Consider the following 60,948-nt stretch of genomic DNA (forward strand, 5'->3'; position numbering starts at 1 on the left):
AAAGGTGCCACCGTGCCTTCTTCGTAATTGCACTTATGTGCTGGTTCCAGGACAGATCCTCTGAAATTATAACACCAAGGAATTTAAGGTTGCTGACCCTTTCCACCTCTGATCCCCTGACGAGGACTGGCTCATGGACCTCTAGTTCCCTGCTGTATCTATGATTCTCTTTAACTTGTTATGTTTTCTATTCCTGCCCCTTCCGATCTGCTTACATCGACTTCATCCAGTGCTTGGGAAGGCGCAGTATTTATAAATGGAGAAACAGGGTTAATGTTTCAGGTTCAAATTATCCCACATAAAACAGCTTTTCTATTCTCATAAACGTTACTTAGAACCACTTTAAAAATTGTCCTGTAATCCCGACATAGCAAGCTTTTATTTGTTCACCAAAGAAATCTCTGAGGTAATTTATTCTCTAGATTGCTTGCTCACTCTTAACCTGTTTCATTTATCTTCCATTTGCCTAAGATACATTAGGTGCACTCTATTGATCTTTTTCTTTCCTTCTGAACATTCTATACCTTCAGATATTAAATTAATTTCCATCCCATGGGTTTAGTCATGTTTTTGTACTCCCGGTCACATTCTCTTTTTACTCCCACAACAGTCTCCTATTTATTTTTAATGCTTATAGGATTTACATGTAAGCAGCCGGATTTAGATTTGCCTCATATCTCTCAGGGGAAAAAAAAACACTGCACCCTTTTCTCTGTAGTTTTCTTTGCAGATTTCTACCTCCTGTTGACTAACTCTTAAACCTATAATCTGTTTCATCTGGATGCACTTATGTCCTTCCCCCACTTTTTTTAGCTTAAATAGTTTTCCTTTGCTACTTCAATGTTGCTCACAATTTTTTTGTTTCTGCAAGACTGAGGTGCAACCAAGAGTTACTTTTATGTATATAATTTTGTGAGGAATCTTGGACTGCGATATGCCATTATTAACATCTAACATTTAAAATGTTGTCTTTAGCTTCCTTCTCAACAGGGCTCAGTCTTACCAGTCTGTTTGCTGTTGCTCTCTACTATTGCCCATTATTTGGAAAGGGGTTGCTGCTTGTGTTGGTCCATTTGAGAACCACTCCTTAACTGTTCCACACCAGTTAATTTATCATGGCTGACATTACTAATTCAGTCTATTTACAGTGAATTGAATTGGGTGCAGTACTGCAGCACTATAAAAATCAGCTGGACAATGTCTTCTTCTGAAGCCAGAGGATGCTTCAAAATTATTTTAATTTTTATAGCTAAATTGGAACATGGAAAATATATACATATCCAATAATCCTTCAGTTTCCATATTTCTATGGCCAAATTGCAAAGGATTTTTATTTATAATAGAATCTAAAGAATATAAAATGTTTTCATATATAGAGGTATTTTGTCATTTAAAAACACATGTTCATGGAAAAAACACACACAAAGTGCTGGAGGAACTCAGCAAGCCAAAATATCTTTGCCATAGATGCTGCCTGGCTTGCTGAATCCCTCCATCATTTTGTGTTTTGCTTGGATTTCCAGCATCTACAGATTCTCTTTTGCTTGTTCATGGAAGAAAAGTATTGAATGAATTTCAATTATTCCACCCTGAGGTGCTAACTTACTTTATAATTTACATCTCAATACTCGTGTAATTTATTTGCTTATAAAAATTCTTAATTTCTAAATATGGGCACATTTTTCAATTATTAGTTTTTTTTTAAAGAAGCAGAAACCATAAAATGTATTTGAACATGTCCAAAAGCTGTGTGCACAATGATCTACAATCACAGGAAAGTGATGTCCTGATGCACAAAAACACAACCTCTTGTGGACATAAGCGGCACAATTCCCAGTCCCTAACAGATACCACACATCACTGCTGGCATCACACAAGAGGCCCTGTTTCACATCAGAATCTCTTAATCTCTATGGGATCTATAAATGCAAGTAAGAGGGCAAATTTAGCTCACTGGATGGAATAGGGATAGGAGCAAACCTGCTTCTCTGACTGGCACTTGCAAGAGAAATTTACATCAGAGAGAAAGATTGGAATAATAGGGACTTGTACAACCCAAAGTAAATTTTAATAACTCACTGCAAAACACTAAGGAATCTAGTCAATCAGAAAAGATTCCATTATCCTGCTCTAATGACAGGCTGGTGATGAAACATATCAGCTCCTGCCTGAGAAGTGACTTGGATTTGCTCCAATTTGCCTACCATCACAACAGGTCCACAGTAGATGCCACTTCATTGGCTCTTCACTCAACCCTGAAAGAAATTGACAATGAAGATGCATACATCAAAACACTCTTCATTGCCTACAGCTTGGCACTCAATATTATCATCCCTCAAAACTAATAAATAACCTTCAAGACCTTGGGCAGAATACCTCCTTGTACAATTCAATCCTCAATTTCCTCACTTGCAGAGCCCAATCAGTTTGACTTGGCAAAAACATCTTCTCCACGATCTCCATTAACACAGGTGCACCACAAGGCTCTACTCACTTTATACTTACGATTTTGATGCTAAGCACAACTCTAGTGTCATACTTAAGCTTGCCACTGTTGGCCAAATCAAAGGTGGTGACAAATCAGCATATAGGAGGAAGATTGAAAATCAGGCTGAGTGGTGGTGCTACAACAACAACCTCTCACTCAATGTCAGCAAGACCAAGGAGCTGATTATTGACTTCAGGCGGAAGAAACTGGAAGTCCATCAACCAGTTCTCATCAGGGAATCAGAGATAGAGAGGGTCAGCAATTTTTAATTCCTCTGTGTTATCATTTCAGTGGATCTGTCCTGGCTCCGGCATGTTTTAAATTGCAAGTTTTATTTGCAATTAGCAACTAGGTTTTTTTTCCATTTCAATCTGATCACATGATCACACTGATGGATGAAATTCAAGGTTAGCATCTGTGAAATCAAGTACAGAAAACTGAAAATGTTAGTAGAGATGAAGTTTTCAGACAGGAATCTTCTGACACCTAGTGGTATTTTAATATAATACCATACAGAAGCTATTTTCCAGGGAATGATTGGTATTGTTTTATAACCAAACTATATCTATTTTATTTATTTGTAGTTTGTAATTCAAAAATACTTTATGCTTTTCTGGAAGTAATTTATTTTGCTAAGTATATCCTGTGACAAAAGGCCAGAATTTGCCATTAATAAAAATCGAAGACAAGTGTGCTTACATTTCTGTATATAAAATTATAAATTTCATGGTAGCTACTCAGAGTCTGCCACCCCTACATTACTGTTATAGAAACATATTTTACTGCCAGCTTCACCATCTGAACACATTGCATGGTAGATGCTATTTACTTCAATGTGATTTTTCCTCTGTGTACTTTAAAGAATGTTAAGTATCTTCTGGAGAAGGTCTATAAAGCAGTTTACAACAACTTAAGATTTCTGCTACATTTTCAACAGTTTCAAAAAGTTTTCAACAGTTTAAGATTCCCGCTGCAAACCAAATTAAAACACCCCAGATAAACATTAAAACGCAAAATATGGATAATCTCCAGTCTTTTGCAAAAATGTAAACCTACAAAATGATGGAAGAGCAAAACTGCAATATTATCCTGCAGCTGCAACTTTTATGATCCAATACCTCTCAGTAAACTAGCCATCCAGTTGAACAATGAGGACATACATCTGGAATCCAGTAGGGTGGCAATAAAGGAAGGCTGGCTGCCTGTATTAGGCTAGCAATATTATTAGTGTGTCTAGAAGCAAGTGCCAGGTTTGTAGGCAGCAATAGCAACCTGCCAGAAGAATGCCATCCTAGACCCACAGTTCCTTTGTGGATGATGAGCAGCCAAGCAAAGTTCACTGTACTGCATCTAGAAGAAACAATAGGTCAAAAGGAAAAATGTGTCATCATTCAAGAGAGAAAATCTAAGAAAAAAATTCAAATTGGAACTTTATAACAGCAAAATAGTTATTTAAGATGTTAATTGTTATGAAATGATTAAAATGGCCACAAAATGCCAGGCAAAGCCCTTCTCTGACAAGAGTCTATCGACATACCTTTAACATTGGACATTTACCAGACATCAGAAATTTAACTGGAGCAACCACAAAATTTCAGTCAGAATCCAAGTATCCTGCATTGAATGGTGTATCTCTTGACACCCTAAAGCTTTCCAACCACTTACACAGCACAGGTTTGCAGTGTAATGGCGTGCCCTCATTTGCTCAGATAACTGCAGCTCCAACAAGTGATCTGTAGATTTCTCTCCAAGAGATGTACTCTCCATTCCTTCATCATCATTGAGACTAGAATCCAGAATCACCTATCCAACAACAATTTAATGGATCTTTAAAACTTCTCAAATGTAATTAGTAAAGAGTAATAAATGCTGCCATCACCAAAAACATTTTTTAAATACAGCCAACACCACCAAAGCAAATTCTTGAATCATATTTGTCTTTAAGATTTTCATTTTGCGTCATTTTATGTTGTGGAACCTGGTTGTTTCATTTACCAAGCTAATTATTTTACAACTTAATTGGCAGTAAAGCACTTTTTGACATCTGGGGTTGTAAATGATGCTATTCAAAAGTAAATTTCTTTGCCCTTTTACTTTATAACCTGTTATTTAAACAGTTAAGCCAATATTTCACTTTGGGTTATTCAAGCCTTCTCGAGGCCTACTATGTGTTACAGCCTTTGCAGTGCTTTTTTTTTACAAAATATATTAAAATCATCTTATTTTTGGTCTTCAGGTATCAGTAACCAGTAGGTAAGAATCCTTACCGTACAACATGATGGTACTGGTACTGAAAACATTGATCTGAAGTAGCTCATGCTAATATCATCTAATGTTATTGAATGAGATTGTAAAAATTAAAAGTCTTTCAAAAATAATAATATGCCAGTCTTAAGAATTGGTTGTTATATAAAAAAAAAACAGATGTAGACCAATGTTAAAAAGAACCCCAAAAGATGAAAGTTTTGAATGGCAACTATTGAGAACTGGTATAAAATTTACAGCAGATACAGACAAACGGCTCAGATAGACATTAGCCATTGCTTATCAAGTAAGCTTTCTTTTAAGCTCCATTATCTCACTGTAATAACATACATGATCAGAACATACAGCACAGTACAGGCCCTTTAGCTCACTTTGTTGTGCTAACCTTTTAATGGACTCCAAGATCAAATAACCCTTCCCTCCCACATAGTCCATTTTTCTTTCATCCATATGGCTATCCAAGAGTCTCTTAAATGTCCCAAATATAGCTGCCTCTACCACCACCCTTGGCAGTATGTTCCAGGCACTTACCACTCTGTGAAAAATACATACCTCTGACATCCCTCAATATTTTCCTCCAATCACCTTAAAATTATGCCCTCTTGTATTAGCCATTGCTGCTCTGGGAAAAAAGGTGCTGGCTGTCCACTCTACCTATGCTCCTTATCGTCTTACACACCTCCATCAAACCACCTCTTATGCTCCTTCACTCCAAAGGATAAAAATCCTAGCACCTCAACCTTTCCTCAAAGGACATGCTGTTTAATCCAGGCAGTTTACTTTTCCCTTTGTGTATTAATCTCAATTTCCACTTAGTGCAAAATTTTGCCTGTTGCCCTACGTGACACTAAGTTCCACATTTTAGCAAGTCTGTGTGCAAAGATTACACACAAATTTTTTATGGAAAAATAACTATCCCCTGCTCTTGCTTTTAGACACTCACAAGAGTAAAAGCACCTCTTTTGTATCTATAAAATCCCTTCATAACTTGATTGAGGATAGGGGGTGGCTCTATACAGTAGGAAGTCGAAACATACTGTGCAAGCATTGCTCATCACTAGTTTCTGAGCATCTATTATCATATTAAAAAGGTGAACCATAATCACTTAGCTTTCCTTTCAAAATAATCTGTGGCATAGGTCTTCCAGCTCTTCAATCAAGTATAAAACATTAACCTTCTTTTAGAATTTCCAACATCAATCTATTGCAATTAATAAAAGGGGTTATTTGAGATTATCATTTGTTTGATAATAATCTTACACATTTATAGAACTAAGCAAACTAGAAATTTGAACCACGGGGCATTAACCTTGAAGTGACCTCTGGTTTTACAGGTACGATATCTTTAATTCAGAAAACTCTGTATTTGCAGCATTATTTCAAAACATAATGAACAATTCAATCTATTTTCCAATATTTTCTTTTATCCTAACCTGAAAAAAGATTGCAGTGTTTGCTTTTACTCTGACAATTTTCAGTGTAAGCTTGAGTTTATTATTAGAATATTTAAGCCACTAAACAAAGCTTACTAGTTTCATATCATGCAATATAAAATAGAGTAAGAACTAAACTCCTAACAAATCCAATTATGGTATTCTATTGTTCAAGGGTGAAAGGTGCAACTAATTGGATTACCTGTTCCATGTCCAGTAATACTTTTAGCAGCCTCAGAAGCCATTTCTACTTGTCAGGATAGACACAACAAGGCACAATTTTATGGTAAAAATTTTATCTCCAATTCAAATTTACACGAATTTAATGTGTTTTTAATGGTTAACATTTGTTTTGTTGTAATATGGTTAAATCTAAGCAGTTTGCCACCAATGCTTTACTTAGAAATTAGAGGGCTGCTGATTTCCTTTGTTTTAATTTAATCAAAATCAAGATCTATTCCACGAGGCCAGGTCAACTAAAGCTTTCAAATCCAACATTGTTGGTTGAAATTATGATACAAATGAGCCATGACATAGATCAATGGCAATGGGTTGAATGTTCTCCAATTCCCATGAATAGAAAAGAACTCACATTAACATTCAGCTTTTCACAACCCGAAGAAATCCCAAAGCACTTCACAATCAATGCAGCGCTTTAAAATTGTACTCATTATTTCAATGTAAGAAATACACTAACAAAATGAAGTATAGCAATCTCACAGACAGCAGGATGACAACCAACATTCAGCCTTCAGGTTGATTTTAGCAGAAGAGAAATATGACAATAACCTTTCCTAAGTCATTTCCTGCAACACAGAAACCTGACGGGCACTTGAATGCTTGTTGCAATTTTCACATCCTAAAAAAAAACTAATTGTCTCCCATTAATTACACCTTGTTTGTATGATGGTCATTTCTCATCAAAGATAAACAGGTATAGTCATGTACCAATTCACATTTGATCAGATATAAATCATGAACATTTTACATATGACAGTATCAGCAACACTTTTCTTAATCTTTCCTTGCAGGTGAGAATTGCTTTTGTTTGCTGTAAAGATGCAAGTCTACAATATCACTATCATTTTTATATACATATTATAAAGATAATATCTGAAACACCTTATACGTCTATAATATCAACTGTCAACTAATTGGATCCAGAGTATCTTATGTGTTCCAGGTAGTTTTTTTTTACATAATTGTACCAATAATCCTTAGGTTCTCATTGCAACATTTTCCTTTGCTGCTTTCCATTGTTTTATGGTGCTGTGCTGTGCTACCCCACCGTTAATTTGCGTTTTTCTGAAGAGAAAATTGCAAATTTTCTTACAGCTTACAAGAGAAATCTCTCATCACTCTAAAAAAGATAATTCAGAAATAAAAAACAAGACCAGATCCACTATATATCAACATCTTCAAATGGCCTTCCTAAACAATTACCTCTGCTTTTTGTGATTCTTATTAGCCACCTGGATGTGGGGGTAGAAGGGTGGGTTGGCAAGTTTGCAGATGACACAAACGTTAGTGGTGGTATGGATAGTGTAGAGGATTGTCAAAGATTGCAGAAAGACATTGATAGGATGCAGAAGTGGGCTGAGAAGTGGCAGGTGGACTTCAATCCGGAGAAGTGTGAGGTGGTGCACTTTGGAAAGACAAACTCCAAGGCAAAGTAAATGGCAGTATATTTGGTAGTGTGGAGGAGAAGAGGGATCTGGGGGCACATGTCCATAGATCCCTGAAAGTTGCCTCACAGGTAGACAGGGTAGTTAAGAAAGCTTATGGGGTGTTAGTTTTCATAAGTCAAGGGGTAGAGGTTAAGAGTCGCGGGGTAATGATGCAGCTCTATAAAACTCTGGTTAAGCCACACTTGGAGTAGTGTGTCCAGTTCTGGTCGCCTCACTATAGGAAGGACGTGGAAGCAATGGAAAGGATACACTAGAGATTTACCAGGATGCTACCTGGTTTAGAGAGTATGCATTATGATCAGAGATTAAGGGAGCTAGGGCTTTACTCTTTGGAGAGAAGGAGGATGAGAGGAGACATAATAGAGGTAAACAAGATATTAAGAGGAATAGATAGAGTGGACCACCAGCACCTCTTCCCCAGGGCACCACTGCTCAGTACAAGAGGACATGGCTTTAAGGTAAGGGGTGGAAAGTTCAAGGGGGATAGCAGAGGAAGGTTTCTTACTCAGAGAGTGGTTGGTGCCTGGAATGCACTGCCTGAGTCAGTGGTGGAGGCAGATACACCTGTGAAGTTTAAGAGATTGTTAGACAGGTAAATTGAGGAATTTAAGGTGGGGGGTTATATGGAAGGTAGGGTTTAAGAGTTAGCACATTGTGGGCCGAAGGGCCTGTACTGTGCTGTACGTGCTATTCTATGTTCTAAATAGTAAAACACTTCCCAGTTTTCTCTATTTCTTCAGGGAGGTACATACGGGGGCATTAAAATAAAGTGCAAGTCCGTGGGCTTGGTTTAGATTGGGAATAGCTATTCTTTACGTTAAAATGCACAAAGTCTTAGTACATTGGGAATTGATAAACATGCAAGCAGCTGGGGGGGGCAGGTGGAGAGCAGACAGCACAGTGAATATTACTCTATATGGCTGTACTTAGTATCACAAATTAGCCTTGTTAAGTTTCAAATTTTATTTTGTTCAGTTCACATTACCAACCTGGTTCTGAGGAGGTAGAAACCAACTATCACAGTGTAACTGTCAGTTTATCAGAAGTGTGTGAACTTCAGTGTTTGAAATTAATTTGTCAAAGCAGAATAGAAACTGCCAACAGAAAATAGACAATAAACTTAATATTAAGATCAGCTAGTATGTGAAGGCGTTTCTTCAGATGAACTTTTAATCAGTATTTCTTAAAGACATATTTAAAAGTAACATATCAACTGATAAAAGAACTGAGGAAATTTCATGAAGTATTTGAGAATGGCATTTCAGTTTATATGTCTACTGGGTTTCAAAAGATTATTTTTCCTGAAACTAAACAATTCATCAGAAATTCTGATTTGGTCTTGGATGGTAGGTAAACAGGCCGCACTTATTTCATTTTTCTTCATTTTGAAGCCGGTTCCCCAAGTCATAGTGGCTATTTGTCCCAATACTAAGAGTCCAGGAGTGAACATCAGCAATAGCCTGTCCTGCTCCAACCATGTAGCTGCCACAGCCATAAAGCTCACCAGCACCTCTACTTCCTCAGGCTTGTCTCTTTTGACCCTCACCACTTTTTATCAATGCAATTAAAAGTATCCTATCCAGATTCATCATGGCTTAGTATGACAACTGCTCTGCCCACGACCGCAAGAAACCACAGAGTTGTGGACACATCATAGAATCCAGCCTCCCCTCCACATACTGTCTACATTTCTCGTCAGTAAGGCAGCCAGCATAATCAAAGACCCCACCCACCCCAGTCATTGTCTTTTCTCTCCCCTCCCGTCAGGCACATACCACAAAGCTCAAGGACAGTTTCTATCCTGCTGGTATAAGACTATTGAATGGTTCTCTAATACAATAAGATGGAATTTTGACCTCAATGTACTTCACGATAACCTTGCACTTGTCTCCCTGCAGTGCACTTTCTCTGTAAGTGTAACACTTTATTCTGCACTCTGTACTTTTTTAACCTTGTACTACCTCAATGAACCATTTATAATGAATTGATATGTGTAAACAGTAAAAACTGTGCACTCTAGTTTTAGACTCCCTGTTCTGAGGGAAAGAAAGATGTATATCCTATATATGCCCTTCATAATTTTATCAACCTCTATGTGGTCATCACTCAGCCTCCTACATCTCATTGAGAATAAACCCAATGTACATAATCCGTCCTATCTAACGCAGCCCTCCCTCCCCATTCCAGACAACATTCTGATATGTCTTCAGCACTCTCTGTATTACTACCACATCCTTCCTGTAGTGCAGTTGCCAGAAATGTATACAATAATCTAAATGCAATCAAAACAATGCTGTGTATCACAACAACATGATATCCAAACTTTTATACTTTTATCTATGAAAGCAAGCATAACAAATGCCCTGTTTTACTACTCTATCCACCTACATATATAGTCACTTTCAGGGAGCTATGAACTCTCTACTAACATAGAACATAGAGTAGAACAGTATAGTACACAAAGGGACACAAACCAAACAGAGAATATTGCTGTTCTGTTCACTTTCATCCTTCTGTAACTGGGATTGCCACTGGCATCCATGATACTTACAACTGCACTGCAGGAATAGTGCACATTAAACCTTAAAAAATGTTGTAAACCATCTAAAATCTAAAGCAATGACACTTAAGATACAACTAAGTCCGAATATCCAATTTAATCAGCTTTCCTTTGTTATATTCATTAAAAAATTTGCTCATTATTACCTAGTTCCAACATGCACAGCACAGCCTGAGTAGAATGATAAGAGGTCAATTGAAAAGCTCACCTTCAAAATATTTAATATTTCCAAATGAAATTCACATGAATGGGGATTTTACAAATTTAATAACCAATGAAACATGCCATTTCCTTAGTTTATTTTAATTAAGGCTGGGGATTCAACTCAAGGACTATTGTTGCTTTATGTGTATACAAATCTTCAATTTACTAACCTTAAAAATACATGACAAAATTAAGAATGTTTCATCTTTGGCAGGAAAACAATTAAACAAATGTTCACAAAGCATATTTTCTTTTAAAAGAAATAACCCCCAAAGCACAAAACAATTTTTCCAATTTTCTGCCATCATTTAAGAATTCAAAGATTCTTAATGTTACTGTACTATCTAGTTATACCTATCACTTACTTTTCATGCAAAGAATATCAAAATAAATAATTACAACACAATATTCAAATAAACTGTAATATTGAAAAATGGTTGCCACTAGCCTGCAGTGCTACAAATCTGAATACACATATAATCTTCAATAAATTAAAAGACCAACACAAATCAGTTTTGTTGAATTCTTTGGCTCATTTGACAAGTTGATTCAGTGTTTCATTAGCATCTAACTAAAATACTTCTTAATAATTCACTCTGATCATGTTTTACCACACTTTATATATATGTACTGAACTAATATAACAAAAATAACTTTGACATTTCCTTTTTTCTGTTTTTTTTTACAAAAAATCTTTATAAATATTTTAAAAATGTGTACAAAGCATTTCTAAGGAGGACCAGAGCTGAACACTACACAAATCAGAGTTTAAATTAAAAGACACTGTACCATTTAGTTCATAAGTGACATTTTTTTCTTGTGATGTCAGTTTGTAAGGCCTAACTGATCTAATGGTGTATTTTGTGCTCTTCACTTATGCAAGGAAGCTTACAGTTGCATGTGCAAGACAAAAACAATAAAAGTCCACAAAATGGGAATGGAATCATTTTTTAGATCTACAGTTTGACAAATCACAGCATGGACACCCACACTGTGCTTTCAGTTTCAGTCTTTAAGACCTAAAGTTGCCTTCCTTATATAATCATAGTGGTATTAAAACGGAAAATCAATAATAAAGTTGACTTTCACCTCGTCTTCAAGAGTTCCAGTTTTAAACTGACTTAAATGGGAATGTTTCTTATTAACTATTCAAAACAACTTATTGGCACTCAATTCTCAAAAAAATCTTACATAATATGAAAGACAAAAGTAACTCATAAACAATACTTTTACATTAAAGTATCAATTTAAAAAACATAAATTTCTACCACAAACTGAAAAGCACTCTCGAAATTGAAGAGTACACTTTACATGAAATTAGTCTTTAAAAAAGCAATTAAATTAAATATCTCTCTTGACGACTTTTAAACAAATGACTTAATGCGCACCTTGTGCCACCATAATTATTTTCAAAGTACAAACTACAATAGACCTTCCTAAGCTCAAACTAACCATACTTTAAAATAAATCTATTTCCTAGTTTCTACTGCATTCATCCTCTTTCCAGAAAAACTAAAAGCTTGTTCTCAGTATTCAGTAATGTGCTACTTTTCCCATCTTCATCCCTCTAAGTTTTGAGTACAACTGACAATCTGTTACTGTATTTCAGTGTCTCCACAGTCACATTATCAGCATTCCAATATGCTATTTACTGCTGCTTCCAAGATGGAGTCAGTTTCTCTAATGCCTTCATTATGATCTGGTATACATTTTTCTACGTAGTTCTCCACGGGAGCTAAGGCTGAAAAATGAGGAGTTTCAGCTTCAGGTGAGCTATTTTTGATGGTTACATTATCAGAAGGTTTCTGAGCTTGCTGTAGATCCAAAATGCTATTGATTGCACTCTCCAAATGTTCATGTAGCGATGTGTCACACTGAGCTTCTTTACCATCTTTAACTTGCACACATGTAAACTCTTGCTGCTTAGAATTTTTAGCACTTTTGTCTTGTGACGGGTCATGCCAAGGCAACTGTGAGTCACCCTCATCATGTTCCAATTTAATGGAATTATTTATTTTATTAATAACAGGGTTCTCGCCTTCCTTCATTAGACTTTCTACAGTGACTTTATCACAAGAATTACTGTGCTTTTTCTCAGTGTTGAACTTATTTTCTTCTCTGTCACAAATCTGGTTAGTTCCAACAACAGGTTCACAAACTTTTGTGCTTTGAACCTCTACAGAATCAGCCGTAGAGCCAGCATTATTTTTACCACCTTCCTTTCCAGTACCAGACCATTTTTGAATTTCTGAAGATTTACTCTGTGTTCCACCTCTGTAAGTTGTCTCTGGTTTGATAGTTAATTTGAGCTCTTTGCTGCTGCTGTAAGATTTAGCGATGCAGAGACTGTCAATGGAAGAGTTTTTGACCCCATCTGCCACAGAGGAAGCTAAATGGACCTGTTTTGAAGGTTCATTTTTTTGGTTGATTGTTGCATTCACTGGTGTAGGCTGCCTACTATGACTGCTTGAAGACTTGTGTGGCATCATATTAGTAGTTAACTGTTGCGTTTCAGCAACAGATTTTACACAAGCAGATGAGGAACAACAAAACTTTGCCAAATAGCCATCTAAATAAAGGAAGGAAAACATGATAAGGATTACTGCAGTATAACATTAAATCAATACAATGATATTCAGCAAAAAAAATAACTTATGTTGTAATAGTAGCATTCAGCTTGTCTAGTAAGAATAAAGAAGTCCCTGACCTAGCAGTTAATCGATGATGAGTAAATAGGAATTGTGCAGCTGGGGACCTCTCAGAATGGCTAAATACACTTATAAAGCACTTTCTAAAATTGTCATTGTCCTATGAAATCTGTAGGGCCTGCAAATATCTCTAATATTTTTGAAAACTTAACACTTATTACTCCTGTAATCCAGGATGGCAAACAGTAGTATTATTAGCATTGCATTGCTAGAGTGCCAATAAAGTGTTCAGAAAATAAGGATTATGCACCTGTTTAGCTTTGTTGAACGGACATATTCTTTGCACTCTTTCACGGTGAGAAATCAGAAGTGTAGAAGGCAGGCACTGTCATACAGAGAAATCTTGGAGTACAAATATATAGTTCCCTGTAAGTGCCAGCACAGGTAAACAGGGTGGTGAGGAAGCATTTGGCATGCTGGCTTTCATCATTCAGGACACTAAGTTTTGTAGGTGGGATGTTATATAGGAGGCTGCACATGGAAGTGTTGTGTATTGTTTAGCATTCTATTAAAACAAAGATGTCATGAAGATTGAAAGAGTGCGAAGAAGATTGACGAGAATGTTACTAGGACCCAAGGGCCTGAGTTACAGGGAGAGGTTGAGCAGGCTATATACTTTATCCCTTAGAATATAGGAGACTGAAGGTTGACCTTATTTATAGAAGTGTATAAAATAATGCCAGTGAGAAAAAAGATGATTGCACATAGCCTTTGAGGAAAGGAAAAAGCAATCAAGAAGTTCAGGATATATGTTAAAGGTGAAAGGGGAAAGATTTAAAGAAGACCTGAAGGGCAACATCTTCTCACTATGTATATGGAATGAGCTTCCAGAGAAAGTGATTGATGCAAATACAAACATTTAGACAGGTGAAAAAATACAAAAGATTTCGAGGAATATGAGCTAAATACTGGTAAATTGATCTAGCTTAGATAGGCATCTTGGTGGGCATGGCGAGTTAGGCTGAAGTTCCAAGTAAATTTATTATCAAAGCACATACATGTCACCATATACAACCCAGAAATTAATTGTCTTGCTGGCATAATCAATAAATCCAATAACTAGAACAGAATCAATTAAAGGCTGTACCAACAGGGCAGGCAACCAGTGTGCAAAAGAAAACAAACTGTGAAAATACAAAAAATGAAAAAAACAATAATAATAAAAATTAAATAAATAATAATAAACAAACAAATAGATGGAGCAAGTAAAATTGAGTGAAGTTATCCCCTCTGGTTCAAAAGCCTGATGATTGGGGGTTAATAACTATTCCTGAACTGGGTGCTGTGAGACCTGAGACTCCCGTACGTTCTTCCTGACAGCAGCAGCAAGAAGAGAGGATGACCTGGGTGGCGGGGGTTCCGATAGTGGATGCTGCTTTCCTGCAACAAAGCTCCGTGTAGATGTGCTCAATGGTGGTGAGGGTTTTACCCATTATAGGTTGGACCCTATCCACTTCTTTTTGCAGGATTTTCCATTCAAGGGCATTGGTGTTTCAATACCAGGCTAAGATGCAGCCAGTCAATATACCCTCCACCACACATCTATATAAGTTTGTCTGAGTTTTAGAGGTCATGCCAAATCTTTGCAAACTTCTACAGAAGTAGGCGCTGCCGTGCTTTCTTCATCATTGCACTTACATGCTGGGCTCAGAACAGGCCCTCTAAAATGATAACACCAAGGAATTTCAAGTTGACCCTCTCCATCTCTGAAGTGGACTGGCTCAAGGACCTCCAGTTTAGACCTGAAGGGGCTATTACCATGTTGTATGAATCTATGACCAATTTCCCATCATTCCACACTGCCTCAGCAACTGGATCTTTTTTATCTCTCCATTAATTGTGCTCCTGAGATGATTTTCAGAAATTAGAAAAACGAGTATAGTTTGTGAAAATTTGACTGTATGCATGGCAGATCATGTTATCTATATCCCCTGTGGTTGATTATCCTGGTCTATCACATACAGAGTAAGTTTCCATGCTCCTCAATTATCTCAGGACCTCACTAGATGTTTATATTTTTCCCACTGTTAGCAAAGATAGGATAATCAACCTCTACCCAGTTACTTTACAAGAAAACAGAATCAGAATCATGTTTAATATCATTGGTATATGCTGGAAACATATGTTGTTATGCAGCAGCAGTACATTGCAATACATAATAATTAAAACTGTAAATTACAGTAAACATATATATAGTGAAATTAAGTAGTGCAAAAAGAGAGAAATAAGTAGTGAGGCAATGTTCATAGGCTCAGTTTCCATTTGGAAATCTGGTGGCAGAGGGAAAGAAGCTATTCTTATTCACTGAGTGTGTGCCTTCAGGCTCCTGTACCTCCTCCCTGATGGTAACAATGAGAAGCCTGCCCTGTGTGGTAGGCAACCTTAATGATGGAACTGCCAGGACAATCCTTGAAGATGTCCTGAATGTGGGAGAGGTTAGTACCCAAAACTGAGTTGACTGAGCTTGCAATTTTCTGTAGCTTATTTCGATCCTGTGCAGTGTCCACCCCCCTACACCATACTATACAGCGATGCAGCCAATTAGAATGTTCTCCATGATACTTCTGTAAAAATTTGCGAATGTCTTTGGTGATGTACCTAATCTCCTCAAACTCCAAATGAAATATAGCCATTGCCGTGCCTTCTTTGTAATGGCATTGATAAGTTGGGTCCAGGATAGCTCCTCAGAGAGGTTGACACCCAAGAACTTGAAATTGCTCACCCTTTCCACTTCTGATCCCTTGATGAGAACTGGCATGTCTTCCCTCTTCTTACCCTTTCTGAAGTCCACAATCAATTCTTTGGTCTTACTGATGTTAAGTGCAAGGTTATTGCTACACCACCACTCAACCAGCTGATTTATAGATGGCATTTGAGCTGTGCCTAGCCTCACAGTCATGAGTGTAGAGAGACTAGAGCAGTAGGCTAGGCACACATCCCTGAGGTGTGCCAGTGTTGATTATCAGTGAGGTGGAGATGTTATTTCCAATCTGCACAGATTGTGATCTTCCAGTGAGGAAGCTGAGGATTCAGTTGCAAAAGAAGGTACACAGGCCTAGGTTTTGGAGCTTTTTGATCAGAACTGTATGAATAATTGTGTTAAATGCCGAACTACAGTCAATAAACAGCAGCCTAACATAATTATTAGTATTAGCATTAGTAATTCCAAGAGCAGAAGGCGGGCAGGTGCTCAGCACCATCTACCTGCGTGTGATCACTCGCTGCTCCTGGAGGAAGGTGCCTATGAACAGTCTCTGTCCCACTCGCTCGATGCTGCCAGAGTCCACGGGTCGTGGGCAAGGTTTAATCTACGTGCTTGTGGACTGAACTCTGTAGTTCACGTTATGATGTGTTTCTGGTTTCTGGACACTCCTTTTCTGTTGCTATTTTGTGTGATTCTGATTGGGGCAGGCTAGCACTGTAGCCTGCAGATAGCGAGAGTCGAGGCGCTGGATTGAACTGAACTGTGCTGAACTGAACATGTCTGGATTCTCCCGACGCCTTTGTGATTTGGGGCTTTCTATTCTGTGTTTTTCAGTCATTTTTTTGCCGTTTGTATGATTTGTTCTTTTTTTGTCTGCGCATTGAGCATTGATGTTTTTCTTTAAACGTGTTCCATTGTTTTCTTTATTTCGTGGCTATCTGTGGGAAGATGAATCTCAGGGTTGTATACAGCATACAAACTTTGATAATAAATGTAATTTGAACTTTGAACTTTAATAAGACTAGTCAAGACTTTGAAAGAAGTTCATAAAGTCAGCACTATTAGAATTGAGCAATATTTTATTAGCATTGAGCAATATTTTTACTTTTCATTGTTAATGGAATTAAATATTTTAAAATACATTTTTAATTTGCATATTTTTACACAAATAACCAGTCGTCAAAAGTGCCACAGCACTTACCAGAATCCTCCAAAGAAAACCGTTTGTCTTGGATAAGGGATATTTTCTCATCTTGATTGAACATTCGTTCAATCATAACCATTTCAGCAGAGGGATTTACACGCTAAAGCCAAGCAAATAAAAAATTAGTATAACTAAGCAAAGTAATATTCAACTTCACTTTCAATTACTTATATAGTGAAATGCTGATAATGCTATTTTAGTTTTCATTTAGTGTATTTTCCCGCAGATCTTTGCAACTAGGGAAATATAGAACCTACACTAAGAGACACATTCTCATTTTAATAGTACTTACCACTGCATCTTCCAACAACAGTTTTCTATACTTGCTCAGCATCATCTGAGTCCGCTTTAGCAATTGCACAGAGACATCTTCAAATTCGTTATCCACTAGATAAAAAAATGAATACAAATAATAATAATTGTCAATTTCAAAGCACAATGAAGGGAATTTTCACTCTTAGTCAATCACACTAAGGGTATTTGAGAGCACTTCCTAGTGGATTTACTCACCCTCTGGCATTCAGTTCCACTGACTTCAAAGAAAAAACTGTACAGCATCAAATTCAAATGTCTGCACACACTCTCATATACCTGGTGTTAAAAAACATTTTTTTTCCTATTCTGTTATATCACTCCAAACAAGCATATTAATTGTTCTCAAAAGTTAAAAGGTTTGCAAGAAGCAACTCCTAAATTCTAGCTCTGTGTATTCAAAAATAAAAGCCAACTGTAGCTGAGCAAAGGAACTGGATATGCTGAGATTGTTTACTTTGGTAAGACAGAGGCTGAGCGCAGAGGAAAGTGTGTATTGAAGAAATCTATTTCCCTTCATGGTGATTGTGATATGCTCTGTGGGGGAAAGACATGATCAAATCAGGCAGCATAGTTTTAAACTAAAAAGATTAGAGGAGAGAGGAGGAAGGAAAAAATATCCTTAGGGTGGTTGACGTCTGGAACTCATTTCCTGAAGAATGGAAAAACTAGAAACTCTAAATGCACTTAAAAAGTACCTGAATGTCTCTCTGGAGCTGTAAATTGCAGGGCCACAGACTTAATGAACACAGGAGATTCTGCAAATGTTGGAAATCTTGAGCAACATACAAAAATGGGAGGAACTCACCAAGTCAGGCTGCATCAGTGAAGGAGGTAGACTTGGGATAAGGCTGGATAGCTCCTCCTCAACCAGTAAGACAAATGGTTGAGTGGCCATTTGTTATAATTCAATGGAAAGTTCATCCGCATACAGGTCATTTAAGAGGTGGGTCATTACTAATCTCCATATCTCTACTATAATTTACTATAATATACGACAGTTTTATTAAGATGGCAGCGCAACGCAGCGCGCAGTGGCCACTCCGGAATGAATATCGGTTATCTGTCAAGTAGGATGCCATGCACAATCCTGATTTGATGGAGACAGATGTGAGAAGCACGGAGGAACATCTGGTGAAACTCCTGAAATGCCTGTTTCGCTGCCGCTGCTACTGTGCGATCCAGAATCTCCGGAGGGGAAGGCCCTGAATCCTCAGCTTTGCCTGTTGCTTGGCGGCCGGGGCCGGGGTGGAAGCGCTCGGTGTCGGAGGGCCGGTCGGAGGCTCAAAGTTTTGGGCTGACTCAGAGTCGGCTGTGGTCGGGTGCTTCCAGGATGCCGCATCGGCAAGTTTGCGGCGCTGGAGGTTCATGGCAGGGAGAGTTTTTCTTCCTTCTACGGTCTACGTGAGATGATGGGGCTATTGGAACTTTGAGACTTTTTTTTTTAACCGTGCCCACGGTCTGTTCTTTATCAAACTACGGTGTTGCTTTGCACTGTTGTAACTATATGTTATAATTAAGTGGTTTTTGTCAGTTTTAGTCTTGGTCTGTCTTGTGTTTCTGTGATATCATACTGGAGGAATATTGTATCATTTCTTAATGCATGCATTACTAAATGACAATAAACGAGGACTGAGTGTGCTCATATTCTAATCTAATCTACAAACATTGTAATAAGGTCTCTGATAATACAATGGGTACATATTTCTTGGTGCACTACAGAATGTATTGAGAAAAATACAGCCTAGACAAAGCCAGATCTGGCGAGAGAACATCAGCAGAAAAGTATTGGAGCAGGATACAAATTGGAGGCAAATGTGTACTATTAGGGGAGGTGGGGAGGAGAGAGTGGTTCCCAAAAATTACAAGATATTAGGAGCTACCTTACCAGAATCCTAGTCCAGTTTAGTGCAATAAGAGCACAGTTGTTCTTAATGTGATCATCAATGCTCTTTCCTCAGAACACAAACTAACCTCTCTAGCAGTGCAAAGGAGGAAATGAAGTCATATGATCATATGATCACATATATGGCATAAAACAACAATGTACACGTGGAGAAATACTGCTGTTCTAAAAATTGACTCAAACAGTTGTGAAGGTGCCAGACCAGGGAGAGCCCATTTTCAATTGTTAGTGCTGGTATGAACATCAGATATCAAGAAGTAGGTCCAAACCCATTAATAAATCACTGTCGTAAAGCCATAACATGATTCTGTAACACTTCAGGAATATTTAAGCGTTGTTCCAAAGAAAGAAATTTAAATATTTTAAAAATTGTTAGGTTCATTTCTTAAAAGAATAGCAAATTCGCATTTTTTTTTTAAAATTACAGATGAATCACATCTCATAAATTGCAACTTTCCTACTAGAAATCTGGATATCCTAGTGAAATGGGGGAGCAGATTATGTTCATTAACTCTATACCATACATAATATACATATCGATGGAAGTAATGAATTTAATTATAATTGTTGTTATGAATCTTCAGCATAGGCAGCTGAGTAATTTTTATTAAGCCATTTCTCTTCATCTGAATTCGACTGCCTTTAGACATGATGTACATGAGCAGCTACTCCAAATTATCTGCTACTCTTACATCCCAGAGCAATGCCATTCTACAAGTAGATGACTTACAGAACTTTATGAATCTACATTCAAAGCATCCACTTTATGAATCTACATTCAGAACTTTATGAATCTACATTCAAAGCATCCTCAGACTGTTTAAGTACTGACTGATACCAATGAACCTTAGATGGACTTTACCTTAAAGTTATTTTTAAAAATGCTAATAATTAAGCAAAACCTGACAAATATACTTGAGAATCAAGGATCCATTGAGAATGAGGAACTAATGAAAATATTAGTAAAGAAAAAGTATTTGGGAATTTGGTGCATTATCTGAAAGCTGACATATCCCAACGTCCTGATAATTAACAGGCAAAACATTAAATTACTACTGAAACATGAAAACTTAAACAGAAACATAAACCTAATGAACATGGGAAGTGCTGAAGCAGAACAAACACTTTAGAGTGCAGTGTTTAAAACAATTGAAGTAGCATCCTAAGAGTGATGAAAAATTTCAATGCACTCCTGGATTTGAACAAGTGAAAAGGCTTTTTTAAAAATTCAAATGAGTAACAAAAATATCAAGACTGAACGATATCAAGACTGAAAAAAATATTAAGACTGAAAGGGCAATGCCGAAAAAGCCATAAAGTCATGCAGCATGGAAACAGGTCCTTCAGGCTGACCAAAGTGCCTTCCTGAACTAATCCCATTTGCTTACATTAGATCAATATCCCTCTAAACCTTTCCTATCCTTGTATCCATCCAAATGCCTTTTAAAAGGTGTAGCTGCATCCATCACCTCTAACAGTTCATTCCTATATCCACCATGTTCTGTGATTGCCCTTCAGTCCTCTTTAAATATTTCCCCTCTCACTTTAAACCTATGCCTTATAATTTTATTCTCCCCTACCCTGGGAAAAAGACTGTGACCACCAATCTTATCCGTGCCTCTCATGATTTATAAGCCTCTCAGGTCAACCCTCAAGCTCCGTCACACCAAGGAAAACAGTTCCAGCCTCTCCAGTCTCTCCTTACAACTCAAGCCCTCCAGTCCAGGTGACATTCCCATGAATCTTTTCTGCACCTTCTCTAACGCAACTACATCTTCCCAATTGTGTGGCCACCAGACGGCACACAATATTCTAGGTGCAGTGCCACCAAAATCTTGTACAGTTGTAACATCTGATGCAGGCAAGCGTGCCATTCTGCACTACCCTATCTGTGTCACCACTTTCAGGAAACTATGCACATGTTCCTCCACAGGGTCCTGTCATTCACAGTATATGTTCTGCCCTGGTTTACTGTACCTTCCCAAAATACAACACTTCACAAAAGTGTGATTGCTTTCTTTTTATATGTATAGAAATCAAACTATAAAACTTTATATTTTAAGAACAAAGATGACCAAAGACCTCCTCATCTAAAAAATACACTCTCAACTATCCACTGATGCCAGTGCACCCAGTATCATATGCAATATGCAGCAATAATAGTTCCTTTATTTGTATTTCATGACTTCTTCATGCCCTGTGTTCAGTTACAGGCAATAATGAAAGGCTGTTGTGCACTTACAGTATAACCTACAGGAGATCCTTGCAGTGCATAACTAATGATGGCACAGAGGATGGTTAGCTGGCTATGGATAAATCAATTCAAAATATTGCTGCCCCCAATACTTCCAGAGATCTACATGTAGCTATATAAAATTAGAAGCTTGGTACATCTGATATAAAGATGAAACTAAAATACTCAGGAAACTGACCTTTCTGAAATTCTTCTTGAGAAGGTAATTTCCCTTGAAACACATGATATGGCAGAAGCCTTTGCATGGCATCCTCTTTTGACCTGAATGGTGTTTTATAGTCAGGTTGTAGAACATTTCTTTGTTCTTCTCGTAATTGCTGAAGAATCCTTATATAAAACAATAAAATAACACTACTTCTCAATCATGATTTTTAAAAACTTGTTTATGGATCTAAAACTCAAAAATATGCTGTGCTGATTTTACAGCAATGGTAACTGTTTAATAACAGAAATAGTAAAAGATATTTTCTGTTTTTATCACATACAACAATAACTAACCAATGAAATGCTTGGGGTTAATATAAAAGGAAACAGCTTAGAGAAAAGTTAAAATAATGGCTGGAGAAACCCCCAACTTATCCCTCTATCTACTGCAATACTTCAGCTTAGAAATGATGGGGAGAAGCTGAATTATACTGTGGGAGTAAATATTGAAGAATACTTCAAAATCTACTGTTTTCTTCATGCAGATGTCAAGTAGCTCATGACATCTACTTGAGGAAAACAGCCCAGCTTAACAAATCAAATCACTACAATAAGCAGACACAGGTAATATACTAGCATTTGGTCTTTAACTTTTCAATCAACATAGCCTGACTGATTGAAGATCTGCTCTTTTTTCAGATGAAAAGTGACAATATCAGTGTAACTTGTTTCCATCACTGCACCCCAAGGCACATAAGTTCAAATTTGAAACACTTCATTCAAGAGTTGATGAAGAAATTTTAACATTACTGTTGTAGAAGTTCTAACATACACGTGGATGCAAGTAATGCATCGTACAGAATACACTAATGCGTAATGTGAATATTGCACTACACAAAATTTTATGAACAGTGTACTGTGATAAAAATTGCAGTGAATAAAGGCAATCAAAGATGCCAAGCCAGGCTGCGTTATTACTGGTGACTTTACTAAATGATGTGGGTTCAAATGGGATGTGGATGGACACTTGGCATGTTAATAATTAATTAGAATACTTAATTTTTAGAAATGATTCATAATTTTGAGATGAAAATGCACTTAAAATGAATGCGTTCTAATTGACCTTATCAGTGTGAAAATGGTCTTGAAATAAAAGAACATGACTTGAAGAATGAAAAAAATTTAAAACTCTGTTAAGAACTGAATCAAAAACTGATAGGTAAAAATGTACGACAGGCACAAAATCAAAGGAGCATGTTGGATTTTGTCAGGGATAAAACTAATGAAAAAATAGCAAAAGTCTGAACAATTTTTTGAGGTCTGAATGATTAGTGAGAAGCTAATTAAATTATAGAAGCTTGAAGTCAGAATGAATGTGAATTTAGTCAAAGAAGATGAGAAGTAATATCATAAATATAATAGATGCTGCAGATGCTGGAATCCAGAGCAATACACACTAAATGCTGGAGGATCTCAGCAGGTCAGGCAGCATCTATGTAGAGGAGTTGATGCTTCAGGCCGAGACCCTTCATCAAGACTCAGAGAGGTAATACTGTTTGAAATGACTAACCAATTCTGGTAATGGATAACTAACCTAATTAGACAGATGCAAACAAACCTCATATTGAGGATATGATAGCAACAACTAAGAGTAGGAAGGACAACAAAGGACATTACTAGCAGAGGCAAGACAGACAAAACGAAAGAAGTGATAACTTAATCTTGCACAAGTTGATAGGCAGATACAGAATATACTGGTAAATTATTAATGACATGCTTTACTTAAAAAAGTCAGTATATATTTTAACAAATGTACATACAAACTTTCTTTAGTAAGCTGCATTGATGCAGGTCTCTTCTGTCCCACAATCTGACCTTCAAACTAGAATGAAATAAACATGGTATATAACTAAATGCCCACATATATACAAAATAAACAGCAGTACTTAGAACAATTTCATCAGTATGTCAATACACATGAAGTTCTATATCTCTTACATTAGAACAAAAGTGGGAGATGCAGCATTGTGAAACAGCCCAAACACATTCATGTTTAAGTATGCCACTCCTGGCAACACCATTTAAAACTGAATAAAAACAAGAGGCCCATAAATTACAGTTAACTAAACAAGCAACTAAAAAAGTATAGATAAACACTTGTACTCCATCAACAACACACACAAAATGCTGGAACTCAGCAGGTCAGGTAGCATCTATGGAAATGAATAAATAGTTGCGTTTCAAGCCGAGACTGTTCTTCAGGAATGGAAAGGAAGGGGGAAGATGAGAGAATAAAAAGATGAGAAGAGGGGAAGAATTCCATTATATCTGAATGAGCAAATATATTTAAGTACTCTACCAAAGGAGGTGTAAGGCACTCCTTCCCTCCCCTGGCTTGCAGGTCACCCTCGGGCAAGGGTTAACTCCCAATGAGGGTCATGTGAAGCTATGGAAGCAGGTGGCAGATGGTCATATGAGCAGCTAGTACATATCACAAGTCCTGGTTATACGATCACTGACCCCAGGCAGACAATCTCTGAAAAGTATTGATAATGGCTAGAGTCACCCCTCTTGCAAAGACACTGCCCAGAAGAAGGCAATGGTAAACCACTTCTGTAGAAAAATTAGCCAAAAACAATCATGGTCATGGAAAGACCATGATGGCCTACATTATACAACATAGCACATAATGATGACAGTGAGTTAAAAATTACCAGTAATACAGTTTCCTAACTAATCATTTAATAGTGTTTCTTCTCAAAAATAGTTCTCATTTCTGACAATACTCTACAGCTTCAAGGAGGTCCATTTGAGTAAAATCATTCTTGAATATTCCTCACTAAAACTATTAAGTGACTCAGAATAACTTTATTTGAACAACTAGCATGAAGAAAATTTTTGCACATTTATTGCACCCAACATTGCAAAACAATGTACATAATACTGTTCTAATTGACTGACATAACAAAAATACAGGATTCCAGTTAATTGAGACATATAGGGACTAGTACTATCACTATCAATAGGACTAGAGTACTATAAAACTATAATTCATATATATATATACTGGCACATTCTTTTAACTAACTGTAAATGAACAAAATCAACGCAGACACCTAGAACAAAAAATGGACTCCCTTTGTACAATGCCTTCATGATTGCGTTCTCCAAATCTTCATTTTTATTGTAACAACCAAGATAATTGTCAATGCCTTCAAATTCTTCATAATTCCTAACCTGTTAAAGTAGTGTCGTCGTTTCATTTTCACTCCCAGCTGTTCCTGGCACCTCTAAACTTGAATGCTTGAAACTGCAGTGAGCAAAACAGCTCTGAATTGCCGTATTGCTTACTTCTCGCCAACTATCAGTGACAAGGATCACTGCTTCTTGAACACAAGCACACCCAACTGACACTATTTAACAACTATTTGCTCTAAGTACAGTGTAGTGTCTAATGGCCACACAAATGCACATGCCTGACGGTGGTTAGAATCTGTTCGGCAAGTCTCTTGTCCCAATTAAGTGGCCAAGTTCCCCAACTAAATAAAGGGAATCCTGGCTATTTTCCTGATTAATTTTTGTTCTTTAAGAATTGGCCCAAATAAGTGACTGCTTCGATTAACTGATTGACTAATTAACTGAAGTCCACTGTATTTATCCTTTAACATAGCAATATTTCTTAAGGTGATTCACAAGAATAAGATCAAAGAACATTTAACAACACCTCGTCTCACAAATACGGCTCACCTAAAATTTGGTCAATGAGCAAAGAATGAAAAAGAGATAAAAAGGCAAAGTGTATTAAGGATAGAATTCCAGAGCTTAGTGCTTTGGCAGTTAAAGGCACATGCATTAATGATGACAGGGTCAAAACTGCATAAATGTACAACTATGGAAAACAATTTAATTCTACTTATTATTTGGGGGTAAAAGTATCAAAGCAGTCTGGAGAAGTATTAGCACCATACTTCAAATTTTAAAAGTGAAGTTTAGATACTTTGAAAATTTTGGTGACAACACTGACCATTTTTTAATTGCATCTTTACTAGAACTTCAAAGATTGGAGCCCAAAATCTATATTCGATATTAAAACAGATAAAATCCAGCAACTTACTTGTGAAATTTTCTGCATCTCTGGCTGCCCTAATATTTTATCTTGTAATGAATGTAGCTGTCCCATGTGCTGTTGTAAAGTACTGGCAGCTTTGTGAAGTTGACCATCACTTATTTGCATGGCTGCAATATATAAATGTAGAAAAAAGAATTTTACAAAGGACATTTAAGGAAGTGAATCATGGAAACCTGAACATGAAATGTGAAAATACAAAGATGGCCAGTTGTTTTATTAAATAACAGATGTATGTACTGAACTAGATTTTAATTGTTTTAATTTCAAATTACTGAATTCTATTAAGCTAAATGATGTAGGGACGCAAAAATATTTTCAAGACAGTTAAGACGTTAAAAGTTTTAAAATATATTTGCATGAAGGATTTTCTTAAGCTGTTTACATTTTTCCGACTATATTGTATGTTAAAATTTAAAAAAATATTTTGTGAACCTACAACTACACTGCTCTCAGTTCAGCTGCAGGTAAGCATAATGGGGAGGAATAGCAGTATCACATAATCTCATCTGTTCCTATTTTACCAATTGTCTGAGAAATGTTAGACATACAGGAGTATGAACACGTGGCTCCTCAAACCCAATCTACCAATCAACAATGTCCTGGCTTATCCACAACACACTTTCCAAAAGGGATACGAAATTCAAAAATATACAAAAATCTCAACAATCTCAAAGGTTTGATTCCTTATCCTGAACTACACTCCACAGTTCTATGCTCTTCCACAACAGGTTTGTCAAATTCTCTTAGATAAACAAGATGCTGGATGAATTCAGAATGTCAGGCAGCGTTTGTTGAAGGAAACGGAAAGTCAATGTTTTGGGTTGAGATCCTTCATCTGGACTGAAAGAAAGGGGAAGATAACCAATATAACAAAGTCATTTAAAGGGAAGGAGTGGAGCAAAAGCTAGCAAGCTCTAGGTGGATCTGGGCAGAAGGGGCATTAGGCCAATGGAGGAGGGAAGAGCGGAAACAGCTACAGAGTCTAGGAAGTGATATGTGGCCACAAAGATTTGCAGATGATGAAAGCATATAGGAAAGGAAGGGGCAGCAGGGATTCAGATAAGGAAAGTGTGGTGGGCAGATGGGAACAGGGAAGGTAGGTGAAGTTGTGGATGGAGCATAGAGGCGATAGAAAGATGGATTGGGGGTTGGAGAGGGAAAAACAAGGTGATAGGAGACTGAGGGTTCATTAGGTATAGAAGTAACTGGGTAGGTTGGGAGATGAGAGATAAAGCTCAGAGCAGTTTACCTTGACATTGAAGAATTCAATGTTCATGCTGTTGGGTTGAAGACTACCCAGGTAAAATATGAGTTGCTTTCCTCTGGTTTGCATTTAGCTTCACCCTAGCAGTGAAAAAAGCCAAGGGCAGACTTGCTGATGTTGAAATGAAGTAGAATTAAAATGGCTAGTAACCAGGAGCTTCAGAAAGTCATATCGAACAGAGCACAGGCACTCAGCAAAATCTGGTCTGTGCTTATTCTCAACAACGTAGAGGAAGCAGTGTCAGGAGCACCAGATGCAATAAATAACGCCAAAGGAGATGCATTAGGATGTCTGCCTCACCTGGAAGGGCCAGGAGAGTGGCAAGGGAGGAGGTGGAAGGACACATATAAGGACATGATTACAGGAGAAAATGTCTGAGGAGAAGGAGGGAAGGGTGGGAAAGATTTCAGAGACCAGGGAGTCACTAATTGAGCTCCGTTTTCCAAAAATTGGAAGTGTATATTAATTACTGATTACAAGTTTGAACTGTGAAGTTTTTAACTTAGGACTTTGATATTTTCTCATACTATTCATGCACAAATTAAATAACTTGTTCTGAAAATATAATCTATTTAAGACTGAAGCTTTAAATCTGCATCTTGATATATACATATAATATACATAGATACTGCATATTTTCAAATTGTTTTCTGTAGATTTTAGCAATTTCATTTACTATTTATCTCTGCTGTTTAAATGTTCTGATTCAACATGACCACACAATGTTCAAGGTGTAAAAAAATTTTTACAAATTACTCTTAACAAAGCAATAATGTAAGAAAGTGGGTCCTGTTGCAATGTCCACATACTGACATTTTCTATACATACCCATACACGTGGTTTTGCCAAGAATCCCCGTACTCGTCAATGAGCTGGATATTTGTGGCTGGCGTAGGACATCGGGAGCATGAGCCTTTTGAGCAGAACTATGCAGAGTCTGACTTCCAAACAGTGACGCTGAAACTTGATTGGAGAGCTGCCCCAAACCAACCAATGACTGGCTAGTGACTGGCTCCTGCTTACTTGCTATCATCTTCTTAGAAGCCTGTAACCATGTTATTGAATAAATAAAATGATAGGCTAATCCATCCAGCATCCCATTTAGCACAATCTAAACAGCTTTTTTTTGGAGGTCAGAACAGTCAATTCATATTTCACATGGTATCTTTTGTAGTAAGATTTAGAAAACAACCACCTTACAACTTGTGGATTTAAGTATATTATAATTTATAAAAGACATAATATACATTAAGTACATTAAGTTCAAATTATCACATAAGTATACAAATTTTGGAAAAGATACCAACTTATAAATTAACTCCAGGTTAATCACAATCATATCATCTTATAATAGAATACCAGCTACTTGAAAATAATTGATATCAGAATATAATAGTCACCTGTTAGACCAGTTTGTTACACTGCATTTCAATAAAATTTAAAATAATAGGCAAAACTCAAGGGAAAAATCTGTTAAAAGGATATCAATAGAAACTTCCATTTAGAAATCAGTAAATAACTGAAATTAACTTTTAGTAAGAAAGTAATGGAAATGACATAGATGAGGAAATAGTCATACATCAGTCACTATTACAATGATGATAGAAAAAAACTCAAAGGGTTGAAGAGCCTATTCATGATCCTAGGTTTCTAAAAAGACTTAATGTAGCATTAGAAGATTATACATTATTGACTAGATTCACAAAATAAGAAAAAAATTAAACTATGATTCAAAAGAAAAAGTATTGCAATTGTGGGAAATCTGAAAAAAAAAACATAAAATGCAGGTTGGGCAGCATCTTTAGAGAGTGAAAAGTGGCATTAATATTCAAAGTTGATGAGATTTATCAGGTTTAAAAAGCTTTTGACTTGAAGTGTTAACTTTAACTTCTCTCTCCAGAGATGCTATCTTACCTGAATTTTGTACATGAAAAATTGAAGTGTTTTGTTTTATATTGCATTACAATGTACATGCAGGACAAAATAGAAAAACCTATTAAGAACAATGTTTACACTAAGTTTATCATATCCATGCAGTTTAATTAAATATTTCATTTCAAAATGTTTCAGCTTACATTCATTTTGAGTTACAAAACTATTTAAAGAAAAACTCAATTTCTCTCTCTTTGCAGTTTTAAGGTTATACAATACATAAGTTTTTCACCAATACAGTACATTATTATTACTATTTTTCAACATTTTGCAAATTAAAATACAATAGGCCATATAATTCAAAATGTTCTTCTCTCTTCTTAAATATTTATCATTGATAAATTTAGTGCATTCATCACCTACTTGTGAACAAAGGAATTGCTGCTGATTGCTGGGTTGTGTGACTGTCATCTCCGCCCGGCTGAATGTGACCTGCCGCGAAGGTTGCATTAAGTTGGCATTTTGGTGATAAGGATTGGTAATCCGGAAAATATGATTCATGCCCATTTGTTGCTGGCACTGCTGAGGCTGCTGTTGTGCAGACTGTACAGTTACAGGCGATTGTTCACCCTGGCAAACCACTACAAGGTTACTACCAGAACTTGCTTGTGTATGGTCATCATTGTTTGCTGATGATACTGTAGGCTGCACTGTAGACACATAGCTGTAGCTCATGGAACTAGGTGCGATTGAAACAGTCAGCTGATTTTGGAATGGCCTGCCTCGAACTGCATTCTGCCCAGATTGCTTAAATATTCCTGTATTAATGCTTGAGCCAACAGTGGGTTGTACACCTTGACAGGTTGGAAGATTAAACATCTGCGAAGCCTGTTGAAGTGGAACCTGACCAGTAACTAGCTGGGATGAGCCATGATTTGATAACAGCTGTCCTGAAGAATTAACTACCTGCTCCATACTGCCCTGACCAGAGGTCAACTGTCCAGCAGAGTTCTGATTTAAGAACTGTCCTGAAAAAGACTGTGTAGCCAACATTGTACCTGAAGAATTGCGATTAGTTATAACACATTCTGATGCTACTTGACTGGAGACCAACTGTGTGGGTACTGTTTGATTTTGAATAATCTGTCCGTTTGCAGTCTGAAGGTGCTGAACAGTTGAATTCATATTCAATGCTAGACTGGTAGGAATGAAAAACTGGCTCTGCGATGCCAGGGGATCATGTTGCCCAAGAGGGGGTCGAATTATGATACTGCTTCCAGTTTGATTTAAAACTTGTGGTCTACCCGATTTTCTAGGTACTTGTTGTTTTGCAACATTAACACCCATTGGTGAGCCTATTACTGCATTTTGAGATGAGTTCGTAGAACTAAAAGGGAGGTTATGTTGCATTTGCTGCTGCTGTAACGATACTTCATTTTGGATTTTGAATGCCGTCTGCAATTCCAAATTGTTTATATTGTAAACAGTCTGTTGCTGATTGATCTGAGCAGGTTTCGGTTGAATACTGAGTGAAATTTTAGGCTGGTTTGGTACAGGACTTCTTTGAAGAATAATATTATGCAAAGGCAGTGCTGTTGGAATATTAGTACCACTAAAATGAACAGACATAGGTTGTGGGACCTGGCCAATATTAGAGGCCCCATAATAAGTGTTTCCATTAAGTGCCGTTACTCGCCTCTGCAGCAACAATCCACTGGTTTCATTTAAACCGGATGGGTTCAAAGACATGGGTTGATGGTTGGGAAGGGAGGGCATATTGTAATTGCCTACAGTCACTGAGTTTAGAGCAGGTAGCTGTCCATTGTCCTTTGAAATAAACTGAGACCCTTCAAGCTGATTGAAAGTCATTACAGGTTGCTGAGTATCTAATGAACCAATCAGCTGGACTGGTCCAATTCCACCACCTGGGTTGTTACTGGGTACATGTTGAATGGCAACACTGTTGATGCCCATTTGTTGAAAAAAGCCAGGCTGTACATTAGTTTCATTATTTACAAAAGGAGTTCGCAAAACTTGCTGCAAAATGGGTGACGGTGTTACATTCATCTGCTGTTGTGTCAAGCCCCTTACAGATGATATGCCAGAAGACAGTTGAGAAACCTGAGAAAAAGATGTAGGATGAATCTGAGGTTGTGGAAACTCCTGTGTAGAAGTAATACCAGCTGCCAGATCTGCTTCCTCCTGTAAGGTTTGTTGAGTAATATTGGCCTCCTGAAGAGACTTCTGCAGAATATCAAAAGGCTGGTCCCCATTTAGATTTGAAAGAGGAGAAGAGGTATCCAGCTCTTCCAAAACATTAAGACTACTTGCTAACTGTAGTCTTGAGTTGGATTCTTCATCAATATGGTTGTGTGTATCTTTCGTAGAAGAGGTAGGATCAGCATCCTGAAAAATACAAATTAGAACATCATGCAATCATGCAGGTGAAATTTGGGTTGAAATAAATATTTGGGTTATTCTTAATTTTGGTAATTGAATTTTGTACTGAATTAAAAGCAGTTAAAAATAATTGTCAGTAGTAAGAGCTGCTATTCTAGAGACTTTACGCAACAAAATCAGATTCTCAGCTACTTGTGGCCAGAAGCAAGTATCTGCCAGTATCTGTCCCAGACAGAAGGGATGGTATAACTACATAATACTGGGGGGGGGTAGATGATTCCAATAAAATACCTTAGTAATATCTATTTGCAACCAAAACAGTGGAGGGAGAATATATGAGGAAACTGTGTATGTTTATTAGTTAGGGATCTATCCAAGCAGGTTCCCAAGGTCAGACTCCACAACTTGGAACCTAATCAATGTAAGAATGAAGCAGGCTACAGAAGTGCTGTGATGTTCTTGCCATCAATAGAGCACAAGCATATTGATGAAAAGCCATGGCACAATGAAAAGCTAGATCCCACTGTGCAAATGCTGGCTTATCCATATGTCAATATGTTAGATGCAGAGAAGACCGAGAAAGAAAATTAAAGACCAGAAATTTCAATGATTCAAGAATCTACTTTCAAATTTTTTTCAGTATTATGTCACATATATAACTTAAATTCCTGGGCCATGTCATCAGAAAGGGAGAAATAGAATGCCTTACATTACAAGGCCGTATGCCTGGGAAACGCCAAAGAAGAAAATATATGGACACTGTGAAAGAACTAACAGGTCTAAGTGTGCGAGATATCATTGACGCTGTATGGGATCGTTCAATGTGGAAAGCCATAATCGCCCAAGCGTGTAACGCGCAAGGCACGAATTACAAATAAAAGTGCAACTGCACAATCTAATTTTGACACAATGACTAACCCTGCCATCAGAAAGTACAACTGTCTTTACCACTGCAATGAATTCTAAAGCCAAAGGTGCAATCAGGGTAGGTTGTTTCAGTATGTGAGAAGAAAATATAACATTTCAAATCAATCAATTTCTTTTGAGCAGTTATGGATTTATTAAGTTCTCAAAGGAACTTAGTCATGTCAGCTCTTAACTAGTGAGTGCCAGTAAGCCAAAATGAGAGCACATTTAGTAAATTTCTGTGGCAACATAAGAACTTCCCAAGTAGATTCTGGAAGTGAGATTACACTTTTGGGTTGTTTAACTCATTGAAATTGAATTTAGGATAGACTGAAAACAGAGAAGAAATATTTTGTTTCTACATTCCAAAGTCCTGCAGTGCGGTCAGAAAACATCTTTCCTTTCTAATCCTAACCTGAAAACAGAGCCTCAACAACACTAATGCCCTTTAAGCTTCACCCATTCATATACTATTACTATATTTTTGTTTTATTATCTGTTAATATTATTGTGTTAATATTATTTTACGTGCTGCATGTAATATATGTACTGTGTTTTGCACCTTGATCCCAGAGGAACATTGTTTTCTTTAGCTATATAAATGTTTACAGTTGAATGACAATAAACTTGAATTTGAACTTAAACTTGATCACCTCAAATTATGAGGTACAGAAATTCAATCAGTTACATGCTTAAACATTCCACCATACTTCAAGCCCCTGACAGGTAGATAGAAACCATAGTTGAACTATTCTTGATTTGGGTATAAAAGAAAATGTTCGGTAGCTATTCACTAATAAACTTCTGTTCTCACAATAACATTACCTTTTCTTAGAGTATTTATTTTAGTCTCTTACCCATAAGTTTTGTACTATCTTACCTCTAACCTCATCAATTTATTGGTAGCTGAGGTGAGCCTGTGATCCACTTATCTTCATAAAATATGTGTTCATTTTGCAGCAATATATCTGAATGCTTTTGCTGCTATTTAAATTGAGTTGTCTTTGTTTCAGTTGTTAAATTAAAAGGCTGCATCAGAGCCCACATAAACCCAAAGGGCAGAATGGCACTGTGTTGCAATAACTAAAAGTTCAACTGGTGCCATAGACATGGGAGTTCCAGGATTTTGACCCTTTATTAATGAAGACACCAGATATTCTATTATTTTGCTGGCAAGATTTTTCTCATAAACAGCAAATTGCTGATTTTTTTATATTTCCTTAGGAATTTCCGAAGATTTGGCATGACATCTAAAACAAGTTTCTATAGATGTGTAGTGGAGAGTATGTTGACTGCCTGCATCCCAGCCTGGTATGGAAACACAACTGCCCTTGAATAGAAAACCCTACAAAAAGTAGTGGATACAGCCCAGTCCGTCACAAGCCCTCTCCACTATTGAGGGCATCTACACAAAATGTTGTCTCAGGAAAGCAACAACCATCATCTGGGACTCCCACCACCCAGGACATGCTCTCTTCTCGCTGCTGCCATTGGGAAGAAGGTAAAGGAGCCTTACGACTCACACCACCAGGTTCAAGAACAATTATTAACCCTCAACCATCAGGCACTTGAACCAAAGGTGATAACTTCACTCGACTTCACTTGCCCCTTTGTTAAAACGTTCTTACAACCTGCAGACCCACTTTGAAGGAGTCCTCATCACATGTTCTTCATATTTATTGCTTATTTCTTTATCAATACTATTTCTTTCTTTTTTGTATTTGCGCAGTTGTCTTTTGCACATAGTTGAACACCCAAGTCGGTGAGGTCCTTCATTTGACTCTATTATAGTTATTACGTATTGAGTAAGCTCACAAGAAAATGAATCTCAGGGTTGTGTATGGTGACATATACTTACTGTGATAATAAATTTACTTCAAACTTTGAAAATGAAACAGCAGAATATCTCATAGTAAAAGGGCATTTAATTCAACATGCCAGTTGCAGTTCTTCCAACAGATGACCAAGCACTCCCACAATCCAGCTCATTTTTCATTACTATGATTTCTTTATTTATAGTATCGTGGGTATCTCTGGCAAGACAAAAATTTAATGTCTATCCCTCTTTTCATTCAAGAAGGGAACAGTGAACCTCCCAAAGTCTAGATGTTTACAAGTAATCCCCACAAGAGCTATGTGATGGGAATTTCCAGAACTTCTACCTAGGAACAGACAAGGGACTGCAATATCTGTCCAATTAACAATGATGTATGATATGGGAGGAATTTGGAGACAGTGACGTTCCCTTGCACCTCTGGGCCTTTACTTTCTTTGAGCAGGGCGCAAATTTTGAGAACTGCTGTTGATGAAGTTGGTGCAGCACATCCTGTAGATGCCCTAGGACTCATTACCAGTTAAGCAGTAGGCTTTGCCCTGATAGTATCGGTGTTTCTGAGTACTATTGGAGCTGTTCTCCATTACATAAGTAGATAACAGTACCTCATACTACTACAGATGGTAAAAGGGCTTTGAAGAAATGGAGCTGTATTATTCACAAGAAAATAACAGCTTCTGACCTGCTCTTGCAGCCATATTATTTGTAATAGGCCCCATTAAGATGCAGATCTCAAAATAATGGCGGTTCAGAACAGAATATCTTTTTATGGATATGGTGAATGTCCAGCAAGTGTATGGCATGAATGCTATTTGGCACTTATTTGCCATAATCTTTGGTACGTTTCTTACCATAGCCTAGCTCAAATTGCTTCATTTTGAAGAGTTAGAAATGAAATTGGACAATGTACAATCATTGGCAATTTTCCCTATATTTGATCTTGTGGTGGAGGAAAGATTGCTGATAAAGATGGGACTCCAGAGCAGTTTATTGAGAAACTATTTGGCAATGCCTCAAGACTGAGATGATTAGCTTTCAAAATCCCTGAAAATTTCTTTCTTCCAACTGTGATTTCAGTCAGTGGAAGGCTGTCTCCATCTCCTCTCCACTCATTACCTACCACAAACCACAAATTTCATTTTACCTGGGCTTCTTTAGGTAAGGCAAATGCACCCCTTGTGCAAAGAGCAATCACTCTCACTTCCATTCTAGAATCCACTGTTTGTCCAAGACCCTAATGAGGCCAAAGCTGCGTTGTCCTAGTAGAATCCAAATTGGGCCTCAGTAAGCAGCTGACTGGAAAGTGCCAACTGAAAGCAATATTGACAACCTTTCCGTCATTTTGCTGATGACAGGGAGCACAGTAATGCAGTGTTAATTGTCTGATTCAGTTTGTCCTTTTTCTACAAAGATTGGGTTGAAGGCAGTATTGTATTTGTACTGGAAGAGTATAACAAACTTAATTCTGGAGCACAAGTTTGGAATGCTGTCACAGCCCAAAGCCTCTCCTGTATCCAGTGCCCTCAAACATTTCTTGATATTAAAAGAGCTGAAAACTAGTTGGCTTGTGTGATGATAGGGCTCTCAGGAGGAGGCCACGATGGATCATCCAATTGGCATATCTAGCTGAAGACGGCTGCAAATACTTCAGCCCTGCCTTTTAAACTCACATGCTGGGATCTGCCATCGTTGAGGATCAGCATGTCCATGGAGCCTCCTCCTCCTGTTGATGGTTTAACAGCCCTTCACCATTCATTCATGAGTGGATATGACGTAACTGCAGAACTTTAATCTCATCCATTGGTGTGGGGATTTTAGCTCTCTCTATAACATGCTGTCTCCGCTGCTTGGCATGCATGTGGCCCTGTGTTGTAGTTCACCTGGTTGGCACAGTAAAAGTTAGCAAATTTAATATTTTTGTCTTCATAATGCTGTAAATACTTAGTTTATTGGAGAAGGCAAATATATGGATGAAAGTTTTTTTTAAATTCATTTACAATTCATTTATTCCTCTTCTGGTCTCTATTTTTGGTAGCTAATGCTCATTGGCCATTTCTGATTGGAGATTTTTTGAACTTGTTAATTGGTAGTTTTCATGCTTCCCTTGTTAAATGCTGACCACCAAGTTTTGTAACTATTTCAATGTTCAAAATAAACACATAATTTAATTCATAAATACAAGAGATTCCGTTGACCTGATGAAGGGTCTCAGCCCAAAACGGCGACTGTTTATTCCCCTCCACAGATGTTGCCTGACCTGCTAAGTTCCTGCAGCACTTTGAGTGTGTTCAAGTAATTTAATTCAATCATATACACAGTATTATGAAAAGCTGCATTTTGTTATATTTGTCTGTTACCTTAACTCAATAGGAAAATAAGGCAAAGGCAAGTCTCTTTTCTAAGCAGTGTTAAATTTAGTGCACACTGTTTATAATACTTCGCACATCTATAATGCTCCTCATTTATGTTTCCCACATGGTGAACAGATGTTTCTGAACCACCTGTTACAGAATAACCGAACTATTTTTTAAATATTGAACTGGTTCACTTATCTAACCAAATACCATCCTACTTTATCTCCTTAGACAGAGGATCTCTGCCCGGCCCAAAACAACACAAATTCTGTTTGCTATGTCAGAAATATATTTTAATGTCCACAGTATCTCAGTGATAGTTGGAATGATACTCAAGTTAAAATAAAAGCCTGTGTTGCTATATGTTCCATCATTTGGATGCGATAATACAATGAAGACCCATTTACACTGAAAAACAGACAATCATCCAATCTAAAAGGCTGAGGAGCCATTCCTATATTCTGACCAGCATTTAATCCTCCATTAATATAACTAAATGTATCAATTATTGTATTTTTTCCTATATTTTATGGGAACAGGCTATGCACAACTTGGTTGCAATGTTTCCCTATAATGACTGATGGTACTTCAATGTAGATACTTGGCAAAATATCTACATTGAAGTACCTTTTTTACTATTTTCTTGGAGATAACCAAAGAAACTGTGCGCCTCCTTAAGACTTAATGAACCTTACCCTACTGCAAAGATAACTTCTCGACTTAATGTTTGAATTTGAGTGATACTCCATAACTCATGGTCAATATTTGCATTATTTAAGGAAGATGTCTTTTTATATTAACATATTAATTATAATATCTTGTGTTGGTTGGTCACTGAAGTTGTACAGCAATTTATTTAAAAATGTTTCATCAAGGAGATTATATTCAGAAAACTAAAATACTGTGGATTCCGGTTAAGTGGGCCATAAGTTAAATGTTGGATGTAATCCTAACCATATTGTGGCACAGCTTCCAATATTTATAGGAATCACCTTGCAATCAAATAATAAGGACAACCTAGGGGACACTAAAATATCTTGAGGAAAATTAGAGCTGTTGGGGAGGATTTAAACTAATCTGGCAGGGGGATCAGAACCGGAGCGATAGGGCTGAGGATGGGATAGTTGGTAAACGAGTAGATGTAGTGTGTAGTGAGACTGTGAGGAAGAATAGGCAGATGATAGGGGAAAATTGCAGTCTGTGGGATGAGCTGAAGTGTAACATGGGAGCATAATCAAAAAGGGCGATAAATCTAAGACTGAAGGTGTTATATTTGAATGTATGCAGTATATGGAATAAGGTAGATAATCTTGTAGCACAATTAGAGATTGGTAGGTATGACTCTGTGGGCATCACTGAGTTGCACCTGAAAGAAAATCATAGCTTAATATCCAAGGATACACATCGTATCAAAAGGACAGGCAGGCAGACATAAGGCATGGGGTGGTTCTGTTGGTTAAAGATGAAATCAAATCCTTAGAAAAAGGTGACAGAGGGTCAGAAGATACAGAATCCTTGTGGGTAGAGTTAAGAAAGCACAAGGGTAAACAGACCCTGATGAAAGTTATATACAGCCCTTCGAATAGTAGCCAGGATGCGAAGCACAAATTACAACAGGAGATAGAAAAGGCAAGTAAAAAGGGCAATGTTATGATCGTTCTGGGTGATTTCAATAAGCAGGTAGATTTGGATCCTAAGAGATAGAATTTGTGGGGTACCTATAAGATGGCTTTTTAGAGCAGCTCGTGGTTGGGCCCAGTATGGGAAAACAATTATGCATTACGTGTTGTGCAACGAACCAGATTTGATTAGGGAGTATAAGGTAAAGGAACTCTTAGGAGACAGTGAACATAACATAGCATAATAGAATTTGAAAGGAAGAACCTAAAATCAGATGCATCAGTGTTATACTGGTGTAAAGGGAATTACAGAGGCATGAGAGAGGAGCTGGCCAAAGCTGATTTGAAGGGGACACTAGCAAGAATGACGGCAGAATAGCAATCATTGGAATTTCTGGGAGCAACTCGGAAGGCACAGGGTAGATACATCCCAAAGATGAAGAAGTACTCTAAATGGAGGATGTTGCAACCACAGCTGATAAAGAAAATGGAAGACCGCACAAAAGCAGAAGATAAAGCATATAATACAGCAGACATTAGTGAGAAATTAAGAGGATTGGGAAGCTTTTAAAAACCTACAGAAGGCCACTGAAAAAGCCATAAACAGAGAAAAGAAGAAATATGAAGGTAAAATAGTCAATTCTATAAAAGGGGATACCAAAAGTTTCTCCAGATATATAGAGTACAAGAAAGGCAGGTAGATTTTGGACTGCTTTAAACTGACACTGGAGAGCCAGCAATGGGGGCTAAAGAAAAGGCAGACAAACTTAATAAATATTTTGTATCAGTCTTCACTGTGGAAGACACTAGAAGTATGCCAGAAATTCAAGAGTGTCAGCGAACAGAGTGAGTATAGTTCTTATTATTAAGGAGAAGGTGCTTCCGAAGCTGAAAGATTTGAATAGATACGTCACCTGGACCAATGGGATACACCACAAGGATCTGAAAGAAGTAGCTGAACAGATTGTGGAGGCATTAATAATGATCTTTCAAGAATCACCAGGTTCTGGAATGGTTCTGGATGGCTGGAAAATTGCAAATGTCACTCCACTCTTTAAGGAAGGGAGGTAGAAGGAAGTTAGCCTGACTTCAGTGGTTGGGAAGAAGTTGGAGTCCATTATTAAAGATGAGGTTTCAGGATTCTTGGAGGTACATTATAAAATAGGCCAAAATCAGCATGACATAGCTTTAGAATTTTTTGAGAAAATAGTAAGCAGGATAGATGAAGGAGAGTCAGTGGATGTTGTGTATTTAGATTGTCAAAAGGCCTCCGACAAGGTGCCACGCATGAGGCTGCATAACAAGCTAACAGCCAAACACGAGAAAATCTGTAGATGCTGAAAATCAAAGCAACACTTCCAGCATCTGCAGATTTTCTCTTGTGATTTGAATACTACACTGCGAAGTCTCTTTCAGGAATCCCTACCCTGAAGAAATTTAAATCCTCCCTTCAACAGGAGTTCAGTAAAGCCCTCTCTCACTGCTCTCCCTCTGTGATCTCTGCTGACCTCCGACTCTTCAACTATGCGCTCACCCAGACAGCTATCTATCACAATTGCTCGAACTTCTAGTAATTGCCCCCCCCCAAGAACATTCCCCATTCCTATTTCCCTCTCTCACCTTACCTGCTCATCACTTCCCTCTAGTGGTCCTCCCCATTCCCTTTCCTGCATGGCCTTCTGTCCTCTCCTATCAGATTCCCCTTCACCAGCCAGCCCTTTATCTCTTTCATCAATCGACCGCAGCTCTTTACTTCACCCCTCCTCCCCAGTTTCACCTATTACCTACCATCTTGTACTTCTTCCTCCTCTCCCCCCACCTTCTTACTCTGACTCCTCATCTCTTTTTTCCAGTCCTCATTAAGGGCCTCGGCCTGAAATGTCGACTGTTTACTCTTTTCCATAGAAGCTGCCTGGCTTGCTGAGTTCCGCCAGCATTTTGTGTGTGTTGCTAAGATGCTATTACAGGAAAGATACAAGCATGGATAGAAGATTGGCTAACTGGCAGGAGGCAAAGAGTAGGAATAAAGGGAATCATTTTAATGGTTCCTGGTGACTAGCGGCATTCCACAGGAGTCAGGGCGGGACCCATTTCTTTTCACATTTCATCAATGATTTGATGACGGAATTGATGGCTTTGTGGCTAAGTTTGCAAACAAAATGAAGAAAGGTGGGGGGAAGGTAGTGTTAGAGAAGAATGGAGTCTGAAGAAGGACTTGGACAGATAGGAGAATGGGCAAAAAAGGGGCAGATGAAATACAGTGTAGGGTAGGCAAGTTTATGGTCAGGCACTTTGATGGAAGGAATAAAGGCATAGATGATTTCTAAACGGGGAGAAAATTCAAAAGTCAGAGGTGAAAAGGGACTTGGGAGTCCTTGTGCAGGGTTTCCTAAAAGTTAACTTGCAGGTTGAGTAAGTGATAAGGAAGGCAAATGCCATGTTACCATTTATTTCAAGAGGTCTAGAATATAGGAGCAAGGGTGTGATGCTGAGACTTTATAAAACATTCGCCAGACCACACTTGGGAGTATTATGAGTGGTTTTGGGCCCCTTATCTAAAAAGAAGTACTGGTATTGGAGAGTGTGAAATGCATTACTACAGGCAGTTGAGGTCAAGTCATCATTGGGTATATTTTAAGTGGAGTTTGATAGGTTCTTGATCAGTCAAGGGTCAAAGGTTATGGGGAGAAGGCAGAAGAATAGGGTTGAGAAGGATAATAAATCAGCCATGATAGAATGGCAGAGCAGATTCAATGGGCTGAATGGCCTAATTCTACTCCTATGTCTTACGGTCACAATCAATTCAATGTCTGATCAGAAAATAAAACTGAAGAGATGAACAAAAAAGTTAATGAACAGATTCTTTTAAAATATTGCACGTATACAATAGCTTTATGGAGATTAGTCATTTAACTGAAATACTAAATCCTAAGTAACATACTTACAATGGCATCAGCAAAGAGTGAATGAGAGTTGTCAATTGTACAGTCTGAACCAAGCAAATCATCCTCGTCTACCTGTAAAAATCAAACCACCAGAGCTTCAAAATAGGATTGGGCAACACAAAAAAAGGATTTTTTTGAACAGAAAAATTAGAAGCCAGAAAAGACATATTTCATCTTCACCCTTTGGTTCGCAATGGATAAAATATGTGAAATTGTATGGACAGCATTTTTATGGGAGAATCATGCAAGCTCTCTAAATACATGCTGGTGACCATAGGCAAGATTTTTTTTTTGTCATGGCTGAACAGAAAAAAGATATTCAGGGGATAATTCAGGGCCTATTTAAGAACATATTCAGAACTATTTAAGAAGGTTGGGAGGCAGCAGAAAGAAACTATAGACAGGTTAGCCTGACATCAGTGGTTGGGAAGTTGTTGGAATCAATTGTTAGGGATGAGATTGCAGAATACCTGGAGGCATATGACAAGATAGGCCAAAGCCAGCATGGTTTCCTGAAAGGAAAATCCTGCCTGACTAACCTACTGCAATTTTTTGAGGAGGGTAGACAAAGGAGATGTAGTAGATGTGGTGTACTTGGATTTTCAGAAGGCCTTTGACAAGGTGCCGCACATGAGGCTACTTAGCAAGATAAGAGCCCATAGGATTACAGGGGAGTTACTAGCATGGGTGGAGCATTGGCTGATCAGCAGAAAACAGAGAGTGGGAATAAAGGGATCCTATTCTGACTGGCTGCTGGTTACCAGTGGAGTTCCATAGGGGCTGGTGTTGGGTTCGCTGATTTTTATGATGTATGTCAATGATTTGGCCTGTGGGATTAATGGATATGTGGCTAAATTTGCTGATGATACAAAGATAGGTGGAGGAGCGGGCAGTGTTGAGGAAACAGAGAGCCTGCAGAGAGACTTAGATAGTTTAGAGGAATGAGCAAAGAAGTGGCAAATGAAATACAATGTTGGAGAGTGTATGGACATGCACTTTGATGGAGGAAATAAATGAACAGACTATTATTTAGATGGAGAGAGAATCCAAAATGCTGAGATGCAAAGGGACTTGGGAGTCCTTGTGCAGGATACCCTAAAGGTTAACCTCCAGGCTGAGTCAGTGGTGAAGAAGGCAAATGCAATGTTGGCATTCATTTCTTGAGGTACAGAATATAAGAGCAAGGATGTGATGTTGAGGCTCTATATGGCACTTGTGAGACCATACTTGGAGTACTGTGTGCAGTTTTGGGCTCCTTATTTTACTGACATCGGAGAGGGTTCAGGGAAGATTCACGAGAATAATTCCAGGAATGAAAAGGTTACTGTTTGAGGAACATCTGGCAGCTCTTGGGCTGTATTCTCTGGAGTTCAGAAGAATGAGGGGGGATCTCATAGAAACATCCCGAATGTTAAAAGGCCTGAACAGATTAGATATAGCAAAGTTATTACCCATGGTAGGGGAGTCTTGGACAAGACGGCACGACTTCAAGATTGAAGGATGTCCATTTGATGCCAGGGCATCAAAGGGTATGGGGAGAAGGCAGGGGAGTGGGGATGGAAGAATTGGATCAGCCCATGATTAAATGGCGGAACAGACTCGAATGGCCTACTTCTGCTCCTATATCTTATGGTCTAATTCAGACAGAGTTCTGAGTGTTCAAGGGGAATCCAAAGCCCCATAAGTACAATCACTCACTCCTGGAACCACCAGGAAACCCACAATCCTGGAAATCTCAGTATCCATAGCCTAATAGCCCTTGTTCAAGTAAAAGGAGACAAAATCTATCTTTCTTGAGCAGAGAGCATAAGACCTCCATAATATTGCATTGTCCAATAAACTGGCATGCATATCACAAATTAATTGTATCACCTGAAATGATCCAGAAATTCCCAGTGATGGTGTTCATAATTCACAAAGGTACAGGTATCTATCTGGAGCTCAGACAACAAAAGTCAAAGGTCTCTCCACCACTGAGGTACAGTGCCTTGAAATAGTATTCGGCCCCCTCATATAAACTCTTCTCCCTCCTGCCATCCGGCAAAAGGTACCGAAGCATTCGGGCTCTCATGACCAGACTATGTAACAGTTTCTTCCCCCAAGCCATTAAACTCCTCAATTCCTAGAGATAGTCTGACAACAACCTACACACACACACACTCTCTCTCAACTGAACACAACTCCACTCCCTTTGCAATTTTTGCTCGTTTCTTTAATTCTTGCTAAAACATTGTTTACATTTACATCATTTATTACATTGTAATTTGTCCTTTACTGTGCCTATTATCTTATCTATTAATTATTGTACTGTCTTGCACTGTTTTGTGCACTTTATGTAGTCCCGTGTAGGTCTGAAGTCTAATGTAGTTTTGTGTTGTTTCAGGTAGTCCAGTGTATTTTTTTGTTGTTTCATGTAGCACTATGGTCCTGGAAGGACGTTCTTTCATTTTTACTGTGTACTGTACCAGCAGTTATGGTTGAAATGACAATAAAAGTGACTTGACTTGACTTTTCACATTTTATTGCCTCATTTTCTAAATTTAAAAGTAGAATTTTTTGGGCTAATCATCGAGCATCATGTCAAGTCAAAATAAAAATTCCAAATCCTGTCAACAATTAACTAAAAATTAAAAACTATAATTGTGAGGCTGAAAGGTATTCATCCTTATATTATTACTATACTAACTTTTCTCAGGTACAATATATTACCTTACCAACTCACTCAATTTGTTGATGTAAAAAATTGGAGGATCACCAGTTTTCAATGAATTCATAATAAATAACCCCTCCTCTGCAAGGTCCAACAGTATGGTAGATCTTTAACAGACCAAACCAAAATGAAGACAAAAGACCATTCAAAACAAGTTAGGGAAATGATAATAGAGAAGCGCAAACCGAGGGAAGGGTACAAGACCACCTCAAAGGCACTGAACATACCTCAGAGCTCAGTGCAGTCCACTGTAAAAAGTGGAAAAAATATGAAACTGCATCCACACTGCTTCAGTCAGGCCACCCCTACAAACTTAATCACTAGAAAAGAATGCCACTTGTAAGAGGTGACTGCGACAGCAACAGTCACTCCAAGTGAGCTGCAGAAGTCAGTGGCTGCAACTGGAGATTTAAGTTTATGGCTCCAAATTCTCTAAGGTTTTGCATAAAAAAGGGTATTTAAGTGGCAAGGAAGAAGCCTTAGCTTTAAAAAAAAGCAAGATACTGTAAAGACATAGAAGAATGTCTTGTGGTCGAATGAACTAAAGTGCAACTCTTTGGTCTCAATACTATGTAATATGTGTGGCGTGCATCTAATGCTGGGTATCAGTCAGGTCACACCATCCCCACTGCAAAGTACTGTGAAGGTAGCATACTATGAGGTACTTTTCAGTGGCAGGGTCTGGAAATCTGGTCAGGATTGACGGGAAGATGAATGCTGTTAAAAACCTGCTAGTGTCTGTCAGAAAGCTTAAACTGGGGAGGAAATTAGTCTTTCAACAGGACATTGACCCAAAGCACACTGCCAGAGCAACCATGGAGTGGCTTCAAATGAAGAAAACTTTTGTCTTTGAGTGGCCCAGTCAGAGTCCTGACTTTAATCCAATCAAATATCCCTGGCAAGACCTCAAGATTGCTGTCCACTGCCACTCCCCAAATAACCTAGCACAGCTCAAGCAATTTTGCAAGAAAGAATGGGCAACTCTTATCCAAAAAGACTACTGGCTGTAATAGCTACGACAAGCGGTTCAACTAAGTACTGACTTTACAATGCTTTAAAATCTTCCCTGTTCTTAGGGCTCTCCTGTGGAAAAAAAGAACATGTGATTCACAAATAAAAATTGATTAAAATCCCTGGTTGTAATACTCATTAATGTGAACATAGGATTGGGGGTTGGATACTTTAACAAGGCATGTAGATAACCTCGACTTCCAGAAACATTTCTCTTCTAAGAACTGGAAAAAAGGAGAAGGAGTGCAGCTTCCAGGACACTCTTGGGTCTTGGGTGGGGGGGCTAGGATCTTTGTATGTCAACCTAATACCATTAGAATCCAAGTACGTCTGTCCTGACTCTGCTTGGCCTGTCCTCCCAGTTCAAAGTTTCCAAATACTTTTATAATCAAAGAATGTTTAAATTATACAACATTTAAGATTCGTTTGCTTACAGGTAGCCACATTTAGATTATGAGGCACAATTAGCAAGGCCACAGCAAAAACATCGACCACAGTGAGATAATGCGGAGAAATGACAATGTAGCTCAACATAAAACTGTCTTTCAACTTGGCTGGACTACTGAATAGCTAGTTAGCATCTACAGTCCACTGCAGTAAACCTAAAAATTCAATTACATTGCACTGAAAAGCACATCACTATATAATCCATTTTTTAGGTCTGTCCCTTTTTGAATTCATAATATCCATCAATATTTTCAATAAAATTGCTGCAAAATTTACCACTGAGCAAAAAGCATAACTCAGTAGATGATCCATGAACCATGTTCATTTCTGATTTTAAAATATATTTTACACCATCTAGATACACTTGACAATTAAATTTGTAACATAGCAGTGAATAAATTAATAAATTACATTTTCAATAAACACAAAAAAATACTTACTTCTTGACTACCAGATCCATGCAGAAAATCATTCAATGCCTGCACATCACTATTAAAAAAGAGTAATCAATGAATTGACATTAATTATTTCAGTACACGATCATTACCAAGATAATAAAATGCTGATGCTTACTTTACAAATATAAATCCTAATGATATTTTTTAAATAGACTGAACTCAACCACTAACATAATACCTCCCCCATAGCATGACATGAAAGTGATTAGCTGGGCACTAAAGCCTCATTAAATCCACACTTCTAAAAAGTATTAATTACACGGAGAGTAGAATTTTTAATTTGGTAGAGGAATTAAAAGGAGAGGTTTTTGAGCCTGAAATCTCTGGGACTATAATGTAAAGCAATTTCTGTCATTTTGAAATAAGGGTAGGAAATCAAGGTGATGGTTTGGATTTCAGTAGCAAGCATACCCAGTGAATATTATAAACACAGTAATCATTATAATTGTATGAAAGTGGATCTCAAAATATCTGAAGTGCAGTTAAGAAGGATCAGGTCAAAATCTTTCTTAATTGCTCTCTGAATATTCAAGCTAATTCTATCTGAGGCTACGTTACAAAACAGTTGAAGTGGTAGAACACAAGATGAAAAATGTGAAGCATGTGAAGATTTTGTCAAAACATCTTTTAAATCTCCCCACACCATGGCAGAGGTCCCCACACCATGGCAGAGGTGTAAAAAATAGTGTATGCCTATTAAATGTCCTTCATTATGCTCAAGTGCAATTAACCACAATGAGTTTGAAAGTTAAAAATTGGGATTCTCTCTAACTTCCCCTACCTTCTTATGGAAAAGCATCTCACTTCTAAACAAACACTTCCCCTTAAGATTATGAAATCACGAATTCACTGGGCAGTTTTGGAGAGAACAACCCCTATTGTGACATGGTGCATTGGCACACCAAGCTAATGCAATTAGGATTCCAAGTAACAAAGGTGCAAGCTACACAGAAAAGAAGGATGAGAGAGAAAGAGACAAATAGAAAGAACTGCATGTAAGAAAACAAACTGAATACAAATGAAGAATTATTGAAATTTAGAATAAAGAGTAATTCAGCTCCAGGCAGGTGAAGTTTAAAGATGAACAATATTTTTCCTGTCAATAACACACACCTTATATATCTAAGATAAAGGATCAAAGCTAGGCAAATTCAGCCCACCAAGTCTTCACCACCCTTTAATCATGTTATCCCACCTTCTCCTAGGAACCTTTAATGCCCTTACCAATCAATACTTATCAACCAGCACACAGAAAATGCTGGAGGAACTCAGCAGACCAGGCAGCATAGATGTCTGGTTTACATTCACCAAAAGACCTGGCCTTCACAGCTCTCATGAAATCAAATTCCAGATTCACTACCCTCTAACTGAAGAAAGTTCACCTCAACTCAGTTTTAAAGGTACATCCTTTTATTCTCAAGCTGTGTCTAGACTAAGCGATGTTTAGTCCACACCACTTCATAGAGCTAAAATGGTATGCATTTTGGTAGGCATAAATTCCTATGTTTTTGTCAAAACAATCTAGTATCGTATATGAAATGAAAATGTTGTTTATTATTTTCTCAATATTAACTCTGAACATCTTTATAAAGTCATCATCTGTGGCAAAGCTTCTTGGAAAAAAAGTTTATTTACATAAAATAAGGCAGTGGATGTGGTGTTTAAGGATTTTAGTAAGGCCTTTGATAAGGTTCCTCATGGAATGCTCATTCAGAAAGTCAGAAGACATATGATCCAGGGAAACATGGCTATGTGGACTCAGAATTGGCTTGCCAATAGAAAGCAGACGGGTGGTGGTAGATGCAGTGTATTCTGCTAGAGGTTGTGACCAGTGGTATTCCACAGGAATCTGTTCAGGGACCCCTGCACTTTGTGACTTAAATAAATTACTTGGATAATGAAGTAGAAAGGTGGGAGATGACACGAAGGTTGGAGGAGTTGTGGATACTGTAGAAGTTTGTTATAGGTTGCAGCAGGACAATGATGTAGAACTGAACTAAGAAGTGAAAAATGGAGTTCTCCAACCTGGAGAAGTATGGGTCGATTCAAAGTTCAAATTATTTTTTTTAATCAAAGTACATATATGTTGCCATATATTACCTTGAGATTCATTATCTTGTAGGCATTCAAAGTAGAATAAAGAAATACAATAGTCAATGAAAAACGATACAAAGACTGAAATTATCAATGTGCAGAAGAAGATAAACAGTGCATAAAACATATCATAAATAACACCGAGGGCATGAGTTCATAGGTCGTGGAATCAATTCAGAACTGACATGAGTGAAGTTATCCACACTTGTTCAGAAGCTTCGTGGTTGAAGGGTATTAACTGTTCCTGAACCTGGTGGTGTGGATATAAGGCTCCTGTTCCTCCTGCTCGATGGCGGCAGAAAGAAGAAAGCAAGGCCTGAATGTTGGGGATCCTTAATGATGGATGCTGCTTTCTTGTAGCAGCACTCCTTGTAGATGTGCTCGATGGTGGGGAGGATTTTGCCCGTGATGGACTGGGCTGTACCCACCACTTTTTGTAGGCTCTTCCATTCTTAGGCATTTTCCATACCAGGCTGTGATATGAAGTCAGGATACTCTCCAATGAGCACACCTATAGAAGCTTGGAAGGCGGAATTTGAGTACAGGGGTAATGGTAGGACTCTTAGTAGTGTCGAGCTTGGGGTCCACATCAATAAATCCCTCAAAGTTGCCTCGCAAGTTAATAGAGTGGTTAAGAAGGTAAAGGGTGTGATGGCCTTCATTAGTTGGGGGATTGAGTTCAAAAGCCACGAGGTAATGTTGCGGCTCTATAAAACCCTAGTTTTTGAACCACACTTGGAATACTGTGTTCAGTTCTGGTTGCCTCATTATAGGAAGGATATAGTAGCTTTAGAGAAGGTACAGAGGAACTTTACCAAAATGCTGCCTTACTTAGAGAGCACATCTTATGAGGACAGGTTGAGTAAGCTAGTGCTTTTCTCTTTGGCCAAAGGAAGATGAAAGATGACTTGATAGATGTGTACACGATGATAAGAAGCATGAATTCCATGGATAGCCAGCCTTTATCCCAGGACAGAAATGGCTAATACCAGGGGGCACAATTTTAAAGTGACTGGAGGAAAGTATAGGGAGGATGTCAGAGGTAAGTTTTTCTCAAACACAGAGAGTGGTTGGTGTCTGGAACACCCTGCCAGGTCGTAGAGGCAGATACACAGGGACATTTAATAAACTCCTAGATAGGCACATGGATGATAAAAAAAAAAGAGACCTACCTTGGAGGGAAGGATTAGATTGATCTTTGAGTGGGCCAAATGGTCTGTACTGTGCCATAGTGCTGTATGTTTCACATAATTTGGAAATTAAAAACAACTTTTCCGAATTAAAGAACAACACAATGTTCTGACTGTCTACTGTGTATCATTAAAACAAAACAAGTTACATTAACCTCAAGTCAAAGATTCACTTCACAACCAATGTGATCAAAAATCATCATGGAGAAAAACTCAAGGGAAAATACTTCCTTGAAACATCAGTTAACCAAGATTTCATGTGTGATATAAAAAAAGTTCCCTTTGTTGAAATATTTGTTCACTTCATTCAGCCACAGATTTTAGTTATCTTGTTACATGTGACCTTGGGTTGCTGCTTCAACAACAAAAACAAGCAAACAGGAAATTCAATGGTGACTTAGAACCAAGAAGTTTGTCTTCATAAAGAGACCTACATGGAACGTAAAACTCATGCCCCTCACTCCTATTACACAGGAATTCCATGCATTGAAAATATGAATTGCACATCTGACTTGAATGTTGGTCAGCCAGATTTTTCTTATGAAAATTTTGTTTTTAAAGCTGCTGATCATCTTTATTGGTGGGATGTCTTTAACTGTCACTTTGAAGATTGGCATAAGCAAGAGTGATGCCAATTCCTCAGCCACAAGTTAGGTGTGTTGCTACAACAAGCAGTTTAATCTGATGCTGAAACTGCATCCATCAAATAAATCAGATAAACAATAAGTGAAGGTAGCCCACTAAATAAGTAGACTCTAAAAGACAGCAGTAAGTATGGATGAAGTTCAAACACTAACAGGAAAGCAAATGTAAACTTAAAGACCTTACATTCACATATGCTGTTCCTTCATAAAGAACAAGAACCAAGATAAAATTTCATCTGCTACACCTTCATCACATTATCTTAAAGCGTCTGCAATGTATTTATATCTTTCAGAAACATACCTTCACTCAAAAGAAAACTGGATGGCAAAATTAAATTGAAGAACAATAATACCACAGATATAACAATTTGCAATTCAGCTTCTACATTGGTAATATAAAAATTAATTTATAAACTAACTTGAAACAAGAGGAAGCTGACAGTCCAAATACAGACATGCTATTTAAGATGTTCAAGCACGTGTTCACATTTTTATACAGGAATTGTGCTACATAGCCAAGACAAATCACACATATTAAGATCAAATCTGAATGGGTGTGACTTGCTAAAACTATTGACGGAATTATGACAAAGCAGTCCTTGCCTTTTGTGGTCAGGTGTGTAGACGACAACAGTGGAAATAAGGTTAGAAGAATGCAGCCATTAATCAGCAAATATCCTCCATATATTGTCATACTTCATGGAATGATTCACTTCCTAAATCACAACAGCAAAAATATTTCACAAAATAGCTCCTATCTTATGATCTCCCATGCTTGAGGCACTCTTTGGAAGGCATCATGTTATCTCAATCTAAAGAAGAGAAGTGGTGCCATGAATCCTGGCGATCCAATCATGTTGCAACAAACCCCAAACCTCCCCATGTACAGTAACAGCACAGAACAAATTCGTCAGAAAATTATAAAAATGTATTCAAGAAAGGTATGCAAATAAGGATGAATTAACATTGGAGAGAGGAGGAAAAGAAGAAAAAGATCAAAAGTAGCTAATGTATGCCTGTTTCATAAACATGGGATTAGTACTTTAAAGGGCCAGCCCTCAAACAGTAGCACAAGGCACAAATATGTGTTCATACTTTGAGCCCATGATCAGCTGGCTGCAACATCCGAAGATAATAACCCACCCTTAAATGGCATAGCAATTGTGAACAGAAGAGAAAATATTACCCTCAGTAAATGCATGTGAAGATACTGTCCCCTCATTATTTATCTTTATCTTTGAAATCAAGTAGCATAATAGGTCAATCAGCTCTAGTCCACTATTGTAATGGAAGAACAGACTTACAATTACACAGTAAATTTCATGTTATAAAGGCATTCTGAAGCATGCACCGTTAGTGGTGTTATATAACAAACAGGCAAACAATTTGGGTCTGCTAAGGTTCCCAAAGCAATCTTCTGGTGATGTTTGTTCAATGGCAGCCAGGATGTTGTGAGAATCATTCCTCTTCTTTAAGTAGCTCCACAGTGTATCCATCTTAATAATCAGATGAAAACTCAATTCACACTGTCAGCAATTATCTCCTCCAGTATTATAGTATTTCATCAGTACGACTTCAAAGTGTTAAGCTAAGTTGTGCTCAAATCCTGTAACCTTCTGGCTCGATGCTGAGACTTGACACAAATTTTAAATCTTTTCGCCAATGAACGTTATGCAAATTTAAGAGAATACTTACCCTATAACATCTCGCAAATCACGGTCATCGTCATCATCCATGACAGCTAGAAAAGGTAAAAAAATAAAAACAAATCATGTTTTACATCTCCTACTGCAATTAACAAACATTCTGTCCAGAATTTTGCACATCACTGAAGAGCAAACCAGGTATGAATCCTGTTAGTAGTCTCTCCAACAGAATGAACAAGTTCTTAATAAAATGTCCAGTATCACAGATCACTGAGTCTTCAACTCAAGGCCTATACTATCAAATAAAACAAGTGAAACATAAGAAAAAATGTTGGATGTTGTGCAATTTGTTCATCATGTCATTGTAAGAATGCCAAGATAAGTTAGAGGCACCCATACAATAAATAAGACTTAAGACACAAGAGAGACTGCAGATGTTGGAAATATGGATCAACAAGTAGGATTGTCACTGATCAAAATGGCTGATCAATTACACGAGGATAATGGCAACACACACAAAATGCTGGAGGAACACAGCATCTATGCAGGAAAATGAACACTCAACACTTCAGGCCAAACCCCTTTATCAGGACCCAGAAAGGAGAGCAGAAGCCAGAATAAAAGGGTAGGGGAGGGGTTGAGGAGCATGAGCAGGTGAATGGTGAATCTAGGTGAGGGAGGAAAGCAGGAGGATGGAGGAGAAGGAGAAATGGGAATAATGTGAGAAGCTGAAAGGTAATAGGTAGAAAAGGCAATGAGTTGTAGAAGAAGGAATGTGAAAGAAGAGTACAGTAGAGCATGGAACAAAGGGAAGGTAGTGGGAACCAGAGGGATGAAGATGAAAGTGATGGCCAGGTTATGAGGGTGGGGAAGAGTTAAGAGAAGGGCTAACTGGGCCACAGGGATAAAGGAAAATAGGGAGGGGAAGAGGGAGAGATAAAAGGGAGAAAAAAAATACTATCATACTTTAAAATCTGCTAATCTAAAATAAAAAGCAATCTCCAAAATCAAACCATAAATTCAGCACTATTTCTCAGTGTAACAAATTCAAAATCAAAAAAGTTCTTAATTCCAAGCATCTCTAAAATGTGGATCAAAACCTAACATCCTTTACACTATGGTCCAAATCTGATAGTAGTAACAGTCGTAATTTTCATCCTTCATAGCTAATACCTAGAGTTAAATTTCTGAGAAGTTGATGCAATATTGCTTTTCTATTTGGATTCTTTGATATAAAGTTGACATGTTATTATTACGAAATCCAAAAGTAATCATTGGTTTCACATATCTACTCCAAACTCTAGTTAAATCCACTCCACCATCAGAAGCAAGGGAGCAGTAAAAGAGAAAAGGGTTTAAGATGACAGCTTGGAGTAGATGAATAAGCCAAGTGTTATCTTTGCATTTCATATTAAGGGCAATCACTAACATGTTATTTTCTCCTGCTATTTTCTTTTCATTCCTCAGCTCCAAATACGAAGTTTCCAACACCACCACCTCCCTTCACCTAACTGTTCAGCTGCATTCTTCACTAACTTATTTCCTATTGCCTTAAAATAGATTTTGAGCCTGTACACTAAGACTGATTTATGTTGCTTCCAGGACCCTATTCCCACTAAACTGATAATCATCTAATCTTCTTCTAGACCCCATCATAGTGGATATTTCAAACAGTTCTCTCTTCTTGGGTACTGTCCACTTCCTTTTGAATCTGTCAGAACTCAATTTCTACTCCACAGTTATGCTTTTCCCTCCCAAGTAATGCCCATGTTTCCTGAACAGTAATTCCTCCACTTAGAGTGAAACCTTAGTAAAGAGTTATAATGGCTTCACTGCACTCTTTAATGTCACCACATTTGATTGTAAGAAAGCCACTTCACCTCTTCTTACTTCGGAATTCTACAAAGAATAACCACAAGGCTTTGCCCCGTGACCTGATGCAAGGTGTTGGCCCAAAATGTTGACAATTCATATTTTCCTACATATGTTGTTCTACCTACTAAATTCCTCAAGCAAATTGTTACTCCATTTTCTATCGTCTGCAGTCCCCTGTCTCTCCACTATCATCTACCTGGAAATGATCCCACTCATCTGGATTCATTCTCATCTATCCAGATTCAGTTTGGCTATGCAACTGCAGAGGTTTCTCTTTCTCCCTTTGCAACATTATGTCTGGTGTCTCCTGTCATTCTAATCTTGGTCCCTTCCTATATCCCAGTGTATGCATGTCTTCTTTCATAACCAACTCTTTAGTCCACTGCACTGCCTGTATTACTAAACTACCCTGTTTGATATCCAGTATGGATAAGTGAAAACTTTCTTCAACTACATATGAGAAAAATCAAAGCCGTTGACTGCAGTCCCAGTCACAAACTCTAGCCACTGACTCAACTCCTTTTCCTGTTAACAATCTGAAGATCAACCAGATCATTCGCAACTTTGATCTCACTCATCTGATGATGAAACCCTCATCCACATCTTTGCTAATTCTAAACTTGGCAAAATAGAAAATAATGCAGAATAATATGCGGTCAGACATGTGAGAAATGTGTACTGAGTAGCAGTGAAATGTGGGTGAAACACACAGGGCCTTCTGGATTAACATCATTTTTTTTACTTTGGATAACAAACTTTCTTCCTGTTAATATAAGAACCATTTCTGAACACATCTCTGCTGGATATGTTCCAGTATTCACAACCAAAGTAACTTAATCTCATCTCACCAGTGCAAGGTCATTCCTTTATAATGAACACAGGCCTGCCTTAGTTTCACCCACAGACCTCCAAACACAAAATTCAACCTCACTCTCTGCCTCCTACTAACAAGCCAATTTTGGACTCAATTTGCCAACTTGCCTTGGACACCATACAATCGAACCTTTAAAGCCAATTTTGAATGTGAAAATTTGTTAAAAACCTTAATGAAGTCTATACAGACTACAACACCACCCTCCAATATATTTTGTTACCTCATTGAGTCACACTATATGGCACAGGAATAGGCTCTTTAGCCCAACTCATCCATGCCGAATGAGGTGCCTATCTACGATAGTCCCATTTGGTCCATATCCCTGTAAACCTTTCCTATTCCCATATTACCCAAATAACTTTTAAACACTGTAATTCTATCTGCATCCACCAATTCCTCCAAAAGGTCACTCCATCTACCAACCTCCCTCAGTTTGAAAACTTCCCCTCAGAACCGCTTTAAATCTATTGTCTCTAGTTTTAGACTCTCCTATCCTGGGAAAGAAAGTACTATGACTATCTCTCCTATTTATGCCCCTCAAGATTTTATAAATTCCCAAAAGGTCACCATCAACATTCTTTGCTCCAATGAAAACAGTCCAGCATATCCAGTCCCTCCTTCTAACTCAAGCCCTCTAATATCAGTGACATTCTTGTGAATTTTTCTCCACCTCTCTAGCTTAGTCACATCCATCAACAGTGTGTAGCCAGTTCTGCACACAATATTCCAAGTGAGATCTCATCAACATCTTGAACAGCTGTAGTATGATATTCCAGATCCTGTTCTCAGTGCTCCCGGCCAATGAATGTCATATACCTTCATTTTCCTGTCCACCTGTGTGGTCAATTTCAGGGAATTAGGTGCTTGTATCCCTAGGACCCCCTGTTTAACAACACTCCATTGGATCCTGACATTCACTGTCTATGCCATACCCTGGTTCAACTTCCTTAAAATGCATCACTTGGCACTTGTCTAGTTGAAATCCAATTCCTATTCCTGTGGCCACTTTCCCAGTTGACTACCTAACTAAAGCCATGTTGAGAGGCAAATAATTACCAAAAATTGCAAGAAGAAAACAAGTGAAAGTCAATTTTCTAATGACCAAGAGTGGTACCAAAAAGATAACAACAGATTTATTTGTACTTTTTGTGTAAGAGTATATCACATTTCCAGCTGCTGGAATATTTCCTTGGTACCAATGACTTTGATTCTTTGAGTTTTTATCACCTTTTCTCTGGCACTCGACTCTTCCATCCACATCCAGATTAAAGCTCAACTTTCTGCAACTAAAAAACTTTAATTCATTTAAAAAAGTATATTCGGATATTCCAGTGATTTTATCTAGTGAGTAGCTGAAGAGTGCTCAAGAGCAAGAGAAGATAGAAGCAGGGATAGACCCACTCAGTTCCTCAAGCCTGCTCCCACCATTCAATATGATCATGGCTGATCCATGCTGGCCTCAATTTCTCTTCCATGTCAGTTCCCCATTAACTTGCAATTCCTTGATCTTTCAAATATTTATCTATCTTCATTTTAACTATATTTAATAATCTGGTCTCACCTGAGGTGGCAGAGAATTCCGCAAAGCCATCCACCGTCTGATAAAAATCTCTACCTCCCCAACTTTCAATGCTTGACCCTGTACAGTATTGTACAGCTATGCCCCCTTGTTAACGACTCTCCCTTTCAACATCTACAAGCCTCCTTAGGATTTTATATATCTGAATAATGTCACCTGTCATTCTTCTCCAACTGTAAAGGATGTAGGCCCAATCTGTCCAGCTTCTCTTGATCAGGCAGCCCCCTCATCCTAGAAATTAGCCTGCTGGATCTCCTTTGAAGTACCTCCAATGGTACCAAATGCTTTTCTAGTTAAGGGGCTCATAACTGTCCACAGTGCTCCAGGTGTAAACTCAATACCTGTACAACTGCAACAAGACCTCCGTATTGTTAAACACTAAACCCTTTGCCTACTTGTTGGACCTGCTCAATGTGACTTAATGTGGCTCATACACCAGAACACTTTGATCAATCTGAACTTCAATCATTCATCTGCCCACTCTGTTTTGATAACAATTCACTTTTTGTTTCTATGTTTATTCTCATATATGTCAGTGTGGTGGTAGACTTGATATCAATAGGTTCTGAAGGGGAAAACTGTACTGGGGGTTGCTATCTGAAAGAAAAATTAAGGATTTTCTATTCAGATTACTACCTACAAATCTTAAAATCGTACACAAAATACTATTCAGCGGTAATTCCTTCCTTAAGTTGAAAGCTGAAGAGTAAAACTTTAAAATGGATAATAGTTATATGTGTCATCAATAAGCATTTCTGGGCATTGTGCGTAATTTAGTATTACCACAGAGCCTAAGCATATGTTGCCTGTCACATCTCACCAGCTTAACATGCCTTTGGAGATGTGGAACAATATCTAGACTTATAATTATTCTATATTTTACAGTGATCAATGCGTAAAACAAAAATAAATAGCTGCATTTATATTGTGCCTTTCATCTCAGAATGTTCCCTGCAAGAGTTGTCATGCAAGATAAAATGGGATAAATATTGACCAGTATACCCGATGACATTCAAAGTTTTTCTTTGAAACCTGGAAACATAGGATCTTACACAACCAAGTGGAAACCTCAGGGAATCTCAGTTTAATGTTTCATAAAGTAGGGCTTGAACTCACTATTTTCTGATTCAAAGGTTAAGCCACCATAGAAAAATAATTATACATAGTAACATTCACAAAAAAGTATCTTTGTTACTATTAATACTACGAAAATGTGCATTATTATTTACAGAAAAATTAAAGCAGAATGTTTGGCCAGTATTTTTGAGTGTTCCATTGCACATAATGTTTAAATCAAACACGAAAGAATATGCTCCACCTCACCAAGAAAATTTTGTGCTTTTTTTTCCACCCTTGAACACTGCAAGATGAACAATATCATTTACATCTCATCTGCAACTTCATCAATCATAATGACACATTACCATGCTACTGGACAAACTGTCCTGTCTAAGCAAGCTTCTCTCATCCATATAGGGGACACAAAAATTGCTTATTGGTATGTTAATTAGACTAATGAGACTAATTTAACTTTTTATTTTTGGTATAATTTTCTATTTAAGGCAAACACATTTATCCTACTTTTAAAACTTCACAATACTGTGCAGATTTGCCCCTTATGCTATTGGGGTTCCATGATGCTCAAATGTTTCAATTTCCCTTTCTATATATTAAATCATTTTGGTACCTACTTGCATACTTCCACCTTACATATTAAGAGAATGCAAATTGTAGATGCAGATCCATAAAAAGATTGTAAAGACCTGGCAATTAAATACATGCCTTTCACATTTCAGGATATCTCAAAATGCTTTACAGTAATGGAGCACTTTTGAAGTAGTACTGTCTTCATGAACCTTATAATCTATGTGCTTCATGTATTATAATAATCTGTTCAGAAGTGTTTCCTTTAAACATTCAATGTAAAATAAATTCAGCTGCCCATGAAGCAGCAATAAAAAATGGACATAGGGCCAAAACTGCAGTTTTTGGTACAAATGACAAACCATACAGTTCATTGCTACATTATATACTGAACTGAGTATTTACCAATTACATAAATAATGTTTAAAACAAAAGTTATCTTTTCCCAAAAAAAACACATGGTATACAAAAAAAACAAGGTTTTTGCATAATCCTTCTGTGGTTCAAGCAAGTTTTAAACATTTGTACTGTGAAAAACATGCACTTTTTGTGGATGTTTTAATAAACGGTGCTAATACCTTTAAAGCTCTTCTAGGATTTTCTATCAAAGTAAATTCATACTTAAGTTAAACGCTGCTAAAAAAAAAGTTGCAATTATGTTTCAGAAACCCTAAAACTTAAACTCTTTGAAATAGTCAGCTATATTACAATGAGCAATATTAAAACAATGAAAATTTAAGAAAATTCAAAATTTTGTAACTTTAAGGAACTGCGCCACATTAAACTTTACTAAAAAACTGAGTAAAGTACCGAATAAAAACACACACAAGTGCATATATTTTTATTATTCAGTGCAAAACAATATAAGTTGGCATTAAAAACATATCGTGCTACAGATCAACAGACAGCCAACAAGCCCCATAACAACTTTACAAACAGTTTATGATTCTATGTGCTAAAATGTTTGGATAAAACGCTGAGCTTCTCAAGCAGTGAAAATGGCGTCGCTTCAGTAAATTTAAAGTGCGCAACTGCTTTTGGCACGGCGCCAGTTTGTTCATCCCCACTACTTGAGTTTTGGATTAACATCGTAGCTTAATGAAAAATTCTGTTCTGTGCGTTGCCGACGTGGTCAGAGTAAAGTATGGTAGTTTGTTACAGTACTCTTATAGATTTTTAAAAGGAAGCAAAAGGCCATAAAGGAAAGCACCCCGTTTCGCTGGGAGTAGAGCCGTCAAAAGTAACGAAATAGCTACAACAGCCCAGGTGTTTTTTTTAAGACGGTTTAAAGGTAAAAGAGAGAGCAGTTCCAGTTCTTTGAAAAAAAGATGGGTTGAAACCCAACTTCAAATCCCGCCCACTGCGAGATACAGTGGTTAAAACATATTCCACAAACTGAGTATCAGATAGTATTTTCTTTCCTGGTCTTGACAACTATACTTGGCGTCGTAAAGGGGGGGGGGGGGAGAAAGAAAATAATTTTCTCATTGAAATCAAGATGTAATTCCGACGAGGCAGGACGAGCGCGAAGTCAACATAAGTGAAGGGCCGAATGCAATGAAGGGAGAGAAGCAATGCGCGATTCTTAGCCCAGGCTTTATGTTTTATTTCCAGAGGCCGATACAAGCAGCACGAGGGGGGAAAAAATCGCCTTAGAACTGAACAATTTAAAGGTAAAGGGGAATAACTGGTATCGCCATGTTGTACGAAACCAACAACCACCAACAGACACTGAAAAATAAGCCCTTAAACAAAAACTCAAACGACTCGGGTAGAAATTAATCAGAGACCTTGAGAAAGGGAAGAGGGAATTAAATATCGGAATATAAAAACAAAAGATCGGCCTCCAAACCCGCCCATCACCATGAACAGGAAGAGTAGACCAAAGGCTTCATTGTTTTTTTTTCCTCGGGGTCGGTTTGGGTTTATTTTATTTTAGCTGCTCAGGAGGAAGCAACTGCTCGCTAACAGTAGAAATCGGCAGGTGTGCGGGGGTGTTTCTCTTCAGCGGAGCGCTGCAAAATGTGGGAGAAGCCGCCGGTGAGCGACGAGCCTGGCTCCATCCATCTTAGACGGGCTGCTCCTTCGGTGGAGAAAGACGAGCAATGGTGGTGGGAGGAAAAGGAGGGGGAAAATCTACTGGGAAAATCTAGAACCGTCGCTTTGAAAAATAACCCCGTGAGGTCCATTTACCAAATGGCGCTTCCAACAACCGCCCGTGACTCCAGATAAAACCGCTTAGAAAGCAGGAAAAAGAGGGAGGGATTTCAGACGATTATTTCCCTCTCCCTCTCGGGCGTCTATTTTTTTAAACTCATCGTGATCACGGGGGCGGAAAGTAAAACTATATTTTCGAACGGCTCTTTACAATCAATGACTCATTTAGTTTGGGGAGAGGGTGGAGATGAGGGGCGAAGAGTTTTTTTTTCTAAATTAAACAGTGCAGTAGCTTTTCTTTTGGTGGTGGTGGTTACTGTTGTCGTTGATGGGTGATTTGTTTTCCCTCCTCTTTCTGCTGCTGCTTCTAAAGGCGGGGAGGTGATTTTTCTAAGAAAAAATATTTCCCTTAGACCCTATTTTTTTTCCTTTCCCCCCTCCCCGAAGGAGTTGTTTTTTTTCCTTGAAATTTTTATCGCAAAATTATAATACACTGAAGGAACTCACCGTCATGAAGCGTGCCTTGTCAACGGGGTTTCCTCGCCATCAAATCAGGGGCGAGATGACCAAGAACAAAAAAAATCCGTTCAACACACACACACACACAAAAATAAGAGCTGTTCAGGGCATTTTCCTGCAAGGAAAATATTTTATCATCTCATATAAGTCATATACGTCTTTTTTTTAAAGCGACACCTCTTTATTTTTTAATTAAATGCATCTTTTCCACTTTGTTATGTGTTTATTTTTTTAATTTGGAAGGAGAGAGGACATTTGAAACTTCTTTGCGCCTTTTTTCCTCCCTTTAAAAAAAACTGACAGCTGTCGTTCTGGAAATGCTTTTAATGGTGTGGTTTTTTTTCTCCCCCTTCTCTCCCTCATTCCTCTCTCGTTTTTTTTTCGATGAATAATAAAGATGGTGTTCAGGTTTTCCATTCTCTCCACCCACCCTCATCAGTTACGGAAAAGGGTTTATAAATAGAAGTCTCGGTTACGTTGCTTTTTAATTTGCGTTGATCTGTTCTTATGCTAGAAATCTACACGAACAAATTTGGAAACAGATTGAAAGACATTCAAATATTAATGAAATTAATTGGGAATGTATTCCGGGGGGGGTGTCACAAAAGACATTTGAAGGATGATTTTAATCAAAGTTAAGTCGTCGCAACTGTGTGTATATTTTAATAATTCTGAGTTGTGTACAGTAGCTATCTTCAATGAGAAAAGTAAAATGCTGCCATTCCCCCTCCCTCCTCTCACTGCTCGAAGCACTAAGCATGGCGCCGGCCGGGGTCCTTGCCCTGAACAAAGGCATCGCGCGGGCGCGGCGCGCACCGAGACCACACACGGCACGCTATTGGTCAGCGCAAGATGCCCCGCCCACAACCTCCGCTCATTGGCCGGGTTCTCGCCAAGAATGACAGCT

General features: G+C 37.9%; 1 protein-coding gene across 4 annotated transcripts; it reads right to left on the reverse strand.

Moving 5' to 3' along the window:
• Positions 1-9,630: 9,630 nt before the first annotated feature.
• Positions 9,631-60,109, reverse strand: LOC140201250 (BRD4-interacting chromatin-remodeling complex-associated protein-like). 4 transcript variants are annotated; one of them, XM_072265029.1, is made up of 12 exons: positions 60,030-60,109; positions 51,443-51,488; positions 45,802-45,850; positions 41,194-41,265; positions 29,559-31,541; positions 28,092-28,308; positions 25,985-26,106; positions 23,691-23,752; positions 21,905-22,053; positions 17,547-17,641; positions 17,252-17,354; positions 9,631-13,207 (listed from the first exon to the last, which is right to left on the reverse strand). In XM_072265029.1, the coding sequence occupies exons 2-12, from the start codon at positions 51,481-51,483 to the stop codon at positions 12,267-12,269; spliced, it is 3,834 nt and encodes a 1,277-aa protein (XP_072121130.1). In that variant the 5' UTR covers positions 51,484-51,488; positions 60,030-60,109; the 3' UTR covers positions 9,631-12,266. The 4 variants fall into 4 exon arrangements, with proteins under 4 accessions (XP_072121130.1, XP_072121131.1, XP_072121132.1 ...); XM_072265030.1 differs by lacking the exon at positions 60,030-60,109 and adding an exon at positions 59,559-59,671; XM_072265031.1 differs by lacking the exon at positions 41,194-41,265.
• Between the last annotated feature and the right edge of the window lie 839 nt (positions 60,110-60,948).

The sequence above is a fragment of the Mobula birostris genome, chromosome 8 (genome assembly GCF_030028105.1).
Source record: "Mobula birostris isolate sMobBir1 chromosome 8, sMobBir1.hap1, whole genome shotgun sequence".
NCBI lineage: Eukaryota > Metazoa > Chordata > Chondrichthyes > Myliobatiformes > Myliobatidae > Mobula > Mobula birostris.

Coding starts and splice junctions, on each gene's coding strand:
- LOC140201250 (XM_072265029.1), bottom strand. CDS start 51,483: ATGGATGATGACGATGACCGTGATTTGCGAGATGTTATAGG. Junction 45,851..51,442: donor GATTTGCGAGATGTTATAGG/GTAAGTATTCTC, acceptor CTTTTTTAATAG/TGATGTGCAGGCATTGAATG. Junction 13,208..17,251: donor GTTTTCTTTGGAGGATTCTG/GTAAGTGCTGTG, acceptor TCCTTTATTTAG/ATGGCTATTTGGCAAAGTTT.